General features: G+C 38.4%; 2 protein-coding genes across 3 annotated transcripts; both read right to left on the bottom strand.

Moving 5' to 3' along the window:
* Positions 1 to 1,310: 1,310 nt before the first annotated feature.
* On the bottom strand, positions 1,311 to 9,268 carry LOC143861081 (Nucleotide/sugar transporter family protein). Of its 2 annotated transcripts, XM_077371976.1 has the most exons (8): positions 9,056 to 9,268; positions 7,984 to 8,119; positions 4,670 to 4,854; positions 4,090 to 4,157; positions 3,812 to 3,944; positions 3,016 to 3,177; positions 1,858 to 2,127; positions 1,311 to 1,534 (listed from the first exon to the last, which is right to left on the bottom strand). In XM_077371976.1, exons 2-8 carry the CDS (start codon positions 8,102 to 8,104, stop codon positions 1,418 to 1,420), a joined length of 1,056 nt encoding a protein of 351 aa, XP_077228091.1. In that variant the 5' UTR covers positions 8,105 to 8,119; positions 9,056 to 9,268; the 3' UTR covers positions 1,311 to 1,417. The 2 variants fall into 2 exon arrangements, with proteins under 2 accessions (XP_077228091.1, XP_077228092.1); XM_077371977.1 differs by lacking the exon at positions 9,056 to 9,268 and having other exon boundaries at positions 7,976 to 8,116.
* Positions 9,269 to 13,693: 4,425 nt separating this feature from the next.
* LOC143860378 (trimethylguanosine synthase (DUF707)) lies at positions 13,694 to 38,152 on the bottom strand. The gene is made up of 15 exons (XM_077370969.1): positions 38,029 to 38,152; positions 36,202 to 36,378; positions 35,918 to 36,029; positions 35,699 to 35,824; positions 30,613 to 30,717; positions 29,769 to 29,852; positions 29,564 to 29,679; positions 29,229 to 29,330; positions 29,004 to 29,117; positions 28,823 to 28,879; positions 28,205 to 28,271; positions 28,024 to 28,077; positions 25,750 to 25,824; positions 22,784 to 22,819; positions 13,694 to 14,041 (listed from the first exon to the last, which is right to left on the bottom strand). The coding sequence occupies exons 2-15, from the start codon at positions 36,219 to 36,221 to the stop codon at positions 13,949 to 13,951; spliced, it is 1,161 nt and encodes a 386-aa protein (XP_077227084.1). The 5' UTR covers positions 36,222 to 36,378; positions 38,029 to 38,152; the 3' UTR covers positions 13,694 to 13,948.
* Between the last annotated feature and the right edge of the window lie 22,369 nt (positions 38,153 to 60,521).

The raw sequence follows: 60,521 nt of genomic DNA, 5'->3' as shown, positions 1-60,521 counted from the left end.
TTTGCAAATAAAAAAAAAGTACAAGCGTCTTTTGTAAAACCCCGCTTTTTACTTGGGACAGCCCCTTCTAGGTTAAAGGAGTAGTCATAAATACAAGAAGGGGGGGGGTCCAAAGTGGAAAAAGGGCAAATATCTCGCTTCCCTTTGCTAATTAGTTTGTTCCCTCTACAGAAATTTAGGTTGTTCCAATGATCATAAACTAAAAACTTACCCCAAGTAGATGCCTCCATCATGTCACTTGCATATTACATAAAGAAGTTGCCAAGCTTGTTAGCTTGTCGGTGGCTGAAAATTTCGATCTTCTTATGAAACTAATAACAAAAACGAGCTTTTTTTTTCCTCCTAAACCATTATGCCCTTTTGTGTCTAAATTCTTTATCTCTCTTCTTCATTAGTGCTTCTCTCGTTCTCTTCTCTATCATATTTCTAATAGCAAATGTGTCCACACTAGATCCAATGACTAGGCATACTTCCTTTGCTCTCCACAATAAGAAGTTCTCAAAGATGCAATAGTTCCCCTCCAAGGACGACTGTTTGCTCAAGCTGATAGGAGTCGGTTGACAAGGCTCTTACACAATAACATCATTCTAAGAACTCCATTGAGATTTGCAGAACAATACACCAGCTACGCCAAACATGCGAAATGGATGCATAAGGATGTTGTGCTCCACCTGGAATGCAATCATGAAATTGAAAGTACCAGATATTCCTAGAGGAACTAAATTAGAGGACGAGTTTCTTCAACGGGGAATAGTAGAACAAAACTCTGGGACTAGTTTCTTTCAAAGTGTGTGTATGTGGGCTGGGGGGGACTGATGTAGGAGGGTTTTCTTGTTACTGTTTTTTTTTATATTAGTTTTATTTGTATCAGGTTAAAAGAGTAATATATAGTTATATTAGAGTGCTAGTTGGAGTTTATCCTAATCCTAGTTGGATTAGAGAGAGTTTAGAAGTAGAGTTTGAGTAGGAAGTTGAGAGTTTGATGTTCATAAGGATGCATGGCTGTGTTTTAGATGATCTTCCATGGAATAACAATACGAGTTTCAGTTCATTTTCCAATTTTTTTCTTGTATGTAAAAGGCCGTTTTCCCTGGGCAAAACGGTAATCTGCCCTTCACAAGCTTTTGTTGCGTCAGAGTCCAATACCTTTTGGATTCAAAATCAATTCTCAAAATTCAAAACGAAAAGGGATTTAATTTAGATTGTTACTCTCTCTCTCTCTCTAATTTAGATTGTTACTCATTCTCTCTCTCTCTCTCTCTCTCTCCAGAGTAGCAATAGATGGAGTCAACATAAAAGCAAAAAAGAAATGAAAAACAAACTCGTAGAGTTTATCAATTTATTTAAAGAATCAAAACCATTTACAACCCCCCAAAAAAAAACTATACCAAACAAGGGCCACATACTCCTATTAAATCTAAACAATAGAGTCCTTGTTCGAAACCCCATTTGCCTTCTTGACCTCGTGACTTTCTTTATCATGATGGCCCATGCTTTTCTGAGTCAACAACGGTGTAGTTTCCTTCTCCTTCACCTGGAACATCAGATAAGCACAAAAAATGAGAGAGAGATGAAGTATAAATGATTAATTAACACAACTCTAACAGCTTAAGGTTTTGGAGTAATTGGTTATTTCAAATGGTATCAAGCTATTGCCTTGCCTTACAGTCAAAACCCAATCGAAAATAAAAATCTTCGTATGAGGCCAACCCAAAAGAGGGGTTACATGTGCCACATGTAAGGCCAACCCAAAAAGTGGGGCCACACTTGAGGGGGAGTGTTGAAGTATAAATGATCAAATAATCCCAACTTTAACCGCTTTAGCTTTTTGGAGTAATTGGTTGAGAGAGAGAAAACCTGGGACAATGGAGAAAGGTCACTGATCTTCTTTTTGTTCTCGTGGGTGCAGAAGTATGAATAAAGGCCCATCCCAAAAATGGCTACGCCAATGCCGATAATGTTCCTGTGTGTGAAGGGATCATGTAACAATGTATAGCCAAAGGCAAGGATCAAGCATGTCTTTAGATGGCCGAGCACTTGATAAGTCACTGGTGATGTCTTTCCGATTACAAGGAATGTGCTAAAGTTTACAGACACAGAGATCAAGCATGAAAGTATGATAAATACCTGCAAATGAAAGTATATCAAATGGTCATATAGACATGGTGGAATGTGATCTTTTATCAAATTCTTACATGAAACGTACATGAACATACATGCATGGGTAAATTATCGTACGTTCAAGAACATAAAATTATTGTACGTTTAACCAAGACCATTGATCTTGTAGGCCAGGAGGCGACACACATGCATGATTGCAAAAATCAATGGTTTAGCTTTTTTGGGGAGAACCCTAAAACGAGGGTTATGAATCAAGGGGCTAGGATCATCTGATAAGATGGGCCACACTTTTGGTTGCTGGTTGGATCCATTGGATCAACTGATCTGACCAGGTCCTCTTCACAGATGTGGGGCCCAAAAAAACTGTTACGAATGAGCTTGGTATACCCAGTGTCATCGTGTCATTTTTATTTTATTTTTTATGTGTGTGTTTTGTAGCTTTTCAATTTTAAAGATGAAATGCATGTGAAAAGATGCAAATATAATGTAAAAAATATTTACATGAAGAAAATGTTTCACCAGCGCCCCCCCCCCTCATTGTAACACAATGAGGCATGTCCCACAAGTGTATATTTAGGGCCATTGAATATCGAATGTTGGGCCTAGCAGATCTCGATCAATAAAAAAAGTGGGGCCCCACTAAAATGAATGCATTTTTCAGATTGAAGATCGAATGTGGGGCCCCACTAAAATGAATGTCGGGCCTAGCAGATGGACAGTCTTGATCAAGAAAAAAAATGTGGGGCCCACTAACATGAATGCATTTTTAAAATGAGGTAACATTCCTCTTTTCATGCATACATTTTTACTAGCATGAAACACACACAATCAAATGCTTTCACAAATACGTTTTTGAAAGATTTAATTTGATTTGAAGGGTGGTGAGATATATACCAAGACCAAAGAAGAATATTTGAAGGCAAAGACATTTTGCTTGGTGAGGTACTGATCCACAAGAGGGCCTGAGACAAAAAGTATAGCAGCTTGAAATGGGGAAGAATGGTAGAGCAGCTGTGTAGACGAGACGCTCAGCCTTTTCTGTATGGTGTTTGTCATCTATTTTCACGTTAAAGAGGTAACATATTTATCTACACTGCCACCAAAATATAAATATGAGAAGGGAATTTATACTTCCACCCCCTTTTCCAACAATTTCCTCCTCCTTTTGTTTGTTTGTTTGTTTTTATCTTCTTCTTGTAAATGACTTTATTTTAAAGGAATGTCACAGAAAAAGGTCTGAAATGGAGTCATTTTCAAGAAATATAAAAACAAAAAAGAGGTGTAAATATCATTTCGCAGATATTTTATATGTTGTGTGCTCATGAAGTTTAGTATTTTTCGAAAATTAACTAAGACCACTGCATAGGATGATCCAAACTGTTCATTTGTTGGGCCACAATGTAAATAGGTTGTATCCCGTGGATCATTTCCATAGGATAATCCTAACCATCCGGTCCGTAGAGGGACTGCACATTATGGAAACCTCTATAGATCTGAGGGTCAGGATCATCTTATGAAACGGGCCCCATTGCTCTGTTTCTTTCGACGTTGGCTATAAAATAAATTTTTACTCCCATTTTAGTGGGAAATTGGCAAAAAAAATTGTTTTACGCCCATTTTATGTAAAAAAAAAGGAGAGAAAAAACGAGAAAATAAATTTAGAAAAATTAATGTTGAATAAAAAGGATACAATTTGACTAACGCAGGTGGTTGCAATTGCCAAAAGTGAGAGGATGGAACCGAGAAGGTTGAGGTTAAGATCAGTTATAGATGCAATGCCGACTCCAATGAGTAAAACTAGAAGTGACATCTTTATTTTCTGGCTGCAAAAATGAAAATAAAAATTTAAGTTATAAGACATTTGCAAGTAAGAAATTAAGATGGAAAATAAATAGGGAAAAGATAAACATTTAGTGAAAAATGGATATTACTTTTAACTGATTTCTTAGCTCTTTTTTTTTTTTTTACCTAAATTGCTTCTTTAAGAAAACAGTCTCCAATAATACCGTGAAGGGTATAATTGCAAGCTTCGTCATCTGCAAAAATAAACATGAAAAATATTTTGAGAGCTAGAGAGAGATTTTCTTTGTAGGTAGCTTAAGATAGTATTCATTAATTAAATATACTTTTAAAAACTAGAGAGATATTAGTATAAATTTGAGATCTTTACACATCATTTTCCCTTTCTGAATTTAAATACGATTTCGTTAATACAATGGTGCTAACCTCGCTTAATTTTAAACTGATTATTACCCATTATTAGTCACACAACCAAGAGACATGTAGGGGGTGTTTGGAACTTTGGATCAGAAAATTATGGAATATAAAATTTTCCATGAAAGTAAAATTCTAGGTTCTACTAAAAACATAGAAAAAATTTAATTTAGAAAATCCCATGAAAAATGAGTTTAATAAACTTTGGAAAACTCACTTTTCAAGGAAGAATTTTTTTTCCCTAGGTTTCAATGTCCTTAATCGTAGTTTCAATGAAAAACATAAAATCATGTATGAGATGGGGGTACATATTCTTGGGGTTGGTAAACTTAACCTGATAAAATCCAATAGAATTGAACCCTAAACTCAGATTAAGAAGTCCGATCGAGACGCCATTTAGTATGCCGAAGAGCGTAACTGTCTTCAGATCAATGGGCTTTGGCTCAAAGATGTTGAAGCGTTGCGCCACGTGTAGGGTGCAGAACGTAACCATCAGATGCCAACTTGTCAATGTCGTAGCTGCAAAGACACCAACCTAATTCAGTTTGTAATCACTAAACCATGTAAGTAACTAAGACATTTAAATCAATGTTCAAGACTTGCTAGTCGGAAAAAAAAAAAAAATGATTGTCTATAATGTCTGCAAAATTGAAAGAAATTCCAATTTTTAAGTTAAACTCAAGTTTAAGATCTTGGGTCTGGTACCCTGCACATTTCATTGGTGGAAAAAGAATGACTAATTTATTAGTTACATTGGGTATATGCTCTCACAACTGGTGGGAACAATGGTACACATCTTTCAGTTGGGGCCTCAAATTTACATTGTTGGGTCCATCAATTCCATGAATGGAATCAGTAGGCAGAATCGAAATCGAGCCAGAATAGTATGGAGGCATTACTTTCCCTTTCAATTAAAGGTTAGCCTTAACCTAACTTTCTAATATAGACATTGCTTCGGATATGGAGAACGATCCAACACAAGCTGTGGGAATAGTTGGCACATCATGCTCAGCCAACACCAACCTAAGAAAAAATATATCCAAAGCTTGAAAAATGTGAGGCATGGAATCTTTATAAATAAATTTACATCTAAAAGGTATTTAATTGTTATAGAGAAAATTATATGTATAAGATATTTAATAACTGCAAAGAAATTTACTTTTATAAGGGATTCAATATTTGAAAGAAAATTTACATTTATAAGGTTTTAAATAACCTAAAAAAAACTTGGGTTTTTTCAGTATGTATAAATAGATAGATAATTAAGCTTATATTTGTACACTATTTAATACCAACAGAGAAATTTACATTTATAAAATCTTTAGGGAAATGATATGTCCACCAAGTGTTTCAATAAACATGCGCTCCACTTGTTTGTCCTGTACTATTTAAAGGGTTTAAAGAGCTTTTTAAGAACCGTAATATCCTCCGAAATCCTTTTAAATACTACACGACAAACAAGTGGAGCGCTTGTTTATCGAAACACCTTGGCGTAGATATCATTTCCCAATCTTTAATAGTTATAAATAAATTATCATTATAAGGTAATTAGTAGACCTGGCAAACGGGTGGGTTGGGCCGGGTCAACCCGCGGGTGATGCGGGTGCGGGTCCACGGGTCGGGTGAGAAAATGACCCGCATTTTGGCGGGTCAAAATTTACGTGACCCGCGCAGCCCGCGAGTGGGCCGGGTCAACCCCGGGTCACCCGCAAATATGCCGCAAATATGGGAAATATGGGATTGTAATAATTATTTTGATTTGACAGCCTCTAAATATGGGATTGTAATAATTATTTTGATTTGACAGCCTCTATTTTTCCCGTAATTGTCATAACCTCCGATATGTGATTTGGTATTTTTTTCGTAATTTTAAAATTTTATAACCCGGTAATTTTTCATTCAAAACTTTATAATTTAGCTAATTTACTTTTTGTGGTGTAATGATTACTTTTTTACATTTCTAGGAACATTTTAGCAACATTTGGATGCGCGCATCTTTGCATACACAAAGGCCACTTGCCGAGAAATTGCCAAAGGAGAAGCTTGATAGCAAATTCTAATAAAATAAAAACCACATTTAAATGTTATCAACACTACTGGGCACTCTCACTTTATGTATGGCCCACACCATAGGATGATCCAAACCGTCCATTAGTTGGGCCATAGCCTAAATAGGTTATGCTCCAAAAATCATTTCCATAGGATGATCCTATCCCTTCAATCTGAATGTTAGAGGGTTGATCCTAACCCTCTATAGATCGGAGGGTTAGAATCAACCGATGGAAATAATTTTGGGGCATAACCTATTTAGGGTATGGCCCATCTAATGGACGGTTTGGAACTTTGGATAATCCTACAGTGCAGGACATACCGTACTTTTTATAAAGTGAGGAGTTACTCATAAAAAACAAACAGCAGTGATGATAACATTCTCAAAAAGATTAAAAAATACTGTAAAAATGCGGGTGCCCGCGGGTTGACCCGACCCGACCCGTATTTTTGCGGGTTGGGTCACCCGCGGGTTGGTTTTTGACGGGTCACGGAAACTTAGACCCGTGCCCGCAAATTTGCGGGTGGGCCGGGTCGACCCGCGGGCACGGGTCACTTTTGCCAGGTCTAGTAATTAGTAACTAAATGCAAGTTTATATTCATAAGATTTTGAGTAATCCTGGGCCCGCCAAAGTTTTTGCTAGTAAAGTTATTCAATAACTGATCGCGAGTTTATATTTTTAATGTTTTAATTATAGAAAGGGTTGGAGGTGAAGTTGTTTTCAAGGAAAGATAAAGAAAAGGGGCTGGAAATATCATTTCTTATAGAAGAACTGCAATTTATAAAGTCGTGACCCTTATTTTATGATCATCGGGGAAAGGTTGGAGATGAAGTTGTTTTCAATAGAAGATAAAGAAAAGGGGGCTGGAAATATCATTTCTCATGTAAGAACTATAGTTTTTAATGTTGTGAGCCTTATTTTCTAATCATCGGGGAATGGGATTCAACACGGCCTCATTATAGCCACCAATTAAAATTGATCTTTATTTACTTATAAGATTATTTTAATATAATCTTATTTACAAATGGGAGCCATTGACTATATCATTTCTAAGACTATTTTACCTATAATTTGCAAATAATCATATTTTATCAATCAATATCATTCACAAATAAGATTAAATGCCAATAATTTTAAAGGTATCCAATGAGGATTTTAATTAATAAAGATAAATTAATTGCATTACGATAAAGAAGATCTAGAGAGAGAAATATAGGGGTTCTTATATGTGATGATGTGCATATTTTTTCAAGGAAAACACATATAAGCGTATAGAAGCACAAATGGGGCCCACTTCGTTAACGATCCAAGCCATTTGTCTGTTAGGCCTTGCTAACGAATGGGCCGTACATCAAATCCGCTCCAATACATGGCCCTATAGTTTTCGATTATTAAACAAATGCTTCCTCCTCGTACTTCTAGTTCAGTTTCTTTCGACGTAAAATGGGTGTAAAACAAATTTTATGATTTTACCCGGAATGGGCTTAAAATTTGTACTTAGCGCCCATTTTACGTCCAAAAGAAACGGACCTAGGAAAAATATGCGCATGAATCATCTAAGAAACCAAAGAGAGAGAGAGAGGGAGCACATTCTGACCGAAAGGGAATCCGAGAGAACTGATAAGAGCTTTGTTACAGATGACAATGGATACTGAGGATGCCACTGAAAGGACTAGAGCACCGATGACGCCCAATTGAAAGCCAGGTGCTTCCGCCATCGCCTTCTACTCTCTCTGTCAACTCGAGACATGCGATGTAAGCAAATATACCCATAATTATCATGTATTCGAACAAAAATACCGGTAATTATCGAGTACATTTTTTTTGTTATGAAAAGTTCATATGCTAAGAAAGAACATTAGGAAAACTGAATAATATCTGCACTCCCTTGTTTTGATAATGGTTCTACCAACTTTGCTAAACAGTTTTCTTATTGGCTGCCCTCATCTCATGGGCCCACATTGGAGATGTGGTAGCCTAAAAATCTCACTTATCAAACAATCCTAGCCACCTAATCAAAGGACTAGGATGTGACCTGTTGCTCAATTATCATTCAGCCATTGATTTGTGGGGCACAGATGGAACGGCTAGGATTATATATATGATAGGGGCGACTTTAGTGCTATGTCAACTCCCTGATGTGGGCCCACCACAAATGCTGGGCCCAGCAACTGGATCTAATCGAAAGTTTTAAATAAGTGCCATCTCAAAGTGTCATTACCCATTAGAAAAACAGAGAAATGTAAATGTAGATTTTCTAAAAGTGAGAATGACCCTCCCCTAGTTGATAAATACTTCCCTGAAATACCAAAATCGATTCCAAGAATCTGAAATTCTTATGAAAATTTCAGGGGTGGGAAAAAAAAAACGCAATAAGATTGTTGTTGGCATGTACCGAAAAATCTCAAGAAAGAAGCCCACAAAGAACAAAAAGAAAATTGAGACTCGTGTAAACAAACAGAAGAAGAAGAAACAAGCAAGAAAGAGAGATTTTCCTATCGAAAAAAAGAAGAAGAAAAGCTCCAAATGAAAAACAAAGGAAGTTGCAATGCAATATGACTGAAAAAAAGATTAGCCTGCGAATACTCAAGAAATGAAACGAGACCCATAAAAAGAAAATACAAGAAAACAGAAATTTCTACATCTGAATGATAAAAAAAAGAACTCACCTGAAAATATGAAAATTCCTCTCACTCTTACAACTAGAGGTGAGAACAGGCAGTGTTATCTCGGCCGATAAATCGACGGCCGAGAGTCGCCGAAATATGTTGGGATGGAGACAAAGTGCTTGAACTTGTACGTCCGATTAGAGGGAGAGAGAAGGGAGACTTTGTTTTATAAAGGGAGCTTGGTTTGAGCTTTCTTTGAGCCTATTTTATTTTGATTATAAACTATATATGGGGGGTAGATCCTGACACGTTCGTTAGATGTGTGCTTGCTACCTTATAGCAAGTAAACGGCAACTGTAAGCAACGAAACGTTTTTGTTTTTTTAAAATAAAAAAATGAATCATTTTATTCACGTGTACCGTTATTTACCGTGGTGAGATTGGCTTGACTTCATGCTATTTCTCTCTATACGGATTAAATACCGAAAAGGTCCTAGGGCGTTTTATGTATGACACCAAATTCTAGCTACCAAAAACTTAGGTCTTGATACTGGTTGTACTCATCTCATGGGCCTACATTGTACAGCTTTAAAATATGGGAAAAATACAGTTATTGCCCCCAAACTTTCTTACACATTAAAGGATAACCTTATAGTTTCAAACTCATCAACCACACCCCCTGTCTTTTCAATGTGTATAAGGTACACCACATCTTTTAAAACACTATCAATGCTAATTAAGATCTCGTGTCTAGTCAGCCGACTAGAGAACTTTCTTTAGTTTGCCGACCAAAAACACACTGGCCCCACATTGTTTGGATGATACAAATTAAAGCATTCATTTGATGGGCCCTGACATAGATAGGGTGTGCCCCAAAAATCAGCTCCATAGGATCATCCTAACCCTTCGATTTGTAGACGGACTGCCATCTGAGGAGGTCTACCTCATACACATTGAAAAGTCGGGGGTTGTGGTTGATGAGTTTGAAATTACAAGGTTATCGTTGAATGTGTTAGAAAATTGAGGGGGTGTAACTGTATTTTTCCCTTAAAATATCATTGGCCTTCGATTAAATAGAACTTGAAAAGTTTAAAATTTTTAAAATTTTAATTTTTTAAAAAACCATTATTTCTTGAAAAAAGATTACTTTTGCAAAAGAAATCAAAGTGGATGGGTATCCTTCAAGATTTGCATGGCCCTTCTCATTTGTTATTTTTCTTTCCTTTACTCAATTTTAATTCAAGTATGCTCTTCTCATCGGTGAATTCTTAATGAAACTGGGATCGAGCCTTAGCTCAATGGTCAATGGCTTTGTTCTTCAGCTTGGAGGGCCGAGGTTCAATCCCAGCTTAATGAATATATTCCGTTTGGTTGCTGGGTTTTTTTTTTCCTAGGATTTATGTGGGAGAATATTTAGTGGTCACATCAGCTTTTTCTTGCTGATATCAGTAAAATCTTGTCTTGAAAATGGTGGTTTCTCTTTCTCTCTCTACCCTCTCTCTCCACTCATTATAATATCTTTCTCTAATTATTGCGTGTCCCCTCTTTTGTCTCCTACCTTTACCCACATAAATCCCAGGAAAAGAAAAAAACCCGGCAACCAAATAGGGGCCCGTTTGGATGCCGAGAAGATTTTGATTTGGATTTCTCACATTTGCAGCCCTTTTTGCATTGTAATTTGGATAAGATCAAATTCTTAGATTTCTAATTTAGCAGCTGACAGTGAAAAAAATCAGATTTCTAAGTTTGCTGTGGAAATAAGAAATTGGAAATCCACAGATCTGGGAGTTTCCTTCACCCTCTTTGCTCCTCAACCTCTCCCCTCCACTAGGAAGTACCCCCTTCCCCCTTTGTCTCCCTCTACATGAGCTGCCGGATCTATTCAATTTAGATTTTTTACACATAATTTTATTAATAAAATATGATGAGGGATAGATAAACCATGGGTGGTTATTTTAGATTTTAGAATTTGAGGACATGTAATTTATAGATATTCTAGAACTTTAGGTGCCTATAAATAAGTTTTTATGCATAATTTTATTAATAAAATATGATGAGGGATAGATAAACCATGGTTTGTTATTTACTTATTTTAGATTTTAGAATTTGAGGACATGTCATTTATAGACATTCTAGAACTTTAGGTGCACATAAATAAGTTTTTTGTAACATTTAACTAGCAGGGTGCTATTTTACATGCTTTTTTACCCCCCTTTTTTTCACCCTTTTCATTGTTTTGGACCTTTTTCTACCTGCCATTTTTTTGCCTACTATACATTTTGCTAATTATGATGACAACGTTGATTTCATTTTTTTTATGAGGAAATGATATGAGCATCCCCTTATTTTAATAAATCACACTCTCTTCCCTCCACACTTATTCTAACAGAATTCTTAGGCAGACAGTTACCATGAAAAGCAATGTTAAGAACTAATTTTTGGGGTTAACATGTTGACTTATATGTGTAATCAAGGCCATTGATTTTGAAACCATTATCAGACAACCCACATAGAGACTATTAAATAAATTAGTGAGAGGCTATAATTAAAACAAGGAGTGCATATATCATTTTTCTTGCTAATATCGAAACTCTCCTTGGACTTTTATTTTTTGGCTATTGATATTGGCACAACATGTTTTAATAATTGCACAAACTCAGCTTGTCTTTTCTTCTTCAATAGGCTTCATAGAGCTTTTTGGGAGCTGTAATAAGTAACCTTTGAAATATGTTTAAATAATAAAAAGACAAGATAAGTTAGTGCAATTATAACAACATAGTAGTGCTAACATCAGTAGCCTATTTTTTTTCATATGTAGGCCCCACTAGACATATGGACATCATTTCCCGGAAAAGGCCCTGAGAAGAAAAAAGGGGGCGAATATATTACTTCCCTAGTTATTAGGGCTTTTGAACTGATGGCCCACCATTTCACCATCTTTGTATATTCCAGGTATTAGTATCACCTTGGAACAGAAGGGTGTTTTGGTCTTTACATGAGTTGTGGCCAATCTTTTTACCTTCTCTGGTGAGATAAATTCGAAAAATCTAAAATCCTTTGTATACAAGTTTGGAAGGTTAGGTTAAACAGTTCTTTATATGAAATATCTGCAAGTACAAGCAAAGATTTGCAACTGCCAAAATCAATGGTGTTTGGTGAAACTTGAAACTCACTCAATACTTACCTTCTCTGATGGTGCCCCTTAAACATCACTATTAATGCAGACAAAATGTATATAGAAAAACCATTCTTACACTGCCTTTTAAGCTAAAAACAACTATAAGTTGGTATGAGAAAGAAAACACTAATATTTTGGTATCTAAGTGGGAATAATAAGAGAGTTCAAGCTCAGAATGGTGGGTTTTTTGAAACACTTGTTGCAGATTCTAATAGTAAGGCGTGTACCCAATCTTAGGTGGTTGGCTGTAAGTTAGAGTTGATTATGATGATGATGAGAGAGAGAGAGAGAGAGAGAGAGGTCCAAATCAGTGAATGTTGGGCTCCACAATAGAAGCAGAATTTTTCTAGGGCTGAGCATTGTGTTAGGAGTTGACCCGTGAGGAACGGATGGGTTGAATGGTTTAGACCATAGAAAAGCTCATAAAAATGTAGCAGTTGGTTTTGAACGTTGAGCCCGTAGTCAGACTCAGTGGAAACATTTCACAGCGTCAACTTTCCAAATCCCTATGAACTTTCTATAGTGTAATAACAACCTCTTACCAGCACAATCCCGTTAACTTTCATAGAGGTAAATGATCAAATTATGATTAATTTAGAGGGATATTATAATAAATTGAAGGTCCCACTAAGTAAAAGTTGCATAGGGTTGGTTCAAGTTGTCATTGTCAGTGTGTATAGGAAATTTTAGAAATAATTTTCTTTTCCAAACTTTTCTGTAAAATTCATGAAATTCAAACAGGGCTTTTAATTTCACATAGCTTGGCGGCACTTACGTCTCACTTCTTGTGAGAATTGAACTAGGTCCTAAATCTGGATTTTTGTTAAGAAGGAATTTTGGTTAAGTTTGCCTTCAAGCTCAGCTCAAACTAGGAAAGCTTGTTTATCCACACTATGATTTTCCTATTCAGTCCCTATATCATTCTGCTCATGCAACCAAAGGTTCTTATATTCACTCCAACACATACAATTTGTTAACGATAACTCCTCCTTGTATTTTGTACTTTGCTTACTCACTTTAAAATGAACTCATCCACCACGAGTAAGAGTTCATCGAGTTGTGCAAGAAGTGGTTTATTCATCAATCAAGACAAATCCTAAGTTTTTTCTTATTGCATGTTTCCCTGTACTTTTTCAATATTTTCAGTAGTTCCTTTGCCATTTTGATTGCCCAGTACATGCTATATAACTCATTGATCAAGGTTTTTAGGATGAGACTTCTAGAAAAGAAGTGGTCCTTTTAGCATTCTCTACATCATGGTTACGTGAATCTCCTGTTCAGATCAAATATATCCGAATAATTTTTGTCCGTAGATACACCATATAGTTTCACTTGTTTTCAGAGCTTGGATTCTATACTCCAGCTGCTCCAATTAGTGGAAGCCGCGAGGGTACCATAAATTGATACGGGACCCGCCCGATCCATTTAGGAGTGGACCAATCACAATAAAGTAGAAACCAACAAACAACACACCACAAATAGAACTGATTATATATGCTTTGGGGAAGAAGATGATCAGACTATAATAACAAAACCAGATGATTAAATGGCATATGATTCATGTATTGCTTATAGACAGGAGAGTAAAATTGAGGCTCAACAACTGAAGAAAATGTGGGCCCACATCTCTAATTTGAAGGAAGAAATTTCCACTAAAAAGAATTGGAAAATAACAAGACTCGATTTCTGAATTCTCTAACCCTATTTAAAAATGAAAAAAAAAAATGGCACAAGAATTTAAAAAAAGAAGAAACAAATTACAGAGAAGGAAGCAAGTCATCCCTTCCCGATTCCTGCAAAGTATGCTCGATCAGCTTCTGCAAGGCGATCCTGGAACAGCTTCCATTCATTTTTGCATCTTTCTCTCACCTGTGTCATATTAGCAGCAAAGGAAAGAGTATCAACCTTCAATTTCAATTTTCTGAAATTATAAAACATATGATCTGTATACATGTTCTTGCAATGCATTCTGAAGGCTGTATAGGTTAGTGACTCAAGTGAGAGCATAGTATTATAGGTTAATTCCATAGAGAAGAGGGAGTGGGAAGAATTTTGACTGTTTTAGTTGTGTTAGGTTGTTGGATAGCATATGTGTCACATAATGAAACCGATAAAATAATTTGGGTGCACACCCTCATGGTCGTAAATTCCAGAGCTCTCCTTGATGTTTTTGTCAATGCTTCAATGAAAAATGCCTTGGATCCAAAACAGACATGCACGAACAGTAACCTAGCAGTAGAACTCTGCTTTTCAAACATTCAAGTTCCTTTAAACAAGAAGATAGTTCCAGCGACTCTTTGTAAGGTCTTGTTTTCCCTCCTTGCAGCATTGTGTGGGGGAAACTCAGTACCACCATAGGTAGATGCATTTTTTCGGAAGATGGTAAAAGATAAACTAAACTTCCAGAAATATTAAAGAAAAAGTTTTGAGTTGCACATAGATGTAAATTATGCAGGGAGGAAGCAATCTGATAATGAGTTGGAACTCTGCTCATTTGATTTGGGCAAGCAGTTTCATATATCTCTGCATTAGAGTGTGTTAAAGTATAAAAGATAAATAACACCTTTCTCCAACAGCTTAAGCTTTTGGAGAAGTTGGTAAGTTAACATGGTATCAGAGCCAAAGGTCTAGAGTTCAAACCTCCCAGATAGCAAAAATCCACATGCGATGGTCGGCCCAAAGTGGGACCTCGTGTGCCACGTGTTTGCCAAGTGGGCCACACGTGCGGGGGAGTGTTAAAGTATAAAAGATAAATAACGCCTTTCTCCAACAGCTTAAGCTTTTGGAGAAGTTGGTAAGTTAACAGAGTGTGATGTGATCCAGCCCTGAGGAGTACATGCTATTTTGGGCTAGTTTCCATTTTAGGCTAGTTTCTATTTTGAGTACTTAAGCTAGTTTCTATTTTTTAACACACCTATTTTGAGTTTGTTTCTATTTTGGGAGCCTAGATGTGAGACTTGTCCACATCACCTAGGGTCCACCTAAGTGAGGCTTATATCCTATTGGTGGATTGATTGTGTCGGGCCCAACCACTCATCACTTAACCTCCCCAAAGTATATATGTGATAGCCACAAGGAGAGAACTTTGAGATTAACACACAGCAGCAGCAGCTACAAAGGGGAGAAATCTCCCTTTGCCACAAAAGGGAGGAAAACCCCCTAAGAAAGGTAGAGCTTTCCCCGTGATAAGAATTATAGGAACTACAAGGAGAAGAACTTTAAGACTCCCTCCCTCCCTCCCTCTCTCTCTGAGCTCCCCCCAAACATAGCAGCTGCAAGGGGGAGAAATCTCCCTTTGCCAAAAAAGGGAGGAAAACCCCCTAAGCAAGATAGAGCTTTCCCCGTGATAAGAACTATAACAACTACAAGGAGAAGAATACAATATACCAAGACTGGTCCCACATCTAAGGGAAACCCTTGTGAAATTGTTTGTTGCACTTCAAAAAAATTCCCATTACATTCACGCTATTCACTTTTATTCATCCTTCACTAAATTTGCATTCTCCTACAATAACCAAATCACCAAACAACTTGTTAAAGTATAAAAGAATAAATAACGCCTTCTCAAACAGCTTAAGCTTTTGGAGTAACTAGTAGTTACACACTTAGAAGCACAAAGCGGGTGTGGGGACAGGGGCGGAGGCGAGAGCAGGGGCGCGGAAGCGTGGGTCTAGGAGAGTCTAAGTTTGGGAGCGTCATGAGAGCATGTATGCAATATTTTCTTTATATATCTTTCAAAATTCAAGTACATCAAAAAATAATAGTTTCTAACAATTTTCATATGTATCTTTTCAAAATTTAAGTACAACAAAGAGCACTAACTTCTAACCATCTTCATTTATGTGTGCTCATTCTTTGTGCCTTCTGAAGATGCACAATCCTTTGTGCTTGCTCCAATGAAGTACTTTAAAGAGTTGGAGGAGTTTGATGTGAGGAAGTCGGTGATGGTGGGACTTATGGAGAAATAGAAGCAAGCTGTGAGGGTCATGGGAGCGGTTGCCGTCTCTTTGGGGTCGCGCTCCCTGAAAGCTCCTTCCTATGGAGCACCGAATCGAAGTTCCGAGGTGGGAGCGGCACCCCGAGGGAAGATTCCTGCTTCTAAGGTTTCACATGGTATCAGAGCAAATGTCCTGAGTTCAAACCTCCTTGATATCAACCCAAAAGTAGGGCCACATGTGCCACATGTAGGCGAACCCAAAGAAGGATGCACCACACGCATGGTTTTAAATTTCGGCCAAAACGTTTCGTTTCGGCGGAAATATTTTGGTTTCGGCCGCGACCGAAATGAAATTTACATTAAGTCGTTTCTTTACAAAATTTCAGCGAAATTTCACAATTTCGCCGAAATTCCAAAATTTCGCCAAAATGTCACCGAAACTTCGGTTCAAATTTTGTTTTTAGCCCTTTTTACTAAATTTCCACCAAAATTTTAAAAAAATCCACCGAAATGTTATAATTCCCACCTAAATTTATGAAATATTCACTGAAATAGCCAAAATTTCCACTGAAATCGCCGAAATTTCGGTCGAAATTAAAAATAAAAATGAAATCATAATCATATTTTAACATGATTTCGGCCGAAATTTCGGCCCAAAAACAAAACGATTTAAAACCTTGGCCACATGTGAGGGGGAGTGTCAAAGTATAAAAGAATAAATAATGCCTTCTCCAACAGCTTAAGCTTTTGGAGTAACTGGTAGTTTCACACAACTATACTATGTATATCCGAAAGATATCTTTGTAGACTCCTTAAACAACTACTAAGCCAACCCTAAACAGCAAATACCCAAAGACATCCATGAGATCTTTGGAAACTCCTACTTATGCAAAACAGCAACACCCAAACCAACAACTAGCCTCTTCTGCACATAACACTCATTTCCTTCTTTCTTCTTCCCCCCTCTAAAAACAGAAAAATATCTTCTCAACACGGATCGAACACGCTGTGCAGCAAAAAACGTCTAGAAAAAAAATGCAAAGAACGCAATCACACAAGATTTTACGTGTTTCGGCACTGCGTACGTCCATGGGGGGACGATTTTCACAAGTTCGGTCTAGGGTTACGAACTCTCTTCTTCTTGGCCAAGAAACACAAAGTAAACCTAATCCCGCAACCCTAACATGTGATTTATATATATATATCAACGCCACTACTCGGAGAAATTTACCGAAACACCCTTTAGCTCAATTCGTGTGTGCGCCGCCCACACTAGTCTGTCAGGGTCCTGTATAATGCTAGAATACAAGACATCTGCACAACACTCTTCCTCACCTTTTCGTCCTCTATCACTTCTTTTCCTTCTCTTTCTTCCCCTTCCCTCATCTCCTTCTCCTTCTCCCTTTCTTTTCTTCTCCATTTCCCTTCTCTCCTCTATCCCTACGCCTCAGTTTTTCCCTTATCACTGTCGTGTGGCTGGAATTCCAGACCACAACTGTACCAGCCACCATCCTCATCTTTTCCCTCTTCTTCTCCTCCTTTCCCTCTTTTCTTCTCCCCTTTCCTTCTTTCCTCCCTTCCCTACCGTGTTTTCTTTTTTTCTGCAACTTTTGCTGTCCAGAGGGACCGTCGGCCAGCAGTAACTGTCGCTCACAGCCGACAACCACCCCTATCCTCTCGTTTGCTTCTTTGAGTCCCACCTTTCTCTTTTTCTTTCATCGGACTGATAACCTTGCTGGTTATAGCTCCTCTACCCCTTTCTTCACTCTTTCCTTGTATCTTTTTGCACCTTTTCTTCTTGCAGATTACCTTGCTCCCTGGGGACCTGTATCACAGATCTATTAACATCCATACACCATTTTGGCTGTCGTTTATATGCCAAATCAGTGATCTTGCTACACATCATATTTCCACCTTATTTCTCCTCGGCTCAATCTATCGGTGATGGTTGCTGCTCGCTTGGACTAATCAGACTTCTCGGCTTCTCCACCACGCATCTTGGACCGTCTACGCACGGGATTTAAGGCTGATGCACGTATCTCCTGAGTGAGATCTGAACCCCTTCAATTTCTTACATTCTTGGACCCTATTTTGACAACTGACGCCCCCTGGCCAGCCACCTTTGCACCAAGTTCTTGACATTATTTTCCCTTAGAAAGGTGAGGCCCTGGTATTATTACTCTATATTTTCAGATTGTATTCAGAACTCATAGACCTTGCTGCCCATATTTATATAGCTTTTTTTTTTGAATGGTGCCCATATTTATATAGCTGGTATCGTTTTATATGAATCATTATTGCAAGTCACGTTTGAAAGAATTATGTTCATTAATGAGTTATCTTAAAACCATGTTCATTAATGAGTTATCTTAAAACCAAAATTTTAAGTGGAAACCCTAATATGTTTGATTGATTCATGGATGCTCAATCTGATCTTTAAATTGATAGGGATGCTTTCCTTGAAGGCCTGGCCCATCAAGCTCCTGAAAGTTATCCGGAATAATCCGTGAACCCTTGGGTTTGCATCAGAGTGGCAGCTTTAGGATTTGATGATGACGCTCTTTAAAGGAAGGCCAAAAGTCGTATTTGGAGACAAAGGAGAGATCCTTTGGAAAATATTCCTATTTGCCATCTTACGGGGCATTGGAAATGGGGGAAAAAAAGAGAGAATATTCAAAAGTAGTGCACAACTCAACCGTTTTGTCATCTTTGGATATTAAGTTATCCATCATTAAGCGGGTGGTGGTCAAGGAAAGAGTTTTGTGGTGTTTGGGAGGCGATGCAATGGGATTGGAGATTGATAGCTTGGAGAATAAGTAGAGCAAAAGTAATGCAGAACAGAGATGGAAATAAAAACAATCCAGCAAGAAGAAGGGAGCCTTTGTTGAAAGAATCTGATGATGAAACAAGCAGCTAAAAGCAAAGAGAAAAAACCCTACTAGAGACTCTTCGTGAGTAGCAACTCAAAACATCATTCGGACTATCCCCTAACATTCCAAACACGAGTGATTACCAAGTGTTGTCTAATTTGTACCTTCAAACCTGAAAAAGACTTCAAAGAAGTGATTTGCTCCGATTCAGTTAAGCCCATTACGCAATGCAAAATTCTAGAACTCGTATACTTCTCAACAGACATCTCTTTCTGGCATGGCAATTAATATATTCAAAGAAGCTCTGTTTGTGATTAATAGGCAAGGCACACACCTTTTTTGCATGACTAGGCAAGAAGAGCTCTTTAAGATTTACCTTCATAAGCCCCCATGTGTGGATGCAAGGCTTACCAAATACCAATAAGCGCACACAATTTTACTAGAATCTGGTCTTTGCCATCAAATCACAGCATCCACTTTTAACTTGGCTTTCACGAACCGTTAAAAAAAAAAAAACTTGGCTTTCACAAAGATAATATTTTGCCTTTCCAGCAGTGATGAACGGTAGCGGAAGCTTTCAGACGCCATATGATGCAAGAAGTTGATAAGGAAAAGGGCAGAAAATGGCTATGGTTTTAAAGAAAAGGGTTGTTGGAAGGGTAAAGTCCATGCAACACTAAAATAAACAAGAAATCTCAATTGTCCATGTCACTTGGACGTCCAACCTACCCTTCTCAAAATCTTCGAGGCCGCCATCAGTATTAGAGGCTCAAACACTTGACGTGCTTGACTGAAGTTGCCACGACCTAAGAATCGAGTTCTAAGATTCTTTTCTCCCCCTCCATTATGGAAGGGATTCTCTTCCTCCAAATCTAGCATTGAAATCTTCCAGATTTTCCCTCCAAAACACTTTAGCTACATCACCTTCCGATTGATCATTGGAATAGGTTGGACAGGTTTCACCTAGCATAGGTCCATCACCAAGTTACTCCCCAGGCATATCTTGAAGTTGTTACGCCATCTCACTTGGATGTCCAACCTACCCCTCTCAAAATCTTGAGACCACCGTCAGTATTAAGAAGGCTTTCTTTGTTGAGCTTTTTCCTCGAACACTTGGTGTGCTTGACAGAAGTTGCCACGACCGAAGAATCAAGCTCTAAGATTTTGTTCTCCCGTTCCATTGTGGAGGAGATTCTCTTCCTCCAATTCCAAATCTAGCATTGAACGTACAAATTGATGGTCTTTCAGATTTTCCCTCAAAAATCTTCACCTACATCACCTTCCGACTGATCATTGGTAAATGGGTTGGACAGATTTGTCCAACCTACCCTTTCAAAATCTTGAGGCCATCGTCAGTATTAAGAAGGTTGTCTTTGTTGAGCTCTTTCCTCAAAAACTTGACGTGCTTGACAAAAGTTGCCATGACCCAAGAATCAAGCTCTAAGATTCTTCTCTTCCCTTCCATCATGGAGGGGATTCTCTTCCTCCAAATCTAGCATTGAACGTACATATTGATGATCTCCAGATCTTCCCTCAAAAAATAACCTACATCACCTTTCGACTGATCATTGGTATGGGTTGGACCATGGTTTTAAATTTCGACCGAAACCCGAAATTTCGGATATCGGTGGGGACCAAAACCGAAATTTGAAATTTTCACGAAATTCCAAATTTCGGCCGAAATTTCGGTAATGTCGGCCCGAAATTTCGGTGGGGTCCGAAATGGGTACCGAAACCAAAATTTAAAACCTTGGGTTGGACAGGTTTCACCTGTGGCATAGGCACATCACCAAGTTACCCCCTAGGCATATCATGAAGTTGTTGCCATAGGGCAGCCACTTGTTGGCTCAGATCTACCAACATCTCATTTCTTTGTCGCCGGTTGAGATTTCCACCGCTTGCCACCTTGCTTTGATATCAGAACTTGATGCAAAAAACACAAATGGCTATAATAACAATCTAGAAAAAACAAAAGAGCCCTTATTGAAAGAATCTGATAATGAAACAAGCAGCCAAAACCAAAGAGAAAAAAACCTAGCAGACGTTCTTCATGAACAGCAATTCAAAGCAGCCTTCTGACTATCCCCTAACATTCCCACGATCCCTAACCAAAAATACCCTATGCTCCTAAATAACCCCAAGCAAATAAAATAAACATCACTACCTAATGGTATCCTAAAATAAAAAATAAAGGAAACAATACTCCACCCCTACTGATTAGCACCCCTAGACTTACACTGGGACATTTTCTTTGGAAACATAGTTTTACTCTGGCATCAATATGTAATCACGGCAAGATGGATTCAACCTCCATCAAACTTCATCGTATTTAACTCTGATTGAAGCTCTTTAGGTAATTCAAGACTGGCTGGAGTTGGGGGAGCTTTTAGGAAACACTTTGGGGAGATAATTAAAGCATCCTCAGGCCCAATTGCTACTAGACTGTAATGAGGCTGAGTGGTGGGTCTTTTTTTTTTTTTTTTTTGAATGATAGTGGTGGGCTGTTGTCACCAGAATTTACATCTTCGAAGGAGAATTATGACAGAAATTTAATGGGGGAAGGGACTCCTCTAACGAGCCTGCATTGGCAAAGAGATCTACCTCAATGTACTCAGGGAATGTTGAAGGTGTACACTAGTATTTTACAAATAATTGATCTTAGCAAAGAAGATAACCCCTCCTTTGGTCTCTCCCATGGGGTTAATTCGACCTTAGCACTTTCAATACTTGTTCACAAATTATGGGGACTGATATCTGCACGACCATGTTTTGATAATGGGAAGACTCACTTGGTTTACACTTCTCTAATTGGCTGCAGAGAGCTCTTCACTAATTGTAATAGTTTTTGACAGCTGGTTAAATATGTGCAAAACAAGGTGATTCATCACATTATCAGAACATGGTTGTGCAGATATCAGTCCCCTATATTATTTCACTATATTTCAAAATGACAATAATAAAAACCACAGTACCATTCAATAATAATAATAATAATCAAATTATGGGGACTGATATCTGCACGACCATGTTTTGATAATGGGAAGACTCAGTTGTTTTACACTTCTCTAATCGGCTGCAGAGAGCTCTTCAGTAATTGTAATAGTTTTTGACAGCTGGTTAAAAATGTGCAAAACAAGGTGATTCATCACATTATCAGAACATGGTTGTGCAGATATCAGTCCCCTATATTATTTCACTATATTTCAAAATGACAATAATAAAAACCACAGTACCATTCAATAATAATAATAAGGGATTTGCTAAGGCCCATCGCAAAAGGCTTTTCGCGGCTGGTCTGTCACAATTCAGACCAGCCACCTCATGAATGGAGACAAAAGCTGTTGTCTTCATTCACGAGGTGGCTGGTCTGACTTGCGACAGACCAGCCGCGAAATGCCTTTTGCGATGGACGCTAGCAATTCCCTAATAATAATAATAATAACCACAGTAACAGAGAGATGAATTTGAAAAAACTAATGATTTTCAAGAGAGGTAAATGACCGTTAACTTTGCTTGGCAACAAAGCTATGACCTGTCTGGTAAATACAAGGTGATGCAGTGGAGCATGCCACACTCCACCTATTCGGTGAGGAGGGTGTAGACCATTAACCCCCTCCCCCTATTTGGCGAGAAGGGTGTGGAGCCTGCGGACCATGAACCCCTACAAGTATATCATGTGCTTGCCGGTGTAAGGATTCTCACTTTCCTAGGATGTCACGTGAGTTAATGCAACATCACAGAAAGTCTATCTTAGACATTTGTGACAAAAAAAATGATCCGCGAAAAAGTGCTTAGGAAACATACCCCTTCCCAAGGTGCTTTCCCCTGCTCGGACTCTCCCTGCAAATTTGAGAAGTGTCGAGTCATGAGAAGCAAAAAAGTACAGTTAATACTCGCAGATGCAATCATACATACTGAAGACACAGACAGAAAGGGAAAGACAGATTAATTAGATTATTGAACATGGAAATCCAATATCAAATGACTGAGCCATGTAACTTAGGCACACAAGTGCTGTTGTCAGACATGATATGTCCATACAACCAGATGTTATATTGGGTGTTATACTTTTAAAAAAACATTACTTCAAAAAAGAAAGATGCATGGAGAAATCTATATTGATTAACAGATACGCATTGGAACTATAAGAGGAGCACACAGATAACGTTAGAAAGAATGCCAGATGTATTGATATGTCCACACCCAGCAATATGTTTGTTGGGAAATATACTTTTGATTAAGCATTAGTTCATAAAAGAAGTAATATACATGGAGAAATCTATATTGATTAACAGATACACATTGGGACTATAAGAGTAGTACGCAGATAATGCCAAGAAACAACACACGATACATTAAGGTTTCTCCTTAGCATTGCCTATGTTTGTATGCGTGCGCCACGCGCACGCACACACATATGTATGTGTGTGTGTGTGTGTGTGAGAGAGAGAGAGAGAGAGAGAGAGAGAGAGAGAGAGAGAGAGAGAGAGAGAGAGCTTCTAAATTGTTACAAGTGCAGCTCACATTATCATCTTAACAAAAACTATCATTTAACTAAATGATAATATGTCCCTAGATTGAAAAGGAAAAAAAGACTTGACGTCCTCTCTCTTAATCAAAACCCTAACTGGACCTCTCTCACCCTCTCCCTCCATCTAATGGCAGGGCATGGGTCAACATCATCTGGCTTGTGCGGCTGACTCTAGGCTGATTTTCGAAATATTAGGTGGCCAACAACACAATTTAAAAGCATCAAACGAAGTAACACAAAAGTAATAGGGTTTCACCCAAGGTTGCCAGGGCGGGAATTGAAAGCAGGATTCGATTCGAGATTCGAAAGGGGGAATCGAAGGCTCCGGGGATGGTTGGAAGCGGGAATCGTGGGTTTGCCAGAGATTCGTCGGGGAATCGCCGGGAGTTGTGATTCGCTGGGGATTCGCAGGGAATCGCCTGGGAATCGGGGTTCCTATAAAGTGGGAATCGGGGTTCCCAAAATTGGGAATCAAGGTTCCAACGAATCCGAACCCCGATTCCCAATTTTGGGGGATTTGAATTGAATCCCGAATCGGATTCGCGTTCCGGGGAATCGCAAATCCCCACCTCCAGGAACGAATCCTGCTTCCTTGGTTTCACCTACATTTTGCCACCGGCTTAACTGTTGATTTGGTGCCAGACGTCAGTCGGCCAGAGATTTGGTGCCGCTGGCTTGTGCGAACGGTCTAGCACTAGTTGTGGCAATGTCTAATCGGCTTTCAAGCACTAATCGCAGGCCGAGCATGACCAGATGCTCGGATTACACATCTGGGACCCTTTTGGCTCTGGCCTAGTCAGACCCGGCCAACAAGAAGGGAGATGTAGGGAAGAAGCAATGTTGCTTCAGTATGGGTATAAGTGTCAGAATTCAACACGGTATCAAGTGTAGGATTCGGCAAACCTCAAAAAGAAAGATTCATAGATTCCCCAAAATCCTTTAAAAAAATTGATTCCCCAAAATATTTTAATCAATTATCAAGTTTTTTTTAATTTCCTTATATAATAATATAATTATAACAAATAATATATTAAAAATTAAAAGGTTAAGTAAATACAATGTTTTATTTCTATGTAAAAAAATCACTATTAGGATGGATATGACTCAAAACAAGTGGTAATTGTAAAGTTGTGGTAAAAAAATAGATTTAGAAGTGTCGCAGAGAATCCTGAAAGTACTGGAATACAACACTCATCTGACACGGGTACTTTGCCCATTAAGAAGAATCCAAGTAACATAAAGAAGAAGGTTAGGACTTTTGGTTAGGAGAGGGAGGAGAGAAGGGGAGAAAAGAAGGCTAGTTTTTTAAGGGCATTTCTGCCATTAAAAATAATGGCAATTTAGTAATTAAGTTGATGTCGTTTCAAATGATGAAAAAATCAACTCACATATTAATTTTTTTCCCATTAGTTGTGTACAAAATATTTTTTCAAGATAATAACCTGAGCTGCACTTGTACATGTAACAAGACGCTATCAACATCCAATCAAAAAAGTGTAAAACAGAGTGAGTAGTCCCGCTATCAAAACATTGTAATGTGGAAATCAATACCCCTTACGTTAATAGTCCCACCATTTTCATTTTACACTTTCCAGATGAGCTGTAAAAGGCTGTTACAACTGCCAAAAAGCTTTCGACAGCCAGTAGAAAAAGTCTAAGACAATGAGGAGTGCAAAATAAAGGTGTGAATATATATATATATATATATATATATATATATATATATATATATATATATATATATATATATAGAGGTAAGTGTTGGTGCGCTGGAGCGCTGTAATGAAATGGTGCGCTTGAGTGCACCAATCACATGGGTCCCACAATTTCTGTGAGGATCCAAACCATTCATTTGCAAGGCACTATCATAGATAGGGTGTGTACCAAAAATCAGCTCCATTGAATCATCCTAACCCCTCCAAAAGTGGAGGGCAAAAATTGGCAGATTTGTGGTCTGTCCATTTTGACCTCCACAAATGGATGGGTTAGGATGATCCTATGGAGCTGATTTTTTGTACACACCCTATCTATGTAAGGGCCTTTCAAATGAATGCTTTGGATCATCCTAACAATGTGGGCCACATGGGTTTGAGAGCTCAAGCGCACCATAAGGATCCAGCGCTCAAGCTCACAATCCTTTTCCTCATATATATATATATATATATATATATAAGAGTGTCCATGTTAGATAACAGTTTTGGGAGTAAGTGTTGCAATTTTATTGTGGATGATGTCATACCTGATTCCCAAGAGAAGGGATCACTTGATGAATGATCCATTGCGAGTCCACCACACCAATCTTTTCATGTGCAGGCTGTGCAGACAACAAAGACAACACAACATTTAAGGAGTGAAACCAAATGAAAAAATGTTGCTCTTCAATATGGAAGCAAGGCCAAATCACAGCCAGGAGCACCCGAACATCAAAAACAAGGTTAGCCATCATACCAATGGCCTACAAATGGATGGTTAAACAAAAACAGTCAAAGGTTCACATGCTAGCAGGTCTTCAGACACGCCATCATTTCAATGGGGAGATTTTGGGACCAAGGCTAGTCCATGGTTTGTGGCCAAGTCGTGCACGTGTGCCACATGTACAGTACAGCAGTTGAGATACCAGCCAGGAGTACCCTAAGATGGTAATCCAGGCAGATTTTTTTTTTAAAATGGTAGCCAATGGAATTAGAAAAAAAAAGACCGAGGAGGTCAAGATACAAGAATATACAACATAGAAAAAATGAACAAAAAGATACAAAGTCACAGCGGAAGAGAATAAAAATGGGCTAGTGATTCCTTATTAACTCCAACTCAAGTCAAATTATCCGTCATTTGATTGGCAGATCTCTTGACATGGTTGAACACCACCTCGATATTTTTCATCCAATCAAACATTTCGTCAAAGAGCATATCAAATCTCCAAGGTGGGTGTGGAGTTCCAATGAGCCATCTGATGACATTGGATGAATCACCTTCCACCACAATCTGATTGATGTTATTTTTCTTGATCAACTCTAAACCTTGATAGACTGCACGAACATCCGCCTCTGAAGCATATGCCCAATTGGCCCTGCATAGGCCCAAAGCACCTCTCCCAAATCATTCCTAAGGACTCCCCCCCACTCCAGCAGAACCAGGATTCCCCAAGCTGGAACCATCAAAATTGAGCATAAGGAACCCTGGCATCCACACTTGGACCAATTTCTGTAATCTATCTGCGCTGGCGCAAATGTCTCTCCACCTTTAATCCAGGCAGATGATATAGGATCCCTTGTTTTAATATTGGCAACCTCTTTATTTCATACTTTTAGCATTGGCTGTTACAATTTCCTAAGTGCTAGGCTCCTTTGTTTTAATATTGGCACCCTCTCTTTATTTCACACTTTTCGCATTGGCTATTACAATTTCCTAAGTGCTATCAACAGCCAATCAGTGTAGTTTATTAGTGCCAATATTGAAACAAGAAAGTGCAAAATTCCTGTAAACACACATCACACACACACACACACACACACATCAGGTGGCCACTTTTCTTTTTCTTTTCAGTGTTAGGGTCCTTAAACTGGTACATGTGCCACATATTTATGTGATCCAAATCATTCACCAAATAAGTTCCATCATGGATGACCAATAGGCCAAAAACCACATCAAGAACCGGTCATAACCATTATATTTGGGGAAAACTGCAAATAGACAGTTAAAAAACGTTCACCAACTGTAGATATTCAATGGATAAAAGTCATGTGATTGGATTGTAGGATCACCCAACAGATTTGATTTTTGGTCTACGGCCCAACCACGATGGGTATCAACAAATGAAAGGCTAGATTTAGATACATTAGCCACATGTACTGGATTAAAGATTCATTAGCCAAAAAACAAGGCGTTAACATCGAGTACCCCACGCCATATCTCTGTGACACACACATACAATTATACACACACACACACACACACAGTGTGGAGCGGGGGTTGTGGTGGTGGTGGCGGCGGCGGCGGCAAAAGCGGGGGGTGGGGGGGGGGGGGGGGGGGGGAGGTGGGGTTGAGGAGCAAGTGAGCGTGGACACACATATAGTGTGGGGGGGTGGGTTGTGTATAGTTCTTCATATTCCCACTCTCTTGTGTTGATAAGGGCACTCCTGTCTTTATTTTACATTTCTTTGATTGGATTTTCATACATTTTTAGGAATTGTAACAGCAATTAATAATCAGTTAGGAAAGTGTCAAGTTAAAGGAAGGATTGACAGAATTAAATCAATCTTTTTTATCATTAATCAAACTCATCCAACTTGCTGGTTTGGGCTGTGAACCAGAGAGTATAATTGGCCTACATGTTTCATCCATCTTTTCAAAGTGGTAGAGAGATGGGGACATGCAGCTCCCCACATTAGATGAGGAAATACGATAAGAAAATTTCAGCCAAAACATAGTTGGTATCCTGAGAACATATACATAGAAATATAGACAAGTGTTAAACAGAGGAAAAGAAATAATAAGACAATTAAAATCAGCTGACCTCTACACATCTTCTTAGTGCAAAGTCCAATCCCCATCCATGTATCAAATCATTCTAAAGCCATAAAATCCAGAACTTTTCAGTTAATATCCGTGAAAACATTCGCTTTAGAAAATTCCAAAATGGGAGACATTAATCTGAAATGATAGGAGCTGTATGTTCTATAGAACTTCAAAGGTACCTGAATCATATGCCATACACAGCGCCAAGCATTCCGAGAGAAGACGGGCGCCATGATTTCCACAAAACTGAGTCAGACAAAAAAGAAAGAGAAATGAGCAAGAAAAAACAAAAAAGTTATTTTGGATTCACTGTTCAGCATTCACTGGAATACCTTGGATATTATACCTCTCTGTAAGTACGGATAATGCAGCAAACCATACAAGTGTATATATACATACATAAACAAAAATTATACGGAGTGGCCCTATTTCTCCAAAGAAAAATAATGGCACACAGAAATATAATTGGGACCACTTCAATTATCTAAACCATTCATTTGTTGGACCCCACCATAGATAGGCCATGATACAAAAGTCTTCCCCACTGATGATTCTAACCCTTCAACTTGTGGGCATCCGGAAAAAAACCTCCACAATTGAAGGGTTAGGACTTTCCAATGCAAGAGATTTCCAATATGTGGCCCATCCATTGTAGGCATAGCTAACAGGTGAATGGTTTGGTCATCAAACCACTGGACCCCACCTAAACTTTTCCCAAACGTATTTTTTCCTTGGAGAGATACTCATGAACAACACACAACGCATCATATAATACACACACAAGAGAGAGAACATACGCAGCACATGGCGGCAAATGTGGATCACTACACCAACCAGGTTTCTCTACCGTTTCCCTGAGCACAGTCAAAACATTGACAAAAACCTTGTAGTACATGACATAAAATAGAGTGGCAATACCAATATTTATAAGAAAATGAAGCAAAAGTTTAGAAAGTAAATGCTTTTTAGTAATCCTACTTGTGGACTTCACTGTCACCTCTCCTTTTAGTCATCTGCCATGTCAGCCCTTTATTAGGCTCTAAACCTGGTTGTGAGATCTCTAACCCATGTTTCATTACCAACTGAAGGTACCTGGTATGAAAATTAAACTCAATACAATGAATAAGTCAAGATGCTACAGGAGTAAACTTCGTCGGCAAGCTTAACCAATTCGATATTACCCAAAAGAAAAAAAAAACCTACTTCTCTGCGTTGAAGTGTTCAACTCCAAGATCTTCATCCCAAATAAATATGTAATCATAAGCTGCTACTACATCTGGGTGCAAAAATCGCTTTGCATACCACCTATTATAGTTTACAAAGATATGGCAAGTAAGCCCCAACTGCACAAGGTTATTCAATGCAAGATGAACTATTTTAACAAACCTAACAAAGATGGAGGATAGAACCAAGATTCTTCTATAGAAGGCTTAAAATACGGAAAGCTTAATTACTTTTTCCTATTGTAAATCTGGTATAACTAGAAGATGCAAGTGATAAAGGGACCAAAAGAGGGAAGAACCTTATAAAATCCTTACCATTTTGTTTGTTTTTTCACACTGATGTGTATTGCACGCTTTGACCATTCAAATTGATCCCATTCACTTGCACGGCCATCATAGTGGAAAAGCAAAATGGTGAAGTCTTCAGAAAACTATCAGGAAATGCAGGAAATACAATCCTCAGTATCTTTGGGAAAGTAACAATAAAAGGAAAGCCAGTAACAGAAGACGTTCAAATAACCTTTTTAACCGCTGTATCAATATTCTTCCTTTGATCAAACCCAACCGTGAAAGTCACTAGGTACTTTGGTCGATTTGTCAAATCCTGCATGTTTATAACCAATGAATTATTGGAAAATCAGTACCAATTTTCAGAAAAAAATCAAAATAACCAATGAATTATTGGAAAATCAGTACCAATTTTCAGAAAAAAATCAAAATAACCAATGAATTATTGGAAAATCAGTACCAATTTTCAGAAAAAAATCAAAAACAACGTGAAGCATGGATGAAAATATTATGTGTGTTCCAAATGCACAACATATGCAACCCTCACAACTATAATTATCTGATCTCTACCTATGTCACAAATATCATTCTCGGGAATTTCTTGGCAAGGGAAAATCTCTGGGATACATTAAATTTTTTTTTTTTCGGGTTTATATCGAACAAAAAAGATGAAAAAAAATATTTAAAATTATATAAATATATAAATTTTCAGAAAAAATAAAAATATCGGGATAATATTGTGAATTATCGCGATATTTTCTGATAAAAATGAAAATATCGCTATATTTTTAAAATCTCGGTATTGTTTCGGGATTTTGTCGTTTTATCTTAATGTCGCGATAAAAAAGCGATAGTTTTGAGATATTTGTGACATAGATCTCTACTCCACTAATTTTGGCTGAACTACATAACACCCCCATTGCACAAGATTGTGTCCCTTTGTTGAGAGTGGGGCGCGCACACACATGAAAGCACATATAGAAGTTCGACCAGAGATCATATTGCACAAATGAAATGTACAAAATTGTATAAAGAAAAAAAATACACTTTTCTCCAACAATAACAATAAGAATTACCTCATTTGGATCACCCCATAATCTACGCAAATAGAAATCCGTTTCTGACACAACAATTCCAGGAGGCAATAGCTCTGCACCACGAGGATTTGTTCCAACGTATATCTAGATCAAATTAACAAGACACAATCAAGTTAACATTACTGATGAAATTATGTGCGCACATGATAAGTGTGCTTCAAACCAACTACAAGTTGCATGAATTCCACCAACTGAGAAAGAAAATAAATATGAAACTGCTCATGTAATTTTGCTTTATCCTTGGGCAGTCAACACAAAAGCACGACGATAATCATTTATCACAGGGGCAAATGGAGGTACCCTACTTCTATGGGTCATAACATTCCAGCGAGAAAAGAGAATAAATAGGTAATTTCATTCTTTTGACATTTCCTTTGCATAAATCCTTTTTTTAATGGTAAATAACTTCATTAAAAAAGGACCGAGAAGCTCAAATACAAGTAAGACAGAAGAGGAATATAAAAGGAACCTAAACAAGAAAACAAAGAAGCCAAGAGAGAAGACAAGGGGGAAGATAATCAAACAGCTCAAAAGCCTCCCTACGAGCCCCTTCCCTAGCAAGCCTATCCACCACCCCATTAACAGCTCAAAGGTCTATCCGCCACCCCTTTGCATAAATCTTTTAAGCCATGAAGTTATAAAATTAAGTAACATAACAACTAAACAGACTTCGAAAAAACTACTTCCTCGTCTCAATTGTCATTTGACAACCAAAATTGACACAGGGCCAATTATGGGAGGGATTTTTTTTATAGAAAACCAAAGGTTCTAAGCCTCTGGAAAAACTGTTCATGGGTAATGATTTGGGCACAACACCAGGCCTCAAATCTAATAAGATTTAAAATAGACTATGATACCAATTTGAACCAAAACGGATCTATGGAAGGGAGACTCTGGATATGTAGCTAGAATTACAGGCTCTCTAAGATCTAGGCTCAAGTCTACATCAAAGGGGATAAGTGAATAGGTTCGCATAGGTTGTAATATGGTCTTAGGATTGTTGCAAGCTCTGGAGTAGATTGTCTTAACAGTTGGTAACAGACCTTGACATATCTGGGTTTTAAGGGTGTTGTAACAGATATGAGATGACTCTGGGTAGTAGATGTTAACTGGGTTTATGACTAATGTTTTAGGTTGGAAGGCCACTTGTATGGGCAATAGCAACATGTAGTAGGCAGAGGTTTAATGAAGTGTTGAAACTGCAGAAAATTTCAAATGTACATTTCAACCTGTAAAAACAGCTCTGCAATTTCTGGTAAAGGAGAATTACGGTTTTAAATTTCAGCCAGGGCCGAAATTTAAAACAGAAACCACCACTTGTATGGGCAATAGCAACAGGTAGTAGGCAGAGGTTTAATGAAGTGTTGAAACTGCAGAAAATTTCAAATGTATATTTCAACCTGTAAAAACAGCTCTGAAATTTCTGGTAAAGGAGAATCAGGGCCGAAATTTAAAACCGAAACCGAAATTTATAAATTTCGGCCGAAATTATAAGATTTTCACCGAAACTGAAATTTCCAGAAATTTCGTTTTTGGCTGAGGCCGGAATCGAAATTTAAAACCATGAGGAGAATAATTGGCTAGGCCGAATGGAGGCTTTTGGTGAAATTTGGGGTTGGAAATAAAAGTTGCAGGTTTATGTATTGTTGCAGACTTGCAGTAATAAAATTCTGTACCAAAAATTTATAGAAACTTTTTTTTTTTTTTGAAAATGTTCTAGATAGATCTGTAAAGATTAGGAAGAATGAGGGAAGTGACTGTAAATATATAAGAAGTGTTTGGGGCCTGTAAGCATCAATAATAGAGATATTATATGGTTTTTCTAAGGTCTGGTCTGGTCTGGATCTGGGTGACTGCAGGCTAGATCTGGGTATGAAAAGTGTTCACAGGGTTTTGGGAAGTATTTTTGGATGTGGAGGGTTTGTTACGGGTAGGGTTTTAGATCTCGTTGAGTAGGAAAATAGGAAAATAAGCAATGGGAGAAAGATACGAAAAATACCGAATATCTATCTAGAATTCTTAGGAATCTCACTTAGGTTGAAGCATCACACGCCAAAAACGATAGCAAGGTTGGAATCTCACCAACCAAAACCCAAGACATCGCACCAAGGGGTTCCTAGCCATTGCCCCTTAGGGAAGATCAAGGCATCACACCTTGGCAAGGAGTAGACATCACATCCACACGAAAGAAAGAAAAAACTTCTAAGGGCATGTTTGGATGCACGATTTTAATTGCTTAGACAAAGCTTTCTATGGAATATAATAAATCCAAGGTTTGGTGAGCTATTTAATCATGAATTTTAAAATTCTGGCATTGAACTTTCCCTAAAAACCAGGGAAAGAAGAAAACCGTCTTGCACGCACTAGGTATTTTATTTTCCAAGAATTCTACAATTCCCATTTTTTGGGTTACGCTACGTTTTGACGATTTGTTTCCTTTCTCCCTTTTTCACCATGCTGCAAAGCCCTTCACCAATGTCACCTCTCTCTCTCTCTCTCTCTCTCTCTCTCTCTCTCTCTTGTCGATTTGGTAGACGGAGAGTCCGAGGAGTGGTTTAATGGTAGGGGGTTTTCTTCTTCATCTAGTTTTTCCTCTTTCTCTTCTAGCTTGTGTCTCTGTTTAGGGTATTTTCTTCGTGAGGGGTTTTGGGGAAGAGCTTGGTTGTGTGTTCTTTGTTGTCTAGGGCTATGTTCCTGGCAAAAAAGGGAGCGAAGTCCATGCTTTTGAGATTGAGCCCGCTTGCCGAAAGGGGTTTGGTTGCAGTTTCGGAACTCTTCTCTTTTCCATGAAGAAATCAGAGAGAGAGAGAGATGAAAGAAGAGGAAGATAAGGATAAGGATAGAGGATTTTCCTGTAAAAAGTTTTCTGGCAAAACCTTGGTGGTTTGATGATTGCTTCCAGATCTCTCTCTCTCTCTCTCTCTCTCTCTCTCTCTCTCTCTCTCTCTCCACAGGCTTTTTCCTGTTGTTTTGCTGGAAGCAGTAGATGCAGAATTGGGCTATAGAAGAAGACAATGCAGATCCAAACAACAGACCTAAAAATTCCAAAAACTGGGCTGTGTGAACAAAGTGTAGAAAATAAAAATCCAGAAGAAAGAAAACCCATAAAAAACTTTCTTGGAAATGTTTTCCATAATTTTGTTTTCAATAGATTCAAACATGCCCTAAAACATGTCCTAAGACTACATATATGTAAGAAAAGAACGAGGACTCGAAAGTTCTAAAACCCTAAACAAAAACCAAACACCTTTGGACTAAAATACCCTCTAACGACTTAAAGACTCTCTCCACTTAAAATTTTCATAATACATGTGCAGGGCATATTTAAAAAAGCAGGTCAGTGAGGACTCACTCACCCACCTACTCCTTATCTATCTAATAGATATCTTTCTTCTATCTACTGAATTCAGAAGGCGAATGGGGCGTTTATTTTTTAGAACATTTGGCAGACTGATGCAACATTAATGACGGCCTCATCTTCTTAACTACTTGAACCTCCATGGCATCTTGGATGGTCCTCATCAAAAATCTTCCCTTGCTTCATCATAGGGTTAGGCTAAACATCACCATTGATGCGCTCTCAACTATCTTTTCTGAGCATCCATTTCCATGCATTGATATAACCCATCTTTCGTTCCTTACACATTAGTAAAGTTATCTTCATATTGGAGATGGGGGATTCAGGTAATAACCGACTGCATGTAAAGAATGTAGTTGCAGAGTACATCATTCATCTAGTTATAGTCAAATAGGTTTGTGTTTTCTTTTGTCACTTCCACAGTTATATGAAATCTTCTCCTTTTGTTGAATTCAGTCTCATATATATAGCCCATCACGGGTCTCTCCCAAGAATATACCTCGTTCAACACACTACCTAAGGGCATCGTAGTTTCAACATAGAAAGCAACGTGTAGCAAAAACATAGGATCATATAACACCAAATAATGTGTTTTTATACCCTCAACCTTTTTAGCATAAGCACTAATAGGAATGCATCAGATGAAAATAATGTTATTATTAGTGCTTGGGTTTTGCTTTATAAGCTTCGTAGAGTGAGAAATGTTGAGGCAAAGCATGTTATAGCTAGATGATGAAGCCACAAAGCTAACAGTCCTCTGTACTGTTTGCCATCAAGTTAAGAACCCATGGGTGCCCATAAATAAATTTGGTGGTTTTTCTTTGCCTTCTCAAGCATTTCTAAACTTGGTAACACTCTTCTCCAATATAACCATATCTTGAATAGCCATGATCGCTTGAATCGATATCATTTTTCCTTTCTTCATGAACTTCTTCCCTACATAAACATAGCTTGAATAGCTAGCCATGATAACCTTCAGTCCTTCACGACTTTATCTTCACCAACTTCCTCAATAACATCATCAATTTACTTAAATAAATCCCCACCCCTTATTGAACAAATAATTCAACTCAACTCAACTAAGCCTTTGTCCCAAACTAGTTGGGGTCGGCTAATGAATCCTTTAGAAAATTTTCATGAAGAAGGTGAAAGGATCTATCTGGCTCAAATTGACTAAGTCTAATCCTGACACTAGTTGGGTTTGTCTACATGAGTTAAAAACTTCTACTTTCCACAAGAAGGTGCGGTCATCAACATAATTAACAAAATGGGGAAAGGGGAATAACAGATTGGGCAGTTGTTTCAGCGTAATGAATACCGAATAAATCAGTAAAAACGCTGCCCTTTAGGTACAAGTATAGTACATGTAAAATGGCTACTCTACCCCTAGAATTGTACAACATGAGTTCAAACATCTACTTTCCACAAAAAGGTGTGGTCACCAACATTCTTAACAAAAGGGGGAAAGGGGAATAACAGATTGGGCAGTTGTTTCAACTTAATGACTATCTAATAAATCATTATAAATGCTAATAGGGTAGAAAGTCTATCAACAAATTCCTGAGAAAGAAAATTTCACACATCATACCACAGCTCAAGACCAACTTATGCTCATATCGATCATTTAGGTAGTATATCACTGATACCCACATGCAAAATGAGAACAATTTAACTGAGTAAAATTTGAAATGGCCAAAAAGAGAGTACCCTTGAACTATCACCCGATTGGGCAGTTTCAGAAGATTTGCTTTTGGTTTGGGTATTTCTTCCAGAACTATGGTCATCAAGGATTGCCAGATCAATAGAAGACAGGATCTTGGGATGTAAGTTAAACTGCAAAAATTAACATTTTAACTTGTGTATTAGCAAAAAGTGAGATTAACTAGAGACATGGGAAGCACACAAAGAAAGATTGCATATCTATACCTTAGTGACAGAAACATTTGGAAATGAAATCCCAACAAAGAATCCAAAGACGATTCCCAAACTAGTTGTAAGAAAGAGTCTTGTTCTGTCACTGGATTTTTTCATAACTCCACTGTAAATAAAAGGAAAATTTTCAAAAAAATACACAGAAGTAGCCTCACCAGCCATATGACAATGATAGAATATGAGACAAAGCAGATCAAATAAATTACGTTTGGTAGAGCAGAACAAATGCCGTGAAATCTGTAGTGGCAATGACAGCACAAAGCATGTGAGTTACTAACCTGCGATGGATGGTCCCCATCTTGCTATAGCCTCTTAGACTCAAAATTCACACCAGTGGATCAAGCAATAAAATGTTATTTTAAACCCTTGATTAAATTTTCGAGCAACTTCAACATTCCTCAATAATGAGTAATGATCTTCCCAAAGTAGGTCAAGGATCCTCTGGAGTGCCAGTCCTGAGATGATCATGGAGAGTGATGTCCTTAATATTAAACTCCAAATTGTTCTGGCGAAGTTCAAACATAATTTGATGGTATAGGCCACAAACAAGACTAAAGAGGAATTCAGGCAGATGTTTCTAGTATGCCAAACACGGTAATATTAATCAGAAAAATACAATAATGAGGGTCAAATATAAGCACAGATGGAGATTCGGGAAAAGAAACAATTGGAAATCACCCTGGAAGAAGTTGAATACTTATTTGGCAATCATTGCAGAAATTTTGAACGAATGTAGCTACAAATCAAGCTTAAATTCCTAAATCTAAAACAATCATCACTAAGATGTAGAAAATCCTCATGATACCAAAACATACAGAAAGGCAATATAATAAACTTGATGAGGTAGGCCGTAGGCATTTAACAATAAATCCACTATCAGTTACATGCTCAACAAAACACCTGCTTTATATTTCAAAAAACGAAAGAAAAGAAAAGATACACCTGCTTTTAAGAACCAGGCAGAAAAGAAGTCCATTACAAAATGAAAAACGAGGTTTCTTTAGTATATGTCAACCAGAAAAGGAAGAAATTGTCACGCAATTATTTAGCTACAGAATGAAATGTCTAAAAGGGGATTTTAACCTCCACACCACAAATTGCTCTACATATTCATCTATTGGAATGTTTTGTGAAAAATTCATAATAAATGTCATTCTGAGATTCCTAAAATTGCAGTGAAGATACCCTATGTCATTAAAAAAAATGTCATTCAGAGATTACACAAAAGAAGAAAGACAGTAGAAGCAAAGAACTCATCACTCTACACAAAGATAATAAAAATAAACCATCATGCTCGAAAGTTGTAGAAGAGGAAATAAAGTGGAAGGGGCTGTCTCAAACACACAAACTCAAATAGCCGACACCAAAGAAGATGTTTCTTTTTTATGTGACTTGGTGGTAAATGAAGCATGCTAATGAGGGTTTCGAAAACCTCCAGTCCCAAAACCATTTTCTATCACATCAAACTCCATATCAATTCCACACAGAATCTATAAATTGAGAGACAACAATCCCTCTCGAGCTTAATTTAAACAGAAACTAATCAAAACCCTAATCATTTCAATAATATGCATATAACTAGATTAAATGATCCAAAAGAAATTTCATCTAATAGTCAGCAATTTTGGGACACAGACACATAAGAGCATTCAATAAATTTCTCACTATGTTACAAAAGGGGAGAAAAATTAAAAGTATGGAATTAAATAGATTATACATCATCGAATCACAAAAAACGACAGAAATTCAAAAAAGGAATAAAACGAGATAAATAGAACAGAAAAAAAAAAAAACCCTAGAAATTCAATTAGAAGATTGAAACATACTCTATAAAGAGAAAAATCGAAAGTATGGAATAAAACAAATTATACATCATCATCAAATCACAAAAACGATAGATATTCAAAAATGGAACAGTTAAAACCCTATAAATTCAATTAGTAGATGAAAACATAGTCTATAATCCACAGATTAGCGATCTTCAAATCGGAAATGGAAGCGAGATGTTTAACGGATACTAAAATCAAAAGAGGGATTTCAAAACGAAAATAGAGAAATTATTGCCGATTTATGGAATTTAAAGAGATTAGGGTTTGAGGAGTTACGAGATTTTTCAATTGTTTTCTCGAAGATCGACGACAACAAGTCTCCTTCTTCGAAATGCGAGGGATTACGGTTCAATGTTAGGCGAACGGAAGCTTGAAAAGTATTTCATATGGAATGTAAAACAAATGACCCCTGTATAGAGACAAAATAACAAAAATACCCTTTCACGTTGGTAGCATGTCGCCACCTCATTGCAGTACGATGAAGTACTCACGTTACTTTCACCGGGCCCCACTTATGAGAGATCAGCCGGCCTTAAAGATCGATATCCGATGGTTTAAAATCATGGTAATCAAAAGATCTAAGAACTTTGTATTATTTTCGGCCATTTAATGTAATTGATCAAAAGCCGATTAGGAAATTTCAGATGGACGGTTGAGATCAATCAGATCCTGCATGAAATTCAGATGGTTTATCCATTACCCATACATGGATGGTCCGGTTATCATGCCGTTCGGACAATCCTAATCATCAGATGGCATGATTTTACCCGTTGAATGTGGACCGTTGATGAATCTCTCTGTGCAATTCTGGAATGTCCTTGGAAGATACTTTTGATCATCTGATCAATGAGCCAGGAAATGAGTGGTTTAGATTTTGTCCTCCGAATGCGATATGTATCAGATTATGGGTGCGTTTGGATCGCCAAAATCGGATATTGGTATCGGTATCTAATACCTATTGTAGGGATTCCAGCATTTGGTTTTGTCTTCTAAAGGAATGGGAAACATTGCTAGATTCCCTGCGGAAAAAACATTGGAATATTGGGTGCATTTTGATACTCACCCCTTTGATTCTCGGAATCGGGAGAAAAAATAGGCGTGAAATCTTAGCTTCCAATATTACGATGTTTCCTTTCTTAAGCTTCCCTCTCTCGTCTCTGTTTCTCTAAACACCGATATATCCTCTTTCCCGTTATACTGAACCGAGGAATGTATTGTTGGGTTGTTTCTGACGACTCTAAACAGACAACGTCTCCCTCGATCAGGCCACGATTTTTTTCCATTTTCGTTCGAGAACAAATACCCTGCTTCCGTCTGTTTTTTTAATTTTATATCAAAAGGGAAGAAGATGCTAAAATGGCTAAAGTAAAGAAAAAGAGGCCACGTGTAACTCTCGTTAGATACTACTGACAGCAACAAATAAATATATAATTTAATATTACACTATGATATTAGGTATCTCTTGTGGCTATTAGAGTTCTCTTGATAGGAGAGAAATGAAAAGAAATATATAATATAATATTAGATTTCTCTATGTAAAATAGGATATCAGGTTGAATATATATAATATAATATTAGATTTCTCTATTTAAAATAGGATATGGGATTTGCTAGGGACCTTCGCAGAAGGCAGTTAACGGGCGGGCGGGCTGTTGTATTAGAGATCAGCCATATAGGCTCACTTTTTAACAAATTTATCTTGTTCATTTAATTCAGAGGTAGCTGCTCTCTAATGCAACAGCCAGCCTGCAAAATGCCTTCTGCAATTGTCCCTAGCAAATCCCATATATATATATATATATATATATATATTAGAAAGAGTAATAAAATAAAATTAAAAAAAAAAGGGGAAAGGGTAAACGCTAGAGTATTGACTATTGAGTATTATATCAGCAATGGCATTTCTCTCGTGCCCACTTCATTTCAAAAAAATTGAAAAATCATTTCAAAAAATGGTTTTACAGTTCTCTAGTGTCAAATCTCTTATATGTATATGGTTTTACATTTTAGTGAAAAACAAGTATTATTAATTGAAATATTTATTGAAAATTTGATTCAATTCCGACGTTGGTCTCGACGGTTCCAAACGTTAGAATCAGAATCACGATTGATTCCTTAGATAAATTCCAGTGCTTACACACAAGAATTGGAATACTTCTCCGTTTACGATGGAAATTGGAATTGGATTGGAATATGATACCGATACCGATTCTTGATTCCGGCAATCCAAACGCACCCTATGAGTTTTATATTTGGTACACACACATGGGTGCGTGTATTTTAATAAAGAACACTGCGGATAAACTTGTTTGAAGATCCAACCGTTCATTTGTTGGGTCCCAATGTAAATAGGCTGTACTCCAAAAATCATCTCCATAGGATGATCCTAACCCTCTAATCTACAGAGGTTTCTATACTGTAGCCTCCTTTTGCAGATCTAAGGGTTAGGATCATCCTATAGAGACGATCTTTATAGCACAACAGATTTAAGTTAGGGTGCAATAAATGAATGGTTTGGATCCTCAGATGGACTGACTTTATTTTTTTGAAAAATATGTGCACTTATGAGCATGGTTTTAAATAGGAAAATATAAATCGGTATATTGGTAATTAAGCACCCTTCCTGTATGCCGACATTTGGGAATATCAAGAGTATATGATATCAAATTATGGGCACCAATGTGAGATAGATTTGGTTTGTATTGGTGAAAGTTGGGTTGAGCTTTTGCTTAAAAAAAGAATTAGATTGGTTCTACAATATAGAAGGGTATTTGTAAGATTGTCTGTTTTCTATAGTTAGTTTGTGGTTGGAAAGTTAGGAAATGGACAAACAAATTCAGCTTTGGAGGGGTCTGTTGGACCGCTCGGCTTCTTCAACCTACTTTGAAAACACATGAACTGCCTAAAATTCTCTTCATGTTTTTAGATTGTCGTAGAGAAAGCTTTCTAGTTATATCAATCCTTATAGGTCATAACCCATCAAAAAATAATAATAATCCTTGTGGCCTTGTAGGTCATCTATTTGTGAAGAGAGGTTAGCACTGCCACTCTTCATATTAGGCATTTCCACCCTGCTCAATTTGTCTTTTATGTGAATGTGAAATAAGTATATCAAATGAGACAAATTGGGTTGGAAGTTCCTAGCATTTCCTCTCTCTCTCATCCTAGCCAATTCAATAGGAGAAAAATCCAATAGACTATCATTTGGAAGGGTTATTGATCCACTTGTTGAGATTTTGAAATTCCAAGGGTAGGTCCGAGTACTATTCTAATGGCAACTTATGAGGAGGAAAAATTAGGTTTCTAACAAGTTTTAAGCTTTTGAAAACTCTAATCCAATTTTGAAGATTTAAGAGATCAAAAAGGCAATTAAGCATACAAGTTAAATCCTAAGTGCAATGCAAATGTAAAGCAAGAGATAAGAGAGAGTGCACCCGAGATTTAAAGTGGTTCGATCCTAAAAAAGCGAGGCCTACTCCACTCCACCAACCAAACCCATTGATGGCTTCACTATCTTGATCTTCTTAACTTCGGCGAAGATCGGTGCCAATTACAATTCCAATTGCCTTTAACCTTAGTGGCAATCCTCACCACGGAGAGTGGGCTTCGCTTCTCCGAACACTCGCCCGAATACAATCGTTTGAACAAGAAAGAAAGAACAAACAATCCCTCACAAGGGTGTACAAGGTTTGTAGAAGATGTACAAATTTGAGCTTATGATCCAAATCCTAATTCTAGATGATGAGAGGCATAAACAAGCTTGATTCACTCTTAGGATGTTCAAATAGAGTTTTTGAGTGTTAGGATTGATAGTTGGGAAGTTTAGAACCCACATATATATAGAAAACCCAAATATGACCGTTTGAGGAGGCATAGTGGTAATTCTGGCAAAAACCCCAACGGCTATAATTTTGTTCCCGACATAGTGGTCTCGGAGTTCCGAGAGATTTTCTTGGAGCTCCGATAAATTTTCGGAGTTCCGGGAAATGAAACATAAGATAAGAAAATGTTGCTGGACCAAATCTCGGAGCTCCGAGAAGCCTATTTCCGACAGATTTTCAATTCTTGTTTCTTATTTGTTTTGGGCTTCCAAATCTTCACCAAGTGTGATTGTTATGAAGGTACCAAATTGTTGGTACACTACAAGGACAACCACTTAAGCATTTAGGGTGTGTGGATACTTATTTATGCCTCTTAAACTTAAGCTAGGATTGGATCAATACAAACTAAAAAAGACTTAAAATGGTCTTCACTTGCAATACTTCAAGTCTTCTAGAGTCTTGGATTTCCGATGTCTTTGGCCTTCCGAATGCGGTCCAATGAGAGCTTCTTGGCCTCAATCCAAGCACTCTTGTCTTAACACAATCATGATCTACAACTTTAGACAATCAAACACATTAGTGATTTAAAATCACTTGTTTATTGGAATCATCAAAAGAAGATGGGAATGCCAAGGTGGAAACCATTGGGCTTATAATCTCCCCATATTTTATGATGACAAGCACAAGAGATTTTCCAATAAAAGCATACATATATTTCCTTACACTAGATTTTTCTCCCCCTTTGACATCAATAAAAAAAATGGGGTAAAAGAAAATCAAAGGGATAAAAAATTTCAATTTTAAGCTCCCCCTTTTTCAAGGAAAAAGACAAACATAGAACTCCCCCTATTTATAGTTTTTATTCAACACAAGAGAGGATATTTAAATAACCATAAAAAGATATTCAATTTTAAGTGCAAGCCCCTAATCTAAACATATATGAATAGAATCATATGGGGGCTTTAGGAACCCAAGCTTTATTGGTTCCACCACAATCTTAGATGCACATTGGAATTGGTAGTGACCATTGATTCCACAATAATGGCATCTAACATGAGGGTTAGATAGACTAGTCCTATCATAAAATACATGATTAAGTATATGATTAGCCTTTTTCAAGATTATGTCAATAATTTTATCACAATTTAGGAATCCATGGAGACATAATCTTAACCTTTCATTTTCATTATGAAGATGTGTTATTTGATTAAAAAATCATTATAGTCATCTTCAGAAGATTTGGAAAAGCTTGCCATATTTTGGAGTTTAACAATTTGGCAAGATTTCTCATCCAAACTACTCTTAAAGGTTTCAATCTCAAGTTTAAAATTTTCAATTTTTACTTTAGCTTGAGATTTGGAAGAAGAAGATTCATTTTTCAAAACATCAAGTTCATTTTCTAATTTTGAAATAGATTTTTTAAGAACTTTATTTTTTGAAATTTGAGAATGCAAGGTAATGCACAATTCATCATAAGATATGTTTCAACTATCACTACTTGATGAATTACAAGAGGGGTTAGAATTTACCTCATCTTCATGGGTGAGTGCCATGAAGCAAAGATCATCCTTATTAGCTTCTACTTCACTTGAGCATTTTTCCAAAGTGCTAGAAGCATCCCAAGCGGCTACAAGACCCTTGCTCTTCTTCCAATCCTTCTTATTTCCCTTGTACTTCTAGGGAGATGAGTTGAGAAGAGGGCACTCCGGTCTTTTGTGTCCCGTTCTCTTACAATTATAGTATCTTATACCACCATCAACTTTACTTTCTTGTTTCTTCTTCTTTTTATCCTTTTTGTGCTTCTTTCTCCATAAGCTTTTGGATTTTCTCAAAGCTTCTTCTTCTTCATTATCCGCCTTACTTGAGGAAGATGAGTCCGCTTTCACCTTGAGTGCTAAGGATCTACTCTCTTTTTCTTTCTCTTTTGGCTTCTTCTCCTCTTGTCGGCTCGTAAGGAGCATCTAATGAGTGATAAGAGATCATACAAGCTCCTCCATAGTTAGCGTCTTGAGATCCTTTGATTCTTGTATGGCGGTGACCTTTGGATCCCAATGTGGAGGAAGTGACCTAAGCAACTTACCCACAAGCTCATCAGTAGGATAAGATTTACCAAGATTAGCTAATTCATTTGATATTTAAGAAAATTGGGTATACATTTCGAAAATACTTTCATTTGACCCATTCTAAACATTTCATATTTGCTCTTTAACAAGTTTATTTTGAAATCCTTGACTTATGATGTTCCGTCATGGATAACGGCAAGAGTATCCCAAATAACCTTGGCGGAATAAAAAAGATCTACTCTATTAAACTCCTCCGTAGATAAGGCACAAAACAAAGAGTTTATAGCTTTGTAATTTAAATTTACATGCCTTTTCTCTACAACATTCCATTCTTCAAATGGTTTGGAAGGCAAAGTGTATCCATTTTCAATAATATGCCAAAGCTCCACATCTATAGAAAGAAGATAGATGCGCATCCTTGTCTTCCAATGTCCATAGTTTGACCCATCAAAGAAAGGAGATCTAGTTGTGGAATGGCCTTCCGGAAGTCCGGTTCCATTTATGTTTGCCATTTCACAATTAGAAAGTTGCCAATGATCTTATGATCTTTCCCTTGTTAAAATTTTAAAAAAAAATTACCAAAGATTTTAAGAAAAGAAAATTTTTTAAGAGCCAAGGCTCTTATACCAAGTGAAATTCCAAGGGTAGGCCCGAGTACTATTCTAATGGCAACTTATGAGGAGGAAAAATTAGGTTTCTAAGAAGTTTTAAGCTTTTGAAAACTCTAACCCAATTTTGAAGATTTAGGAGATCAAAAAGGCAATTAAGCATACAAGTTAAATCCTAAGTGCAATGCAAATGTAAAGCAAGAGATAAGAGAGAGTGCACCCGAGATTTAAAGTGGTTCGCTCCTCAAAACACGAGGCCTACTCCACTCCACCAACTGTAGACACCCCATTTTGACCGTGCCCTAATCCCTCCAAGTTTGAGCAAAATCCCGTCAAATGAATGAATTAGGGTCCCAAATTTCATCCTAGGATAGGTTAGAGTCCCAGCTAGCTCCCTGCAAAATTTCATCGAAATCCGAGCGCGTTTGCCTAACAAACGAGCAGAGATAGTGTCGCGGTGCAAACCCAGACAAAGGGGGTGAATATATCCTGGGAGGGGGCGAATTTTATCCTGGATTTGACGTATCTAAGCCTAAAAAGACGCGGATTGCGCGCGCGGTTATCAATTTTCGCGCGCCAATCAATCTTGGGGTGCCAATATCAATTTTGTTTTTCCCCTATAAATACCAAGCTTAATCTCGTTTTAAAAAAAAGATTTTTAAGAGAGAGAGAAAATCGCACACAGAGAGCGAGAGAGGGAGAAACCCATTTTCTCCGATCATCTTCTCCGGCCTGTTGGCCGAAGTTCCGATAAAATAAAAAAAGAAACAGAGCTACAGAGAGAGAAAGGGAATCTCTACTTCGAAAGATCAAACCAGATCGAGATTCGCGATCCTTCATTGAAGATTTTCTGATTATCTCATCTTCTCCGGCGAGCTACTCTTTTCTGATCAAAACTCCGATCATTCTCCGGTAGGCATCCTTTTGCTATTCATATTCCTTATTCTTCTGTAGAACCTTAGCTTTTCTCCATACCTTTGTGTCAAACCCTAAATCTCAGATCTCTAACTTTAAACCCTAAATGTTTCTTCATCTTCTCCGATCCCCATGCTCCGGCAAGCTCCGACCGGTCAATGCCTTGGGTTTTAATTTCAGATCATCAGAGAGAGAGAGAGAGAGAAAGAGATCTCTGCAATTTGTCTTCTCCGGCAAAGTCTACCGGATTCCGGTCTTCTTCTCCGATCGTCTCTCCGGCAAACCTCCGGCCAACTGGTTTGAATGCCGATTAACATTTAATCAGATCTGAATCTTGGAGAGGAAATCAATTAGGGTTTGAGAAATTTAAGATCTCGGCCATCACTGGATTCACAACTTCCAGCCACATCCATTGCTCCGGTGATCTTCAACATCTCCGAGGAATTCATTCCTTCTCCGATCACCTTGCCGAAGGTCCGACCAATTTTTGGCAAAATTTCCTTCTCCGATCTGCTCATTTTCAGTCAGTATAAGAGGGATCAAAGAAGGAGAAAGAGTGAGCAGTTATCAGATTGTGAAGATTTTGGGCAACATCAGTTACATTGGAATCCATCACTATCTTTTTAACAAAAAGGGGACAGAAGATTGGATCAGCTTCAAGGTATTCTACTTGCTCAACTTGAAATTCCTCTATCAGCCAGGTATGATCTTGTTTATTCCTTTGGTTTTAATAGCTGAATAGAAATGATAATTTTTGGGTCTAATGATTTCTTTGAAATTGTTGAGTGTTAATTGATTACTTTTTGTGTGAATCTGATTTGCTCTTGATCTGTTAAAAAAAAAGGGGGGGTATAGAGTTGCAAATGTCTTGTTAAGAATATGCTCTTTCAGGAAATTTCAGTATGTTGTTTCAGCCAAGTTACCCCTTTGGTATTCTTCATGATTGTATGTATCACGTTTATTTTCTTTGTGAGGCGTCCACTGTACATATGTTCTTGTTAATTACGCGAGGTCAATTCTTCTCTGCTTCTAAACAATGTTGGAGGATGTTTGCTTTTGAAATCACTGGATTTCAGTGAGAACTCACTGTCAGGGAGCCTTCTAGATTCAATTCAGAAGCTTACCATATGCAGGTCTTTAAGATTGAGGGCAAACCAGTTAGTTAGGAAATTTCCATCATGGATTGGGCAAATGGGAAGCCTAGAGACTTTGGATCTGTCATTTTTTTGGACAATGGATTTTCTAGCAGGATCCCTGATTCGATTGCGAATTTTGCGTTATTAAAGAAGTTGAATTTTTCTGGAAATGGGTTAACTGGGAGCTTGCCCGAGTCTATGAGTAGTTGCAAAAGCCTATTGGCCATGGATTTAAGTCGCAATTCGTTGACTGGTGATCTTTCCTTGTGGCTGTCTTGACTGGGTTTGCAAAGAAGTTCAATTTCATGAAGTGAAATAATTGATGTAGCTGGAAATCCTCCTTTGGGATCGGCAAATGCATTGTGCCAGAACCTTCAGGTCTTGGACTTATCTGATAACGCATTTTCTGGTGGAATTCCATATGATATGGAGATTTTCAGCAATTTGCAGTTTTTGAATATTTCCTGGAATTCTCTTGTGGGTGCGATTCCTATTAGCATTGAGGAATTGAAGGCCATTGCTGTTCTTGATTTGAGTGATAATCAACTCAATGGAACCAGGGCTAGGTAGCTGTCCGGCCCGACTGGGTATTTTTCCTTTGCCAAATATGCACAGGGTCTCTTTTTTTCCTTATTACTTGTGAGCTTTATTTTGGTTTGATAGTCCACTAGCATAGGAATCCGTCCTTAGTCTAGAGAGTCAGTCCTCTTGTTCAGGAATCAAATTCTATCATCATAGGGGTTAGGATTTTATCCAACCTTTCATCAGATCATGTTCTTCTATCCGCTCTTGCAAGGTATAGGATGTTGTCCAACCCTTGCAGAGTCGTGTTTCTGTTCATTCCCCCGCAAAGCATAGGATGCTGTCCAACCTTTGCGGGATATCGGGAGCCTGTCCTCCCCTTATGATGATAGGATTTTGTCCTCTAGAGTCAAAAAACATCAAAAACATCTGAAAATCCAAAAATCTCAAAAATCTTGAGTCATTTAGGAGTAGTTAGGAAAATCGTTTTCGAACTACGTTGGCTTGATCCCTCTCCAAAGGGTACGTAGTGCAGCTTGGGATCCGCATCCCAGGTCCAGCCAAACCTTTAAAAATAAACATTTCAAATATTCTCAAAAATACAAAAAAATATTCAAAACCTTTTCAAAAAAAAAGATCTTCCCCTAGAGCTAGGAGTCTGTCCTAGCTATTTAGGTTGTTTTAGAGTTAGGAGTCTGTCCTGATTTGTTGATATGGTGTGTCCCGTCGCGTGAGTGTCCCTAGAGTTAGGAGGCCTCAAGTTGATCGGTTAGACACTTAGTTGAACCGATGGCTAGACTAGGAAGCATATAGTCAGCCCATGGTTTTCATTAGGTTGCACAGCCTAGATACGCATAGGATGTAGGGCCCACCTGCATTAGCTTAGGGCTAACCAACTTGCATTAGTTAGGGCATATAGAGTCCTAAATATTACAACTCACATGAATTTAAGCAATTGTACAAAAAAAGCTTTAAAAATCAGTCGAATCTAGTGAAATCGAGTCTAGGATAGCAGTTCTAGATGGTTAGGCATAATAGTTTAGAATAGGGCATCGAACTACGTTGACTCCGATTCTTCCGGAGGCCGGGATACGTAGAGCAGCTGGGATGGACGATCATCTTGGTCCGAGTCAGGTCGCATTAGAGTTAGGACTCATTTTGTCCAGTCATGTATATAATTGAATTGTGTTGAATGTTTTGCTGTGTTTTCTTACTTTCATGTACAGATCCTATACCTTTAGCTGTAGCATGCATGTGTTTGCACACCAGAACTCAGACACCAATTAGGTATGACACTCATAACCTAGTTATTCTTAGGCGACACTTCTTTCATTTCTTTTATGTGTGCTTATTATTCATCTCCGAGACATGCATGATTAGATAGACGTCTTCTCGGATATTTTCGTTCCCATTTCATATGACTTTTGCCCAAAACTCTTCAAAATTATTAAGTAAATGGCATAAGAGACCAGGTGCTTGCACTTGGGCGGATGAGGTGCTCTTTAGACCTTCTGAATTCGTAACCAGGCACGAACCTTATTTTACATCTCTGGTTATCCGTTGCAACAGAGCATAGTATGGGATCCTTGGCCCACTTCCTTGGATGACGACTCTTCTTTGTTTAAGGTACGCCTCGAATCTGGGCTAGGCCCCCAATCGAGAGGTATCTCCCTTTGTATCGCCACTCATGCTGTGAGAGGCACATTCTTTTGAGAGTTCCTTGGTAGAGCTCTCCATTCACGTGGATGATCCTGAGTTAGCGCGTGGGGGCACGTCCCCCTCCGCCTCTCTCGGATCGGGGTCCACACCAACCAAACCCATTGATGGCTTCACTATGCTGATCTTCTTAACTTCGGCGAAGATCGGTGCCAATTACAATTCCAATTGCCTTTAACCTTGGTGGCAATCCTCACCACGGAGAGTGGGCTTCGCTTCTCCGAACACTCGCCCGAATACAATCGTTTGAACAAGAAAGAAAGAATAAAAAATCCCTCACAAGGGTTTACAAGGTTTGTAGAAGATGTACAAATTTGAGCCTATGATCCAAATCCTTTCTAGAGGATGAGAGGCATAAACAAGCTTGATTCACTCTTAGGATGTTCAAATAGAGTTTTTGAGTGTTAGGATTGATAATTGGGAAGTTTAGAACCCACATATATATAGAAAACCCAAATATGGCCGTTTGAGGGGCATAGTGGTAATTCTGGCAAAAACCCCAACGGCTATAATTTTGTTCCCGACATAGTGGTCTCGGAGTTCCGAGAATTTCTCTCGGAGTTCTGGAAAATGAAACAGAAGATAAGAAAATGTTACTGGACCAAATCTCGGAGCTCCGAGATAATTTCTCGGAGTTCCGAGAAGCCTATTTTCAACAGATTTTCAATTCTTGTTTCTTATTTGTTTTGGGCTTCCAAATCTTCACCAAGTGGGATTGTTATGAGGGTTCCAAATTGTTGGAACAGCATAAGGACAACCACTTAAGCATTTAGGGTGTGTGGATACTTATTTATGCCTCTTAAACTTAAGTTAGGATTGGATCAATACAAACTAAAAAAGACTTAAAATTGTCTTCACTTGCAATGCTTCAAGTCTTCTAGAGTCTTGGATTTCCGATGTCTTTGGCCTTCCGAATGCGGTCCAATGAGAGCTTCTTGGCCTCAATCCAAGCACTCTTGTCTTAACACAATCATGATCTACAACTTTAGACAATCAAACACATTAGTGATTTAAAATCACTTGTGTATTGGAATCATCAAAAGAAGATGGGAATGCCAAGGTGGAAACCATTGGGCTTATAGATTTTTATAACACTTTGCTCAGGAGACATCAATTGTACCTCACGGGATTTTTATAACACTATGTTGATTGTAATACCTTTCTCATTCTATTAAACCGGTTGGGGTCCCGGCAAACCCCAGCTTACCTATAAAAAAATAAAATATGTACCTCACGATATTAGGCACAACTATTATGCCAAAATCCCCAAGACTAACGGAACGCAATAGGCCACCTAGGGCCGTAACATTCCATCACGATTAGTCTACTTTGTGACGACTCTTACTTTGGTTAGTCTCCATGTAGCCTTTTTCATAGGTTGCCCCTTCTTTTGGGGTCCCACTCTATGAGGTAACCCTTTTCATGTAGGCTTTCACTCACTTTGGTCTAGGTAGCCCTTTCCACAGGTCGCCCCTTTGTGACTTAATCTCATGACACGTGTTGGCTCTGTTATCAAATATTAAGTGGGATTGATGGAACACAACCATAGTCCTCCTCGATTGCAAATGAATGGACGACTTCATTTATTTGAAAAGGTTTATGAAGCATGGAAGGAGATGATTCTACAATGAACTAGAGGAACATAAAGCTTGAATATATATATATATATATATATATATAGTCTGTCCATTTTTGTCCTCCACAAATGGAGGGGTTAGGATGATCCTATGGAGCTGATTTTTGGTACACACCCTATCTATGATAAGGCCTTGCAAATGAATGGTTTGGATCACTCCCCAAAATGTGGGACCCATGTGATTGGGCAAGCTAGTCTCTCTCTCTCTCTCTGTGTGTGTATATATATATATATATATATATATATATATAGAGAGAGAGAGAGAGAGAGGGACGGGGAGGAGACAAATATAGCATGTGTGTGTGTGGTGGGTTGGGGGGTGCAGGCAAAATGTAAATTAGTCTGGCCTCCCCAAGTGGAAATTCCTGGCTCCGTCCCTGGAAAGAGAGTGTTGACATTTTCCTTTGTGGGAAAAGGAGAAAGTTTTATTATAATTCATAATTATGTTATTTACCCAGTTATTCATTTGGCTTTTGTGGACTTTAAAAATCAAACTTGAGTTTCCCTCCTTTCCTATTATCCTTTGAAGGAATGTTTAGTCCCGTATTGGAAAGTGGAGGAAAGACTTATGTGTTTATATTAGTTTTCACTTCTCTTGGTTTGTGAATGAGAAGAGGAAAATGTTATCCTACGCGCATGAGTTGCCGAGTGGAGCTGGTGGGCTTTTGGCTATACCACACAAGCGCGCCGTCCGGCCCGGCCGTTCAAAGCTTTTCCTCTTTCCCTATCATTCGTTTTTTTCTTTTTTGTTATTCTCACAGAACTTCGAAGTTATTGGCAATCATCTTCGCCGTTCTCATAATTACCTTTGCAGGTAATCTGCACGATGTTTTGTCGTTTTGGTTCTATAACCGCCCAATAAGTGCGACTTTTCCTTTCTTCCCGTTGGGCAACGTTCTAAACGTTACCTAATCGTATCCCTTGATTATAGGGATTATGGACGTGACTTTTGGAAGTCTATTTAAGGCACCGTGTTGGAGTTCCACGCAAAAGCAAATAGTCCCACATCGATAAAGTGGATTGGATGGGGATGGGTTATAAGGGAATGGGCACCCTCCCTCTAATAGCTAGCTTTTAGGGGTGAGTTCTACCCGGTTGAATTCCCTACAAATGGTATCAGAGCTGGGGCGTGGTAACTCCAGGGTAGATCTCGGTAACCCTGGTGTGTCCGAGGACGATGGAATTTCCTCGGAGAAGATCTCGTGGTTCCCACATAGCCGTCGCGTGGAGGGGCGAGATGGTCCACGCTGCTTCCGCGTGGAGGGGGAGATTGTTGGAGTTTCACGCAAAAGCAAATAGTCCCACATCGGTAAAGTGAATTGAATGAGGATGGGTTATAGGGAATGGGCACCCTCTCTTTAACAGCTAGCTTTTAGGGGTGAGTTCTACCCGGTTGAATTCCCTACACATCGTTTTAGGTTGAAGGAAAGAATGAAAAAAAGAAAGTTCTCTCTAGTTTTCTTTATCTTCTTCTACCTACTAGTTCTTTCTGTTTGAAGAGTTTTTATGTCGTTTTTCATCTCTGATCAAAGGCCACATAAGCGTGTTCGCTAGGCATCCTGGTAGTATAAGTGCACACCCCCTGGAGCGAAGTTGTTGTATCCTGGAGACATACGCCAAGAGACCCAATCTACACCACGATTTGTCGTATGTGGGGGCGATACTTGTCTCAAGGACAACGAATGAAGATTCGTGCCTCAACTCACTGATAAGTCTTTCTAACTTTTATTTGATTACTGTTTTATTTCAACAGATCATATCTTGCAGATTCTACATAGCGATGTTTATCATCAGATTCATCTGAAAAAGGTATAATCTGAAATTTTCCCCTAATCCCCAAACAACAGAGAGAGAGAGAGAAAGAGAGAGAGAGAGAGAGAGAGAGAGAGAGAGAGAGAGAGGTTGGGGGATATGGGGAAGTGTAGACACCCCATTTTGATCGGACCCAAGTTCGTGTTGCTGGTGCGAAACCTCGCCAAACCAGTGAGTTAGGGTCTCAAATTACACCCTAAGCTAGGTTAGGGTCCCCCATAGGTCCCTGTAAAATTTCGTCGAAATCCGAGTTGGTTTGCCCTGCGAACGGACCGAGTCAGTGTCGTAGTATAAATGCAGAAGGGGGGCAAATTATCCTAGACGGGGGGTGTCTTCTTGAAAAATAGCCGAATATTGTCTTTTGGCTAATAAGACAAAGCGGGAAGGGTGCGATTATTAATTCACGAGCCTTATCAATAACACTAGTGCCATTATCAGCAGCCTTCTCTTTATATATACGAAAAAAATCAGAAAAAACCAGAGAACACTGTTCATCCTCTTCGAAAATTCGCAGAGAGAGAGAAGGAGAGGGAGATCGCCGTTCAACATCTCCGGCAACCTCCTCCTCCGGCCAAACTTCTTCTCCTCCAGCCTCCATCTGCTCCGGCAGCATCCTTCACCATCCGATCTGTACTCCGATCCACCTCCTTCAGCCTTCCTCTACCGGCCAATTCCGGCTCCAAGCGTCTTCTCCGATCGGATTTTCCGATCGGATCTCCATCAACTCTGCAACTTTCCATTTCCGCCGGCCATCTCCTTCACCTTCTCCGGTAGCTTCTTTTTCCGGCAACCTCCAACCTTCTCTCTGCAGATCCACCGGTTCCACCACCGATCCTCCTCCTCTGCAGATCCACCGGCAATAGCACCGATCCTCCTCCTCTACAGATCCACCGGCTCCACCGCCGATCATCCTCCTCTGCAGATCCACCGGATCCACCATCCAATCCTTTTTCTCCGGCCAGATCCATAAGATTCCCGCCAATCCTTCTTCTTCCGGCCGCATCCATTTACTCCGGTAATCTTCATCATCTCCGACGAACCTCCGTTTCTCTCCACCACCGGACATCCCTTTTCTCTGCAAATCCGATTCCCTTATAATCCTTCTCCTTCTCCGATCCAATCTTGTCTTCTCCAATCGGAATCATCGGACCTCCGATCGCCTTCAAAACCCCCATCTCCTTCTTCTCCGATCCTCCTGCAATATCTCACATTCCGATCTTCAATTTTTCCGACAATCTCGAAATTTAGTGGATTAATTTGTAGATCTGCAGATCTGCAGATTTAGTGGTAATTTTTAGCCTTGATCCGTTTGTTCTTACAACAGATCTGATTAATTGAGATCATCTGAATCGTGATCCAAAGAAAGGACGTTGATCTGTTGCTTTCAGTAGTCTTGGTTTCGATTTATATCAGCAATAAGGAAAAGCTCACAATTCAGGTAACTTCATTAATTTTTATTTAATATGTATGTGAAAATGGCCGTGGATTGTGGATACTTGATCTATTTCTTTTGGTTTCGTTTCTTACAAAGTGCCTCTTATTTTGTCTGAATGGTGAGTTCTTATGGTCTCATTTGGAAGAAGAAAGGAGTGATGTTTTATTCTCAACTTTGGTTTTCTGTGAATTCTCATTCCCTTTTTGGCGTGAGAGTTAGGAAGGTATAGCAGTAATGACATGTTCTAATTCGCACTTATGCTGATTACTCTAAGATGTCCATGATTAGTATTGCATTATCAGTAGGTGAATCAAATGATAGAATGAGATAAATACATCATCTCTTTATCTTAATTTGTTCATGTAGTCTGATTGGACCATTTGGATTTTGTTTACACTCAAAACTCCATCATTTGGCCCATAAGACTGGATTTGAGTCCTTTCAATTCATTGAAATGTGTATTATCTGCATGCGTACGTTGAAATGGATATGTATGAGAAGCGTTAGGTTCTTGTGGCATGGAATTTATTTGGATTTTTTGGGCCATCTTATCAAAGGATGGGATGGGCAGATATGTGTAGTTGTGTCTGAGATGGTTGATTTCATCCTTTACCTCACCCCCATGCATACATGTTGCTGGTATTTTCATATATTAATTCTTTGAAGTACATTGTTAGTTTGTGGAGATTCATAAATACTTAGCATTGGGAATTGCTATGGGTTGTGAATTATCACCAATATTCATAGTACATTTCCAAAAATTTGTCACTGATAATAACATTTCAAATCGTAATGGATAATAGCACTATCAAATAAATGTTAGAGGTTATAATCATTTATTGATTGAAGAAATTGATTTGGAAATTCCTAACTTCCTTCATATCTGGAGTAATAATTTTGTTATACTAGTCATGATTACAAGTAGATTTGTCCACACTATATGGCATAAATCCAGCCCATGACTTAGCATTGTTTTGTCCATAAAATCTGCCCCTGTTTTGGCACCAATTGTGCACACAAATCTGTCCCATTTGAGCACAGGTTTAAGCACAAATTCTGTCTCTGTTTAGCACGAATTCACGCACACAAGATATGCCCCCTGTTAGGCATCAAAATTTATAAAAATCAGAAATACCATTGCATGCATTTGTATAATCTGTTAAAATTTTTTAATATTTTTTCTCTTGTACTAAGCTTTGAGTTAGGGTTTGAAGACAGTAATAAATGGTGTTCAGGTGAGACTCTCTTGAGGTTCATAAACTTGTCTTTTATTTAAATAAATTGTTTTAGGAAAGAAGGAGATCATATGACTACTCTATTCGATATTATCGATATGAGTACTGTCTGATCTCAAGGCGGGCTTAGAAATATTATCCTGTGTATTTGTGATATCAGATGATTACTTTAGCATCATCTGATTTCACCCACATATCGGGGCAGTGGTACTTGTGGTTGGGCATAGAAGTGTTTAATGTTGTTTCTTGCTTTATTAGGCTATCCAGCGGCTGGTCTGGACTAATTAATGTTGTTTATCATTGTATGATTGCTATTATTACAGATTGTGCACTCTTTAGTTGTAGATCATATTTTGCTGATATTTGATTTGTTTTTATAATAATTGATTGGAATTTGCGATTATCTGGTAGCATTTTCCTCTCTCTTTGATTAGACTAGCACAGTCTTTTAGATTTCTGTTAGATTTCTTTAGATACTATAGCCTGTACTAGGAGACATACTCTGTCTCGTTAGGCAATCCTCCTTTGGAGGCAAGCCTCTTTTTTTAGCTTAACCTCAGGGAGGTTGCTTTGATTTTGATAAATGGTGTATCCATAGGAGGCATGCCTTGCCTCATTTAGAGAGCCTTTGAATCTTTCGTTTTATCGGGGGAGTCTTTGACTCATTTGATCTTTATTGTTGTTATTAGGGAGTCATCTATCTTGGCTTTGTAAGTAATTAGCCTTTAGAAGGCCTGCTTGGCCTCATTTGTAGAATCTTCTCTGAGGTTGCACCTCAATTTGTTCCTCTGTAAATTAGAGACCAATTTGGTCAATTAGTTGTCTTAGCCTTGCTTCCCCTTTGCAAGGGCAATGATAAGGTTACTTGGAGCCCATCTTTGTGTGTGTTTGGGAGACCCACCCGGTTTCATTCTCTCGTTAGTCCTCTTTGTGCGCCGTTTGGTTTTGGGAGAACACCCTACTCGGCTTGGCTTCATACCCCTACCCTTATGGGTATCAGGTTGCATATTTGTTGCACCCTAGGGCTAGGTAGCTGTCCGGCCCGGCTGGGTGTTTTACCTTTGCCAAATATGCACAAGGTCTCTTATTCTTTTTAGACCCGCCCGGTTTCATTCTCTCGTTAGTCCTCTTTGTGCGCCGTTTGGTTTTGGGAGAACACCCTACTCGGCTTGGCAGCATACCCCTACCCTTATGGGTATTGGGTTGCACATTTGTTGCACCCTAGGGCTAGGTAGCTGTCCGGCCCGGCTGGGTGTTTTACCTCTGCCAAATGTGCAAATTCGTGTTTCCTTTTCTTTTAGAGAGTCTTTGACTCATCTATTCTTTAGTTGGTGTTAGTGCAGTCTTTGACTCATGTTTCTTTCTCTTTTAGAGAGTCTTTGACTCGTCTATTCTTTAGTTGGTATTAGTGGAGTCTTTGACTCGTGTTCCTTTTCTTTTAAGGAGTCTTTGACTCATTTATCCTTTAGTTGGTATTAGTGGAGTCTTTGATTCGTGTTTCATTCTCCTTTAGAGAATCTTTGACTCGTCTGTTCTTTAGTTGGTGTTATTGGAGTCTTTGACTCATGTTCCCTTTCCTTTTAGAGAGTCTTTGACTCATTCGTCCTTTGGATGATTTTGCTGGAGAGTCCTTTACTCGCTCGTCCTTTAGATAGTATTATTAGAGAGTCTTTGACTCATTTGTCCTTTTAGGAGTGTTATTAGAGAATCTTTGATTCGTTTACCTTTGCTTTTGATAGTGTTATTTGCTTAGGGGTTTCCCCTATTTGCCCTAGGGTTTAGCCCTAGGGTTTTGCTTTGTATATTCCCTTAGGTCTTTGACCAAAAGGGTGAAAACTCTTTAAAAACTTCAAGAACATTGGAAAAAGTTTAAAATCCAAAAAAAAAAAAACATTAAATATTTTAAAACTCAAAAATATTAGAAATTAAATCAAAAACATTTGAAAAACCTTAAAAAGCTTAAAGTGTTGAGTGTTTTAAAAATAGTCATTAGGGGAGTTCGTTTCGAACTACGTTGGTTTGATCCTCTTCCGAGGTACGTAGTGCAGCTTGGGATTTTTATCCCAAGTCCAGCCAAACTTTTGTAAATAGGGTTTTAAACCTTTTTGAATAAGCATTTGATTTCAAAAAGCTCTTCCTTTAGAGTTAGGACTTTGTCCTAGATAGAGAGTTTAGAATTAGGGTTCGACCTTTGTTTTGTTGTATGCTTGTTTGTGATTGTTTTAGAGTTAGGGGTTTGTCCTAGAGTTATAGAAGCGCCTCCGTCCGGTCAGTCGGCGATCCACATCGCCGAGTGATGACTAGAATAGAATTCGCTAGTCCACCTTTGGTTTTCCTTAGGAAATACAGCCTAGTTACACATAGGTTGTAGGAACCACCTGCATTAGCTTAGGGCTAATCTGCATTTAGTTATGGCATATAGGGTGTCCTAAAATCTACAATTCACTGAAACCTAAATAATCGTTCAAGAAGCTTTAATAACTAGTCCGGTCTTTTAGATCGTGTCTAGGATAGAGGTCTAGGTGTCTTAGGCATCCTAGCTTAGAATAGGTGCGAAGAACTACGTTGCCTTGATTCTCGTGGAGGCGGGGATATGTAGGCTTCTTTGGATGAATACCAGACCATCCGAGGACTCGGGCTAATAATTTAGAGTCTTAGGATTTGTTGTATAGTTATTGTATGATTTGATATTTTTTCTTATTTTTTTGTGTACTGATCCTATACTTTTAGCTATAGCTTGCATGTGTTTGCACATCAGAATTTAGACACCCATTAGGTATGTCACTCATAACCTAGCTATGCTTAGGTGACACATCTTTCATTTTATTTTATGTGTGTTTATTATCTTTATCCTCAGGAAATGTATGCTTAGGTAGACGATTCCTGAGGATTGTTCCCATTTCACATGATTTTTACCCAAACTTCTTTGAAGTTAATAATAAATGGCATAAGAGACCAAGTGCTTGCACTCGGACGAATCAGGGGTGCTCTCAGACCTTCCCCATTTGTAACCAGGCACGAACCCATATATATTTCGTGTTATCCATTGCACAGAGGATTTGATTTTAGGGTTCCATGGCATATCCATGGATGGCGACTCTGAGTTTATTTCAGGTATGTCTTGGTTTCGAGCCTTGGCTCCGGATCGAGACATATCTCTTTCTTTTTATATCGCCACTCGTGCTATGCTATGAGGGTGGCATCCGTTTTGAGAGTTCCTTGGCAGAGCTCTCCATTCACGTGGATGATCCAGAGGATGGTGTAGGGCCTAGTTTCCCTCACCTCGCCACCTCTTCGGATCGGGGTCCACAGGCTGGCGACTCTGCTGGAGATTTTTTGAAACATTGCCTAACTCTATAAAAATGCCATTTTTACTAACTTTGGAGAAATTTGGGATTAAATCATTTTAAATGGGAACTCTATCGTTAGAATCCAGGGGCACCAGATAGGTGCATAATTAAAACAAGGGATTCACACACTACACTTCATGCATTATCATATTTGTTATTTCTTTTATTATTTTTTGTTTTTCCTTCTTGGCTCCACGGGATAGATTCGATGCGTACCCGACTGGGATGTCATTACCCTGATGGTACTGTTGAATCTATTTCCAAGCTATGCGCCAGCGCTGCAGCCGTAAACACTCGGTGCGCTTGTGTTTACAGCAGCCGATGAGCAATGAAGCATACTATGTATAACACTCGGTGCACTTGAGTTATACATATTAAGTATGTTTCATACGCATAGTACCCGGTAGATTGAGTCCGGAGCTCTACTTTGTTTTATATATTATGTATATACTTACTGACCTAGTGAAACCCAACTAGGAAGTACCTGTGTTTATATACATCTGTATTGCATTCATATAGGGTCGAACGTGTGTTGCTTACACATGTAGAGCTTAGAGTTAGGAGCTTTACCCCATTTGTAGACTAGGGTAGCTCATTTTACATGGCTACAGCGCGGTCCTAGTACACTTATCAGTCTGTCTTGAGTCGAGATTTTCTTGACTCAGCTAGATTAGAATTAGGGCTGGTGCCCCTGGTTAGGATTTGTGTGTATGTGTATATACCTATATATTTTGATTATGTATATTAGGGTTCTCCTCTTAGTCAGAGATTCCTTATTCCTTTCAGTTGGTTATATCTTTTCCTTATTCAGATCTAGATCTAGTCAGTGGCTTTTGACCGCCATTACTTTGGTCAGATTTAGTCTTTGATTTGTAGATTATAGGGTTTGACCCGTTGTTGTATATTCTCACCTTTGGTCAGTCCTTTAGTTGATTACATATTTCTAGTAACCGTTATTCACATACCTTTGGTTGAGCTGTGGGGATCCTTTGTCTAGTCGTTATGCTGTCGGATTTTATTCAGAATATTTTTGAGCATAATCGCTATTTCTTAGAGTTAGGAAAACCGTGAGTTTGCCTTTTCTTGACTTTCTTGTTTAGCCGTTATGCTGTCGAATTTTTCGCAGAGCATTTTTGAGCATGACTGCTACTCTTTAGAGTCAGTTTACTTAGTTTGGACCTTGACCTCCTCGTATAGCCGTTATGCTGCTGGATTTTATCCAAAAACATGTTAAGCATGATTGCTATCCTTTGGAGTCAGTCTACCTTATCTTGATTCCCATGTATACATCATTCAGTAGGATTAGATCCTTATTTGTCAACCTGTTTTGTCTTAGATCTGGTTGATGGCTTGTCCGTTGTCCCTATGACCATGATCTATCATTTTGATCTTCTTGATCGTACAGTTGATGATATTCATCGCCATATTTAGATCCGGTTTGCGACCTACTTTTGTCATTTTGTGGCCGTGGTCTATTGTCTGATCTCTTGGTTATCTCTCGTCCTTGATGAAAAATTCAATGTACCCAATTGTATCCTTCCCTTTAAATTGATCATCAAGTTTATCCTTATCATTTGCTTATGGATATTTCCTTTTTCTCATGGTTTTGTTTTTGTCTAGGTTTTAGGTTTGATCATGTCGAATAATATATTGAAGGATTGGATTAGTGAGGCTATCAAAGCTCTCCCGCGGGAGCATGAGAGGAGTATGGTTGATCGATTTATAAGCACATTAAATCATTTGAGCGTATCTGATGTGAATTGGAAATTTCTCCAAGCAGCTGCAAAATTTTGGGATCCTACCCTTCATGTTTTTCGATTTGGTCCTTTTTCTGTCCAATCTTTGAAGATTGGTGCGCCCTGTTAGAGATCCCACCTGAAGGACTCTGGATTCGACCTTCAAGCATAGACTCCCCTTCCCTCTTCAACGAGCTATTTCAAAATGATATTGTTGATGCTCTACCTTGTTTCAAGGGCACATACGTGGAAGTTTATGATCTCATTAAACTTTTTTCTAAGAACATTGACCCCGCTAACTCCCATTTTCAGAATTGTCGGCGTAGCGCCTTAATCTTTGGAGTTTTTGCGCGTCATGTCATTCGTGGAGACTCCCGTGTCGCCCCGTTGGCTTTGCTCGGGGTAGTAGACCAAATTAACAAAGGAAGGAATCCGGTCCCTGTTATGCTGGCAGAAACTTTTTTTGGACTAGATCGTATTGACCATCAAAAGGTTCAGAATAGTTTCTATGGGTGTGCCAAATTGTTATACATATGGCTTTGTGAAAAACTCACTATCCTCCAGAGAAAAAGCCACAACAAGTACACCTTGAAAGATTTCTCATCTTGGCAACCAATGGCCAACCAACCACAATCCATCGATGAGTGGCGTAATTGGTTGCACCATGTGGAAGAAACCCAATTTTGTTGTGTGCGTCATTCTTGCTTGCGAGTTATCACTAGCACTTACCCATATCCCTTTGTATATCTTATGGGGTTAGAAAAGTCAAGCTTTTATGCACCAA

The sequence above is a fragment of the Tasmannia lanceolata genome, unplaced genomic scaffold (assembly GCF_043159265.1).
Source record: "Tasmannia lanceolata isolate RefF3 unplaced genomic scaffold, GAP_Taslan_0.1 ptg000037l, whole genome shotgun sequence".
Lineage (NCBI taxonomy): Eukaryota > Viridiplantae > Streptophyta > Magnoliopsida > Canellales > Winteraceae > Tasmannia > Tasmannia lanceolata.
Note: the sequence above shows the minus strand (reverse complement) of the source record. Positions and strands in the feature narration are given on the sequence as shown.

Bases quoted from the DNA above. Each gene is read 5' to 3' on its own strand.
- LOC143861081 (XM_077371976.1), bottom strand. From the start codon at position 8,104: ATGGCGGAAGCACCTGGCTTTCAATTGGGCGTCATCGGTGCTCTAGTC. The intron at 4,855-7,983 runs GTCAGAATGTGC...GTGTCTTTGCAG, and splicing joins TTCTCTCGGATTCCCTTTCG to CTACGACATTGACAAGTTGG. The intron at 3,178-3,811 runs GTATCCTTTTTA...ACGTGAAAATAG, and splicing joins CCACCTGCGTTAGTCAAATT to ATGACAAACACCATACAGAA.
- LOC143860378 (XM_077370969.1), bottom strand. From the start codon at position 36,221: ATGGGGACCATCCATCGCAG. The intron at 29,680-29,768 runs GTTATTTGAACG...ATTTCCTGATAG, and splicing joins TTGATACAGCGGTTAAAAAG to TTTTCTGAAGACTTCACCAT. The intron at 14,042-22,783 runs GTATGTTTCCTA...AATATGACACAG, and splicing joins GGAAAGCACCTTGGGAAGGG to GTGAGAGAAAGATGCAAAAA.